Genomic DNA, 72,089 nt, shown 5'->3' on the forward strand with positions numbered 1-72,089 from the left:
GAAGATCTGAGACTAAATGTTTTACAGAGGAAAAAAGAAGATGAGGAGAAAAGTGTGCATTTATCTTTCCAGTACATTCTCTGGGCCTCATCCAAGGGGAAAACTTCTACATCTTGTTTGAGGACCTTTAAATCCCAGCTGCAGGACTGAGATCCCCATGGAAAAGACTTATGAATTTACCATGAATACTTTCTAATTCATTAAAATTATGTCAAATCTAGTAAAGCACGCTAGCATGCCTGTATATTTTTCTTCTGTCCCATACAAGCTGTAGCAGGGAAATCATTGCCTGCCCAGCCCTCTAGAGCTGCCCAGTGGTGGCACAACTCCTACTGCTCTGCCAGATGTGATGTATTTATGCCCAGCAGGCTGAACTCTAAATAATTATTACAGCATAAAAGTGATTTCAGCTAGAAGAAATCATGTGACCATTCTGACTATTTGGTGTGATCCAGTGACCATGCAGGACTTCCCTGGACTCGGACAGGAATTATATTGGTTATTAATGGTGCTACATCAGATGTGGAGCCACTCTGACTAAGATTTGACCCTCTTACCCATGCAATTCCCTTTGCCTCCTATGACAGTGGGCCCCAGCAAAGGAGAGGTAGTGTTCCCTACCTGATACTGTACACAAGGAAACAGAAACAACATTTCCAGTTTACATGCAAGGGGTAAAAAATTACAGCATTTTGGCCTCCTTATCTTGTACTTATCACAATGTCCTAATCAATTCTTAAAGAGTGTGTTTATCTGATGGACACTCCTTAGCTGAAACAATACACCAAAATGGATAAACATAGGAAAAGATGCGTACTGGGACACTTTGCGCTGTAGGGAGCTTAGTACTAGAGTGGGGGAAATTAATAAGACAATCTTTCACATGCTCAAAGCACATACTCATTAGACATTACACCTGCTTTTTAAAGATACTGATCTCCTAGAGAGTTAGAAACTCAAAAGCTTACATGTAGAATAGAATCATAGAACAGTTTGGGTTGGAAAGCACCTTAAAGACCATTGTTCCAACCCCCCTGCCATGAGGAGGGACACCTCTCATCAGACCAGGCTGCTCAAGGCCCCATCCAGTCTGGCCTTGAACACTTACAGGATTGGGGCATCCATAGCTTCCCTGGACAATCTGTTCCAGTGCCTCACCACCCTCATTTTGAAGAATTTCTTCCTTATGTCTAGTCTAAATCTTCCCCTCTCCAACGTAAAGCCATTCCCCCCGCCCTGCCCCCCCATGCCCTTGTAAAAACTCCCTCCCCAGCTTTCTTGTAGCCCCCTTCAGGTACTAGAGGGTGGCTATAAGGTCTCCTTGGAGCCTTCTCTAATCCAGGCTGAACAAGCCCAACTCCCTCAGCCTGTCATCGTATAATCTTCGTAGCCCTTCTCTGGACCTGTATCCTTCTTATGTTGATGATTCCAGAACTGGACACAGTACTCCAGATGGGGTCTCAGAAGAGAGGAACAGAAGGGCAGAATCACTTCCCTGGACCTGCTGGTGACACTTCATTTGATGCAACCCAGTTGGCCTTCTGGGCTGTGAGCGCACACTGCCAGCTCATATCGAGTTTCTCATCAATCAGCAACTCCAAGTCCTTTTCTGCAGGCAGCTCTCAATCACGTCACCCCCCTTCCTGTACTGAAATCATGGATTGCCCTGACCCAGGTGTAGGACCTTGCACTTGGCCTTGTTGAACCTCATGGGGTTCACACAGGCCCACTTCTCCAGGTCCATCTGGATGACATCCCATCCTTCAGGTGGGAAAACTGCACCACTCAGCTTGGTGTCATCTGCAAACTTGCTGATGGTGCACTCAATCTCACTGTCTATATACTTGATGGAGGTATTAAACAGCACTGGTCCCAGTACGTATGGTTCCCTCAGGATACCACTTGTCATGAATCTCCATATGGACATTGAGCTGTTGACCACTACTCTATGAATGTGAATATCCAACCAATTGCTTACCCACTGAACAGTCCACCCCTCAAATGCATATCACTCCAATTTAGAGAGAAGGATGTTGTGGGAGATGTGTCAAAGGCTTTACAGAAGTCCAGATAGATCACATCTGTTCATTTTCCCACGTCCACTGATGTGATTATCTCATCGTAGAAAGCCATTACGTAGGTCATACAGGACTTGCCCCTGGTGAAGCCATGCTGGCTGTCTCAGATCACCTCCATGTCCTCCACGTGCTTTAGCACAGCTTCTAGGAAGATCTGTTCCATGATCTTCCCAGGCACAGAAGTGAGGCTGACAGGTTGGTAGTTCCCAGGGTCGCCTTTTCTAACCTTTTTAAAAATGGGGACAATGTCACCTTCTTCCAGTCACCAGGGACTTTTCTTGACAGCCATGACTTTTCAAATATCATAGAGAGAGGCTTGGCCACCACATCAGCCAGTTCCCTCAGGACTCTGGGATGCATCTCATCAGGTCCCATAGACTTACAGATGTTCAGGTTCCTCAGGTGGTCACAAACCTGATCCTCCCCTACAGCAGGAAGGGCTATAACACACTGGTTTCCTTCATGTTGTCCATTGACCCAGGAGGGGTGAGGAGAGCAGTTGTCAGTGAAGACCAAGGCAAATATGTTGTTGAGTACTTCAGCCTTCTCCTCGTCTGTTGTTACAAGGTTTCATTCATCAGTAGGGCTAAGCTGTCTTTAACCTTCCTTTTCTGATTGATATACCTATAGAAACCCTTCTTGTTAGTCTTCACTTCCCTTGCCAAGTTTAGCTCCAGCTGCACCTTGGCCTCCCCGACCCCATCCCTACACAACTGGGCAGATCCCTATATTCCTCCCAGGTCACCTGTCCTTGCTTGCACTACCTGTGCAGTTCCCTCTTCTTCTTTAGTTTAACCAGCAGGTCTTGACTCAGCCATGCTGGTCTCTTCCCTTCCCTGCCTGATTTTTTACGTCTGTGGACTGAGTGCACTTGCGCTTTATGGAAAGCATCCTTAAATATTTGCCAGCTCTGTTCTTCTCCCTTGTTCCTGAGGACCGTTTCCCAGAGAGTCCTACTGAGTAACTCCTTGAAAAGCTGAAAATTTGCTTTCCTGAAATTTAGGGTGCTAACTATACTTCTCACCTGTCCGATATCCCTCAGGACCCAGGCTGCCTCTAATCTTGACATTACTGATGAGCTCACTTGCATAAGTGATCATCATGTTCCAGTAATGCATCCCCTCAGGTAGGGATGTCTATTACCCGGGTTAAGAAATTATCTTTAATGCACTCTTGGAGTCTCCTGGATTGCCTACAGCTTGCCATGCCATAAAGGCATACTGAAAATCCTACAAGTCATCTGTCAGCATCTTTAAAAATGTGGCTCTCAATACTTTCCCAGTGAAACCCAAACTAAGTCTGTATAGGTAAAAGCTCACTGTTATCCTCACTCAGCTCTGTCTTGAGAGGGAAATTCATTAAATGTTCAGAAAACAGCATAACATTTAGTTTTACAGAGTATGCTCCCTAGAAATTGTCTGGATAAAGGCAGGCCAGCAGGAAAGCCACAGCCATAGCAGGAAAGCTGTGAGCTCTCTTCTAAGAAATAAGACAGCTTGAATTTTAAAGTAACTTTAAATAAAACAGGCAATAAAACAAAACAACGTTTCTAAACTGTTCTGGTATCTTGCCGCTTACTTGGCTGATTAGTGGGCAGTGAGGGCAGTTCTTGCAGGGACAATTAGTCTGGAATTTCTAGAGGAAGGATTCCCAATGACATCCATGTGAGGGCCTTTCTGAGTGCTACAAAAATTTTATGGACATTTTATACTGGAAGAATAAATTCAGAGTCATGGACATATTAAAAAATAAAAGAGACTTTAGTCTCAAGTGACTTCTCCACTTCCAAAGCTGGTATTTACTTGGAGTCACTGGAGTATTTACTACAAGATATGTTGACTTCTGTGCTGGAATAGACTCTTCGCAAGGCAGACAGGTGAGAAGAGCAATGCCTGGCAGTTTGCTGGTGAAATACGTGCTTGGGGAGGAGAAAGAGCACTTGGTCTAGGAGCAGAGGGCTCCTTTTCATATCACTTCTTTTGCACTTTTTGGAAGGAGTCTTTATTCTTCTCTGAGAAGTTTCTAGCTTTTGTGGTATTCAGAGAGAACAGTTAACCCATAACGGCTGGCAGCAGCGGAGCACGAAGAGGCCATGTTAAAGAGGAACTGCTGAGAACTCCCTAAATTACATTTCCTCAAAATGAAACAGGATGGGATTACAACATCTCCTTGGCATGGACCTAAAACCAAAATGATTCTTCACTGACTAAATAATTTCATGCACTGGTTAGACTACAGCCTGCAGCCTCAGATGGAAAGGAAGCTGGCTTTTCCTTAAATTTTGTCCTTTGCTCTCACGAGAGCTTGAAACAAGACTAACACGAAGTAATTCCTTCCATTGCCAACCTCGGACTCCAGTTATATTACTTGCTGCATTAATTTAGTGATTCCATGATTTGAACCCATTGGTTTATTGATTTAGTCTTAATAGGAACCCTGATGCAATCACTGGATTGTTCAATTTTTAATTAACTTAGCAAAATTGTAACAGATTAACCCTTACTCCCTGAAGAGTAAACTCCCTTGCTTATTCTTTTCAATAAAACTCTCTTCAACAAAAGCCACCTCGCCAATTTATTCCATTAGACTGCTCCATGGGTCAGAAGCATTGTCACGTGCATATGTAATTTAAAATGAGGTATTTCCAGGCCACTTGATTCTTGATGAGTATGAATCCCTGGTATAACGCATGGAGACTGAGAGTGGCACAGAAGGGAACATGTAAAACAAAGTTGAACAAAGGAAAAAGACCTATTTTTTCATACAACATGTTTTTCGAGAAACATGTTATTGAATCATGTAATTATTTCCAACTTAACTACTGACAGGCAGAAAAGGTTCAGAGTTACATCTGAGAAATGGACAAAATAACTGTTCTTACTGGTAGATGGATTTTCAAGTATCAGACTATTCAGTAGGGTGGCTTTGAATAATGGTCGTAGTTCACATTTGTATGGTACCTTACAGTCCGCTTTGCCTTCTGTCACTTTTGATAAGGAAATAGTCCACTTACTGCATTGAAATTTCAACTGCAAGCCTCTGTAGAGAGTAATCATACATTTTTAGGGCATTTTCCATTCCAGCTGTCTGCCGCTATTATTGAACTTCTCAACTATTTGTCCATGCTTTTTTAAGCATGATCATACCTTTTATTTCTTTCTCAGCGCTCTTTCTGTTAGCTATGACTCACAGAAATCTCCAGTATTGGATACAAAGTAAGGCTGTACGGTCCAGGTCTGTGTTTCCTCTTCTCTTACTGTGCCTACATCTTAAACAGAGAGCTCCCAAACTTGCTCTGCTCGTCCTTCTGGCACTCTCAGAGAGATGCTGGTTTTCTCATTCAGTTTCACTGGCCCTGCAAGTATCATTTTTACATCTGGTACTCTTGTTTATATGAACCAGAGCCAAAACAACTCACTATAGGCTGAATACATGCATTTGTAGATGAAAAGCTCCATGAGTTGGTTCTCAGATTTAATTTTCTGAATCAAACAATGCATGGAAAGGAGGATAATGGCTGTATTGTTTGCCTAGAAAAAAGTAGTATCTCTATAAATTAAAAGATGGGTAAGAAAGAACCAGATACCAGAATAGCAATGCAGCTCAATTTCAGTCTCCAAACTATAAGCAATAAAATGAACTGCATCTCAATGATTTGTAAAAGAAACTACAATGAGCTTAAATCTGCTCTAATGAAATCATTCCATTAGACATGTGCAAACAGCTGGAAGATAAACCAGCTGGTGTAAAGACCCTGGGATAAATTGCTCACCAAAGTAACAGAAACTGCAGAAAAATGTCAGATTAATTCGACTTTCAAGGAGAAAAGACAGCTGCTGACCATGCTGGTGCAAAAGAAAAAAGTGGTTACTAAAACCAATCAAAGGTTATGAGCCATGAAACATCCAGAGTGTCAACAAAACAGATCCTCTTTTTCGGCAGCTTTCGCTGGGACTTTTGCCACGTCTGGGAGCTTGCAGAATGGAGGGAAAGCCGGGGCTGGAAGTTTCACTGAGCTGGTCCTGTACATTTATATGGAAGGGAGCCTCCACTAACAACAAGGCTTCTCCAAGCAACACCTTGCTAGTTCTGTTGTGACTGGGATGCAGTGGGGACCCCTGTGACCTGCCCTGGGACTCTGCCAGGACGGTGAGTGAAAGGGAAGGAAAGAGGTTTTGCTCAACCGAAGCTCAGTATGCCAGGAGCTGGCATGGCAGGCCCAAGGCTTTTGTTTTCCTTTATTTGATATGTTATTGTAATGCTGTCAATATTTGAGCTAATTTTTAATGCAGAACAAGTCCATCTGCTCCTCGCTAATGGAAATATTTCATTTATCGTCACGCTTTTTCCAGTTTTCAAACTTATGCTGCTGAGAGAGCTCAAAGGTAATCCTGTGAATCTTGTGAGTGGGATAGAGCAAACAGAAAGGGCACAGCACTGCTAGCTCACCCTCTCATCCCTTCACAAATCCATGCTTTCCTGATAAAGTGCTTTACAAACTAATATTACACACCAAAAAGATTAAGCTTTTGAAATGAAGGAAGCAGCTGGGTCACAGCTTGGTGTGCAGTGCGGGAGAAGTAACTGGAAAAAAAAAACCTGTTTAGTATATCGAATATGATGGGAACTTTACAGCATATTGCAGGAGATACTTGGTTATTTTAAATCCTGTACAGCAGACCACTCTCACTCTGTCACACCGAAACACACAAGTAAATCAGATGATACTTAATTTTCTGTATCTTCTGTGGAAGAGTAAGGGACTGGATCAACTCAGCCAGAAGAAACATGATTCCCAAGAGTCCTCGCAGTTTCAGTTCAAAGCTCAGATCAAAGAAGTATTCCTGTGCCTTACAATAAAGACTTGTAAATATGTACTTGCCACCTGATTCTCTTTGTAATATAACCAGGGGGTATGTCTCAACAAGTGATAATTGGAAAACAACCACATGTGAGAAATCACCTTCCTTCAGAAAGGAGACATCCAAAAATAGAACTGAACCGATCACAGCCCAGGGCGTTCCAGGATCTTTCCACATGAGAGAGAGTGATTGGAAATGAAATGGCAAAATCAGAGCTGATGACAGTGTGCTTACCTGCTAGATGTGACCTGTATATCCTCGTTACCTGCACATAGAGGGACATTTTAGAGAGAAATGAATGGGGTTTTTTTCTGGCTACACCTCTTGGTAGGTATAAGGCATCCCCCACGCACCTTGGTTTCATCAGTGGTACCTGCTATGCATTTTTCTGTGCCAATCACTCCCATTTCAAGTTCAGCAAATCATTTTAGGAATACAGAAGCTGCCATTTCTATCCGACATGAAAGCAGTGCCAGTTCTGGCTTCATGCTAGGATGCAGAATTTGGTGTGGATGGTGAGCCAGGTGGGGAGGCTTCTGCTCCCCTGCCAGCTAAAGCAAAAAGGCAGCACGTAAGTCAACTGACCAAATTCACCAATGGTCTCATGATGATAATGCTTGGATGTTAATTGTGTTCTGTCAGTGAAAGGAATATCCACAGGTTCCCTTAATCCTGACAGATCTTCTTCTCAGTTTCTGACTATCATGTCATCTATTAGTCTTGTTTTAAACTATGAGGTTTAAAATCAGATTTTGAAGGGGAAAGATTCCAGGATCCTGCCTGGGAATGGGTGACATGGTGAGATTATTAAACCTTTCTGGCACAGGGAAGGGTAAGAAGAGAGTGAGGGGGCAGGTGACACTGGCCCAGTGCCGTCCCTTGAGGTGATGGCAGCACTTGGCTACAGAGGGTCACACCTCACAGAATCACAGAATCACAGAATAACCAGGTTGGAAGAGACCCACCGGATCATCGAGTCCAACCGTTCCCATCAAACACTAAACCATATCCCTCAGCACCTCGTCCACCTGTGCCTTAAACACCTCCAGGGAAGGTGAATCAACCACCTCCCTGGGCAGCCTGTTCCAGTGCCCAATGACCCTTTCTGTAAAGAATTTTTTCCTAACGTCTAGCCTAAACCTCCCCTGGTGGAGCTTGAGGCCATTCCCTCTTGTCCTGTCCCCTGTCACTTGGGAGAAGAGGCCAGCACCCTCCTCTCTACAACCTCCTTTCAGGTAGTTGTAGAGAGCAATGAGGTCTCCCCTCAGCCTCCTCTTCTCCAGGCTAAACAACCCCAGCTCTCTCAGCCGCTCCTGATAAGGCCTGTTCTCCAGCCCTTTCACCAGCTTTGTTGCTCTTCTCTGGACTCTCTCCAGAGCCTCAACATCCTTCTTATGGTGAGGGGCCCAGAACTGAACACAGTATTCGAGGAGCGGTCTCACCAGTGCCGAGTACAGAGGGAGAATAACCTCCCTGGACCTGCTGGTCACACCGTTTCTGATACAAGCCAAGATGCCATTGGCCTTCTTGGCCACCTGGGCACACTGCTGGCTCATATTCAGTCACTGTCAACCAACACCCCCAGGTCCCTCTCCTCCAGGCAGCTTTCTAGACAGACTTCTCCTAGTCTGTAGCACTGCACAGGGTTGTTGTGCCCCAAGTGCAGGACCCGGCATTTGGCCTTGTTAAACCTCATGCCATTGGACTCTGCCCAGTGGTCCAGCCTGTTCAGATCCCTTTGCAGAGCCTCCCGACCCTCCAGCAGATCGACACTTCCACCCAGCTTAGTGTTGTCCGCAAACCTGCCCGCATCCTCTCCCCGTGAGGTGATGAAGACCATCATTCCACAGCAACATTTCTGTTTTTCACAGCACCTGGTGGTGAGCAAGAGAGAACAGTGCCACAGCATTGGCTCCTGTACCTGTAAAACATGGTCACCAGGAGTGTGGGATGTTTCCTGGACAACCCAGCTCCATGGTTCCAGGCTCCAGGACTGAAATCCTGACTCACTAAGATCCACTGGGAAATTTCCACTCACTTCAACAGCACTGTTAGTTCAGCCAATTTTTGCTTCATGCGACAAGATGCCACATTTTCCCAGAACAATGTTTTCTTGTCCATGTAGCAAAATTTCCACTGGTATTGGATAGACTTTCACCTGCCTTTGGCCAAGGGCAGGTGACATCTCCATACCTGGATGAAGAAAATGAAACATTTACCCTGTGGTTTGAATTTAATGAAGGGAAAGGGAAAGAAAAAGAAATAGAGGAAGAGACATCCACAGCTAAGGAGGCTACGGCGCCTGAAATTAGAAAGCCATATAGAGATAGATCAAAGCTGTACAATGGATTTATCACCACACTGTTATTTTTTATCGAGTTGTGTCATCCATCACAAGGATATTTTCTCTAAATGAGTGAAGTATACAGCAAGTTATCCTAACAGTTATGGGCACATACAGGAGTAAAATACTTGTCATAATTTTTGCCAGAAATTTCTGAGTATGCTAAGAACACAAGGAGATTTTCTTTTTCTGATTCCATTTACTCTAGGAACATTCTTTTCCCTCTGTTTTATAATAATCCTGCTCTGAAGGTGGGACATCAGTTGGATTCATTGTACTTCATTTATCAACTTTGCAAAGATACACAGAAGACATCCCTCAAGGGATGGGAAGCCCTCATACTTAGAGAAATAAAATTTAATATCTACTTTTCTGGTGTAATGGAAAATTTTATTACTTTCAGAAGGGTATTTCAAGTTGAGAGACAAACGTCTTAGGCAGATCTTTCAGAGCAAATTGTGTTTTATTGAAAATGGATATATAAAAGTAGATTAAGGCTCTTCCGTACATTAATACAACGTATTTCAGTCTGCTTCAAGAAGTCTGGCCAGCTTGTGAAAAACGTGAGCTTGTATAACTGATAATCAAATTTATCAGGGGACAACCTACAGGTAAGCCTGGTGTTTACATGAAAGCATCCTGAACACTGGGAATTGTCTGTAAAATCAGACACAAGAAAACCAAACTAGACAATCAGAAAACCCATAGTAACTGAAAAAAAATACACAAGTGTCTGGGCAAAAATATCCAAAGCTGTAAGATAATGTAGCACCAGTAACTTCAGCAGACAAACTGTGACTGCTGTCTTGGAGACATAGGCTTAGTTTTGTCTTCTGCTTTTCTAGAAATGCCTAGATAATCAGATAAGATTTGATATCATTGCCCAAGTTAGTTAATGTCTCAGAATAAAATGCCATCCACTGGTATTAATGCTCTTCTTACTTGCCAGTAGACTTGCAAAGCAGAGAGAGTAGGACATCACCAGTGGACTTCAGCTGTGTTTAGGCTCGTACTTACATGAAACTCTCGTTACCAAGGGATCTGAGATATCTGTCTTGGTGACATACAGGGGTGCAAAAGTAGGTCCAGCACAACCCTGTGTGGGCTGTAATTGGCACCACTGCTAAGGAGGGTGGCTCTCCCAGAGGCTGCTCTGGGATGGCAACACAGTTATGGGTTAAGAAAGGACAGCCTCGAGAAAAGAAAATAGTCCCTTTCTGAAGGTATCAGGGAGTGATGTTGTTGTTAATCTGGTGTCATTAAAAAGAAAAAAGGTCAAAGAAGCTCTTTGACTGGAGGAAAACTTTTGTTGCATCTCAAAATTCTGCTGAACAAATCTATTATGCCAAATGTTCCCAATGCTTACCTGTACTCTACTCAATTTCCACTCAGCCCCAATGTATGTCAGTGCCACTGTCCTTGTCTCCATCCTTCAGGACAGTCAACATCTTCCCATACTTCATATGTGGACAGTGCATGAATGGCTTTCTGCCTAGGATGTTTCCTGACACAGCTGTATTGGGGCAGGCTGCCTTCCTTCCTGCTGCTTCTCTTAGGACCAAAAGCACCAGCTTCTTCCATACGTCCCTACATTCTAGCCAACTGATAGCATTTTGTATGAGGAAACAGCCTGTGCACAGACCTAGATTAACTGACAACACCCATGTACGCTCTCAACTTGATGGGCAATCTGAAAACCGAGATGCCGTTTGAGTGCTGCTTCCACTGCAACTACAAGAGAAAACTAGAAACAAAGTGATTCAGATAGGGAAAATGCAGGAGGGATTTTTTTTATGTTGCTGAAGCTGGATTTGTGATGCCTCACTAAGCTAAGAGTTGCTGCTAATAGCATATCTGTGCCATAAGTGCCCTGGGATGGGAATTTATAGGGGTGGAGAGAGAGCAAGTGCTAGAGAGGGTGGGAATAATATTCCTCCAAGGACTTTCTTGTAAAGAACATTCCCTGCTGGGCTGTTTTCTAACTGGATAATTTTAAATGAGATTTTATATTCCCTGTCTGGGATGTTTAGCTCTTATGGGTTTTTTTTATCAGTTGAGTAGTTTGGGTGATTCCATTTGCTAGCTGGCTTGGCCTTTCCCAGGAGGATGTGCTCTGGTGCTGATCTCCTAGCCGCCTTAAGTCTCCTAAAACCTTCTGAAACCTCCCCTTGCTCTGGATCAGTCCTTCCCCATCCTGCCTGGCTATAAATGCCACTCTGAGAAGCACAGCTCTTTCAAGAGGAATTTAGTGTCTCTTGTCACTTAGAGTTCCTACCACTTTTAAGTGTGTGGATGAACGACCTAGTTAATCTAAATCCAAATTAAGAAGAAAATGGACATTACTTTCAAAGTTCTGCCACATATCTAGGTTATGTGGGAGCATTGTTAAGATGTGGTCTGATTCTAAGTAGCAAGAAGCCTCTTCTGCCTAGAAGACCTTTCAGATTTGAGGACAGCAGAGGAGGGGAATACAAAGTCTCAAAATCTGTTTTCTATACAACTAAGCTTCTCCATGGCAAAGAAAGCATATGGTATGAATGCAGAAACTCATTAGTGCAGACCTTTGGGAGACACCACGATTAAGCAAAACGGAGCCAGATGAATATTTGAGAGAAACAACAAATTGCCAACACTGGAGAAAAATAACTGAGAGCCAAGTGACTACAGTTGCAGACTCATGAAAAGAATATTCAAGAATGTAATTTCTGAGAAAGCCTTTTTCCGAGAAAGGTTTCTGGCTCTGTGATACTAATCCAAGCACGAAGGGAATAGATTAGCTTAGTCTTCAGTGGTGGTGCAGACAGATATTTAGGTTGGTAGCAGATAGCTGATGACATTTTTCTGTGGACCATTTCCACCTCATATTACTTTAAATATTTCAAGAATTTAATATCCTTCCTTGGACCGCCTAGATTCTTGGTCTTTCTTTTACAATGAGGCCCTCTAAAATTAAAATATCAGTGCAGAAATGACATGAAGACAAGTTTCCTTCCCCTCCAGAAGGAAATATGGAGTCATCATAGAAGATAAATACATGTGACCTCACACACATCCTTCAGTCAGCAGGAAATTAACTCCTTTAAATCGTCCTTTCTTGGCCTTTTTCCCGCCGTTACATGGCTTTCATCAAGAACTCATACCTACCAGACTTTATTGTGCTTCTAAAACCTAAGCCTGAAAAAAGATCAGACTTAGCTGATTGTGGGAAAACGATATGGAGAAATTACAATTCCTAAGGGATTATTTTAAATTCTAGCTACTTCTGCATCTGGGATCTATAACAGAAGCTCATTATAGGACCAAGCGTTTTAAATAAGTGCAGAATATGCATTGTAGTGATGATTTGTCAAATTATGAGCCAATTAGTTCCGCAATCAAACTTCATAAATGTAGCACCTCTCTTCGAAGGCCAAGTGTAGCGGCCAAGTGCTGTTCACAGAGGAGTGTTTACACACATTACCTTGCATAGTGCATCCCTGAAGAAAATGTCATCTCCTATGGAGGAAGCAAACTCTGGGTCCAAGGCTGTCAGGGAGCTCTTGGCAGCATTCTCTTTCCCTTTGGGTGGAGGAAAACTCAGGCCAAGGTTTTTCTGTGTGTTCTCAGAAAAGATGCGTGTGTAACTCTGTCACATCCTTGTGCTGGCTTCTGGAATAACATTCAGGTAGGTGTCATGGTTACAGAAACAGCCAAACTGCAGGCCCTGGCTCTCATCCTGCTGAATCCACCTCCACAGCTGGCAGATCTTATACCTCCCCCTCGTTTGAGATGAAAACCCACAGTCCTCTCATTTTTAGTCCAGCCTCAGGCTCCACTGTATATATGCCCAGCACATCTGGCTGGATTTGCTATCTGTTGTATTTCCCTTGGGGTGTGAATGATCTGCACATCACGCTGAACCAGAAGGGCCTTTTCTTATCAGAAATGTCGTTATTGAGTCATAAGAATAAAGTCTGCCATAAATGCAAATAACTCTAGGTAAGGTTATACGTACACCTATCCTGCTAGACATAACACTCCCCTCTGAGGTAGCCTCAGCCTCCTCTTCTCAGGGTTCTGTGTGCTGGGGGCAACCTGCATCAGCCCCGCAGGGAGAACCTCTCAGTGATCAGGACAGGGAGGATGAGCTGCATGGAAATCTTCCTCTGTTGTCGCATGCACTAGAGTCAGTGCCACTTGCTTAGCTGAGCCTCACCAAAAGCAGCTCCTTGGCAATCAGTAAAACCTCTCGAACATCTGCGACCCTCCAACGGTCCTGCCAATCCTGCCAAAGGAACAGCACAAGTGAGACAGAGGAATGATGGTGGCTTTGCTGCTGATGTGAAGGACGTCATAAGTATTCCCAATACATTCCTTTCACAGCGGCAGGTCTGGAGGCCTCGGGCTTGGTTATAAACCCTTTTAGCATTAGGTCTATCTGCTCGGCTCTGAACAGAGTCTCCCTGTAATTCCACAGGCTCGGTGGTGAAGGCGACAGAGATCTCAGCCCCAATTCACACTGCAGGGAGCAGTCTGCCACAATTAACGAACTGGAACTACTTCTGACAGATGTGAAGATGAAACTTAGCACTGGAAGCACACGGTGTCTTCTGCGCTTATTTCAGTCTTGAGAAATTATCAAGGAAAACCTGCAGCTTGTGTTGCTAAGTAGCTGCCGCCATAACCAGCCTTTTCATGCCTTTTCTGGCTCATTGCTGCCTCCCTCAGCATCATCAAGACTAGCTACAAGTTTGCATTCATTCAATTACTAAACACAGAACGGTACATTTAGTTTATTTCCAGGGTATCTCATCAGTTGTTTGACCAATCAACAAAACATTCCTAAGTTAAGCATCAAATTTGGCTGTTGAATCCCAATGCTAAGCTGCTTCTCCTATTTTTCTCACATTGCCTGTGGTTTCTTATTCCTTAAACATCAGCATTTCTTTTGTTTTGGAGATTAGTCCTGTAGTCAAGGAACATGAGAAGCAGCTTAATTTGTAAAAAAACAAAACTAGCTGAACTTTTCTGCAGAAATGCTCAGTGGTGGAACAGTTTATGAAATCCCGATCCCTTCGTTTCAGAATTACAATCCACTGCGATGCACAGTACACATTGCCTGTGAAGCGCATGTTGACTTTAATCCTGGCTTAATCTCAAGTAACTCAAAGTAAGTCTGGATGTATTAACTTTCACAAAATGAACAGAAAGCTAGAGCAGACACCCTCTGGCAGAGGCTGGACCCGAGCTCTGTCACTGAAATACCAGATTTGAGGGAGAAGCATTCAACTTTTGCCTTGGAAAAGCAAACTAGTAACACTGGTGCGCAAGCTGATGATGAATATGCCAACCCACCAGTTTTAGCCAGTGCTGGGACTTCTGAATTCAAACAGCATTATTGTGAATAATATTCTTGGACTCATTTAACACACATGCAAAGTTGGCACAGCCATCTGAAAAAGCAACCCTCACCCTCCTTCTTTTCTCTATTCTCCTGCCTGGTGCTGCTTGTGTTATGCTGGCACAAGTTCCTGTATGGCTGCCCAGCGCGCGGGATGTAGGAACTGATCCAGCTGGAGGAAAAAAGCCGTGTTTCTTTTGGTAGGTTTTACCCTGACTCAGTTCCCACCATTCCCAAACCCAGAGAACTAAATTGTACAAATACTTGCCAGCAGTACCTGGGTACCGCAAAGCAGGGAAGGGGAAAGGATTCCATGAAAGTAGCAGAACAGCTTAATTTAGAGAGGAGCCCATGCATGGAACGCTAGTGGCTTCAACCCCTGATCTGCTCTAAAAGGATGTCGAAGTGTCATAAGCAAATCTGTGTTACTCATCACATGTATTCTTGATCAATGTCAAACAATACTTAGAAACATACATGACTAAAGGTCAATGACACAGTTCTCAATTATTTAATGTTAGTTTCAGACTATATATAATGCTCAATGTTTTTATTGTAGGAAAAAAAAAAAAAAAGAGTTAGGCAAATAAGAAAAGCAGAGGGGCTGGGGAAGGGAGAACATGTTGAGACCCAGCTCATGACAGCCAGACTACTTCTTGTATCCTTTCTGGCTGCTGGGGAATAGTAAGGGCCAAATGAAATTGGAGGATGTGTTCTCCCAGAAAGTTTCTGGCACTTTATTCTACTTATAACACAACATTAACATTAGCTTTTGGCTAATGTGAGTATTCGCTCTTAGCTGAGCTCTTCAAATTTTTTTTGGACTCAGCCTGAAAATGTTTTGAACTAAAACGAATGTAAAAACAGCTCCTGTGAGAATAACAAGAGAAAACCTTCCCTTCTTTTTCTATCTCTTGTTCCTGTCTCTGTGGTGACTTTTATCAGATGTTCCCAGGTTAGCAAGAAATGAGAGAACTGTCCTTTCTTCCTTTTGTATTGGGACAATCTGTTTCCTGGTCCTTTAGCTTCCCTTTATGTTCATCTTGCAGTTTCAGAGCCTGGCCAATTCTTATAGGTATAACAAAAGAAAAATCTTTGAAAAGCACAAGCAGGAACACGAAAATCACTTGAGGAAATGCATTCCACAAGTAGTGAACACTGCAGAGCTTTGGAAACAAAAGAAAACCTTAGCAGTATCCCACTCCCCTGCTTCCAAATAAATCTGTGATGTACTGCCACAGACACCAGTGTGGCAGAGGGATGATAACAGGGAGAGGAAAATAACCCTTTGAAGTCTGACTTCCTTTAATTCCAGGTGTAGGAGCTGAGAAGACCAAAGCAGAAAAGGCAATCTAGTGTCTACAAAAGATGGGCACAACTCAAACATTAACACCGTGTACTTGACCCTCCAAGAAAGTAGCTGAAGCAAAGTTGCCCGTGACAGCTGCCAGTCAGGTTGCTAACCAAGTTGGTTTAAAACTCCTCAAGCGAGTTCCAAGGATAGCTAAAAGCATTGGCTGAAGGTAAGTTAGAACCTGCCTTATAAAATGTCTTGTGAATTACGAAAAGTCCTCTACTCATACCCTTCCCAGAAGCAGAGAGCTATTTAACCTGCAGATACAGATAAGATTACCTGCCTGGTTTCCTCCCTTCCGCGCCAGCTGGAATGAGAACAGAGGTCTCTTAAGGGAGAACTGGAGCAGTACGTCTTCAAGGTGGTCAGACATGCAGAGCTGGAATATACTCAAAAACTGAATCTCATTGCAGGAATATTTCACTAGATTCATGAACTGCTTTCCTATTCATCCACCTAAAAGGAGTAATTTGGAAAGGGGGGCATATATAGTAGTCACTGATGTAAATACTCAAGGTCTGCAGACAGAACAAATCTGCTGCCAAAGGGGAAGACAAGCACTGAGAGGTATTCATAGCAGCTCCTTCCCTGTGCTGCTGCAGTGTAATGCTATAGCCAAACACACTAAAGACATTCCAGCCTGAATGGTAAAGCAGCAAGAAATACATTTTACAGCAATGTTATCGATCAAATCTAAATCCCTAACAAGGAGATTGGTTTCTGAAAAGTACTTGCTGAACTGCTAGGAAAATGGCTTCTTATCTAGTAAAAACTAACTGAATGCTTATGGTTAATGCCTTTAAAACCATTTAGATGTTTATTTGAAGAGGAACTATAATGCAATGCAGATGCTGTACCTTTTTTTAAGTACTCCAATATCTTTGTAAAGAACAGCAGTCATAGGGAGAACAGAATAAATGCCGTGCAGCAAATAGCCTTTCTGCATCTCATCATCTGCCTGCACCACAACAGAGTATGGGAACACACATCTTGTAGATACAGGAAAAACACCGAGAGCAAATGCTTTGTCTATCACCATTCCTTAGACCTTATTCAACAGCTGAGCAGTAATTAAAGTGCAAGGTCCCAACTGCAAAAATTGAAGATGTTCAGACAAGATCGAGAGTTAATATGTAACAGCTTATAACACAACTTTTATTAGAAAAGTTATACATAACAGCATCAACTATTTTCAAGAATATTAATCTTGAAAAGCAACAAAACCAGACTAAAAATGTTTAACAAGAAACTAATGACCTTCTCTATAATTAAACATTCAAGTTATCTACAATGTCTTTTTTTACAAAGGGGAAAATCATGGTTTTACAGGCACATCATGTTGAAAATAAAGCTGCAGTAACTTTATACAATTAACTTTCTCAAGGATTATTAAAACATGGTCATCGTGTAGTCTCATTTTTTTTAAACATTCACATAATTTTACAGCTGAGCACACACTGAAATTTCAGAGTCCCAGAATTATTTCACAAAAGTGCCAACACTAAAACCAGAACCTTCAGTGTGAATAATTTTGCCCTAAAAAAAAGTTAAGACAGGTTTCCATAATCAACATATTCACATAATTTCTGGTGCTACTGGTCTAACAGTAAAGCTTCATTCTTGGTAAGTAAAATCAAATGGGACTTCTTTTGCAGAACTGATAAAATGGTTTGAAGGTGAGTCCACATTATTGGAAAAAATCAATACTAAAACCATAAATATATCCAAAGAGCCATTAATACACTACACAGTTAGGTGGAACTGTGCCCGTTTGTACTGTATATATAGATGCAAATTCAAGCTTCTTGCCCTTTCAGTACAGGTGATAACTGAATTTAGCATCTTTACAAAAAGCGATCTATTCAACTTCCCATTCTTATCTTCACATGCCTGCTTAATAAAAAAATCAGATAATTTACAATCTAGAAGTCTGTTTTAAAAAGTCTGGAGTTTATGTACAGCTCTAACAAACCTAAAACATTTTGATACCTTAAAAGTTTAAATGAAATTACTAGAGTTTTCATTTGATGCTTATTAACAGTAATTAGCCATAATCAGTAGTGGACCATAATGAGGTGATAAGTGAAAAGGAATGTTTCATCCAAAATGCTCAATACATGTTCCGTCCTCTCATGTATGCAAGAGTATCACGTCGAGGAAGTGCTTTCCACAGACGCCCGTTTCCCTTAGCATCAAGGGCTAGAAAAATCTGACTGCAAAAATGCAGTGACAAAGCAAGCTGACATGTCAGGCACTACCTTTCATATTGGCAGCTTTAATAGACCCACGGTATGCACAAAGATCTAGGGAAGGTGAAAGAAACGGCTACTATGAGAAGCAGACCGAACATTTTAGACGAGTTTGGCAAAGTTCTTAATCAGAGAACAGGTTGGCCATTCAGGTTTACTCGTACAGGTTAAAAATATCACTATTAAATCAACTAGTCAAATTATCGTAAGACATTTTCACTGATACTCAACATTACATGCACCAATATTGCACACATCTGCTCTGAGCTGTTAAAACAATCTCCATCTGGGTCCTTGAGCTGTCTGGTTTCTGCAGTTGGAACTCAAGTCACCCACCCCAGCAGTTTCACTAAAAGTTTTAAAGTGGTAAATTTAAAATACAAACCCCAAAATAATGCAAAAAAAGAAAACCAAGGACTTTATACAGACAATAAAAACTAAGTGTTCTGCAATGGTCTCGTGGGCCCTACAGATGGGGCAATATGTGTATGCGCTAGTGAAACCACCACTAGCTCTGCTGTACCTAACCATTCAGATAATATGAAATCTGGGGCCAGGAGTTGCAATGATGTCACTGTAAGGCTCCTCCTGTGTCAGCTCTATAGCTTGCTGTTTCTTAAGTACCAGGAAGCTGTAGAATTTTGCAGCTGCTTGTTTTCTATTCGTATTTCTGCACAGCTCAAGCAAACTGATAGATTCTGCTCCAGTCTTCGCAAGAGCTCTCTGAAAAAAAAAGTGATACCACAAATTAGATAGAGAACAACATGCAAACAAGAATGTCTGTTGGCAAGATTCTGTTTGCTGTCACTCCCCCGCAACCCAGGACACTGGGAAGGATTGGGAAGGACTTGACATTGGATGGGGACATAACATGTATATGAAAATGTCTATATGGATCTTATCTAAATGAAACCAAGTAGGTTTTCCTGGAGATGTGTGAAAAAAAAAAAAAATCAGTCTCAAGTGTGTGCAACTTACTCCAGAAACACTGTAATATAGCACAAGATTCTCTTTCTGAACAAATAGCTAGGCAGTCCTTCTTGACTACAGGACAAATGTTTTTAAACAGGAATTAAGAAACTTTATTTCTCAAAATCAACTCCAAAAATAATCACGATCTGTTGTTTAAAACAAAATTTCAAGAGCTAAGGCTCTTTAAAAGATGCATAATTTTCCCAAAGTAAAAGCCTGTTTATTTCTAAAACTCCCAAACTCCTCTGTTTGTCTGAAACTTAAGTACTCAGAGTAGCTTATTATTTTCAAAGTCTTAGCCAGAATATAAAAAAAAATTCAGGAAAATACATCTGTTTGCTGGCAAGAACAACAACTGACGTCTTCAATTTAAACAGAACTGTCTGCTCTGGAATATCTACTAGATGAAAAGATATTAGGCTGGCCAAACCAAATTACTTTATATTAAACAGATCTTAACTTCAAATCTCATTACAGACTTAATGTTTCAGCCATTCAGTGTGATGTGCTTTTGGGCACATGGAAGAAAGAATTGGAAAAAAAAAGCTAGACACAGTCCAAAAAGAATTCTGAAGCTCTTTTCAGAAACTGTGATGAAACATTCAGAGAAAAACATTACACGTTACCAACATCTGTATACTTTAAACACCATTTTATAGCAACAATTGAACAGGTTTGGGCTGAGACAGTTAATTTTCTTCACAGTAGCTCATACAGTGCTATGTTTTGGATCAGAAAAAATGGTTTTGTTTTGGAGCAAATGGGCTAGGGGTGTGCAGGAAGCTGGAAGGCGACACAGCCAGAACAGTTGATCCCAAGTGACCAACGGGATATTCCATACCATATGATGTTGCGCTCAGTAATAACAGCTGGTGGAAAAGGAGAGGTGTGTGTGCATTCAGGGTTATATCATTTGTCTTCCCAAGTAACCTTTAGACATAATGAAGCCCTGCTTTTCTGGAAATGACTAAGTGTCTGCCTACTGATGGGAAAGAGCGAATGAATTCCTCATTTTGCTTTGTTTGCACACACTGCTTTGGCTTTACCTATTAAACAGCCTTTATTGTGTGTTTTCTTGCTTTTACCCTTCCGTTTCTCCTCCTCATCCCAACACTGGGTAGGTCACATTATCACAGTCCTTGTAGATTTACTTTATCTTAACACAAGTTTTCCAACTAGCCTAGCTAGGAGTGAACATCCTGTAAAATGGTTTTATCCCTAGATCTTGATAGGGTTTGTCTTGAGTCACATAGCATAAAGCCAGATGTGCTAAGATTTCATTAAAAACACAAACCAAGTTATGTTAAAATTCAAATTTCTAGGAGTCTTACTTGCCCATCAGGTGTGGGTATAATGGTTGAAGAACAGTCAAATAAAAAAATTTACTTCAAATGTTGTTTGGAATAAAGTGAGATTTTTATTCAATAAATTAATATTCAAATATAAGCGCTTCCCCCGCACCACCCCCCGTCTCCTCAAGATCGCAAAGAAAGCTCCTTCTTAACCTTTTAACTAAGGTGAAAAGCATCAGTAGGTACACTCAAAAGCTACTTCAAGAGAAAAATTATCATGTGTACCTGAAGTCCATGAAGCATTTGTTGAGTCCTCTTGTTCCACCTCCTTTCTTCTTGATCCTGATCACCCCCTGTGCCGTCTTCTTCCTGCAAGCAGCCAAAATTCACACATGTACAAAACAATGATTTTTTCATCCACCGAGTTATGAAATGAAAGAGATACTTCTAGATATCACTGCAGCTTATTGTTTTCATTAAACCAGAAGGTTTAGACAACTTGAGTCACAGGATACGCCTAGGAGAGGCAGGAAGGGGAACGGAAGAAGATGCATGTATCTTGGTAAGGCTGCCTGCCACTACAATTATACTCCAGAATGTTATGCTGACAATCAGTAGGACAAAAGTTCAGTCATGATGGCCGAATGCGAAAATACACTTCAGTCTAACCTAGGATGACAAGTACTGAGCACTATCAACAATGCTTTTATTTGTAAACATTAATAGACACAGGCATGTTCTCATCTCACTGTGGAAACAGAGCCATTGAAAATGAGAACAGGTCATTGCTAAAAGCCTCAGAGGCCAGCTCTAAGGCCTCAGCTCCCCATGTCCTCCGAAGCACTCACATACATCGAACAGTACTTGTTTATGGAAGATATGTTGTATGCTGCTTTTAAAAATAACTTTATTTCAAATCTGCAATTAAAAACATCACAATGAAAGCAACATATGCAAGCAGTATCTGCTTTGTTTCCAGTCCTAACTCAAGGGCCTCAAACTATGCAGAATAAACCTCCTTTGCCGGTTATTTTAGTTCTCAAAATTAAGTCAGCATATATTTCTCTCTCCTCATTGTAGTACTTTAATATTCCTCTGCATCCAGCAACATCCTGAGCTGTCAGGCAGTTAGACTAGGCAATCCTTATAATAGCCTTCCAACTGAAAATATTCTATTCTCTTCTAACAGCTTTCTACATTGCTAGGAAAATCATCTTGACTGAAGTAATTCACATTTCTTTGTACATGTGCTTTGTTACAGAAGGAAACTTCACGTATCCAGATACATTCTTTTTCCAACAATAAGACAGTTTTTAAAAAGCTAGTTTAATATGTATATTTTAGGTGTAAAATAAAATGAATCAATGAAGTTTGTTTTGATATTCACAGACCATTACATATCTTGATAACTGAAGTTGTTTCTTAACTACATTTTAAGGCATGGAGGGTTTTCTTACAAAAATCTACTTTATTAAGTGGTATGAACTATTTAAAATGTAATCATAAAATTAAGTTCATAACTTCTTTTATAAGGCATCGTAAATGCCTTAATCCAACCATGTGGGAGAACAGGAGAACTCTCTAACTCAAAGCAGAATATATATGCAACTTACAAATTCATCATGGAATAATTTTAATATTTACATTTCCAAAAGTTGTCATTTCCCAAGTAGGGACTGAAGATTTCTCAAACAGTGCTGGAGAACACACAAATCCTTCTACATAGCTTGCTTTTAAGACCATAGTTCTTACCTCCTCTTCCTCCTCCTCCTCTTTCTCCTTTTCCTTCTCCTTCTCTTTTTCTGGCAGAAGTTCTAGCTCTGGTATTAACTGGCAGATGTTTTGGGGCTCCTCTGGAGGCATTTCTACAGGTGGTATCTCCAGCTGTTGTGATGGTGGATGCTTTAAAAGTACACAATTCAGTTAAAAACAGGCAGCATCATTTTATCAGTGCTTTTACAATAGAATACTAACAGTACAAATCAGTTTTACAAAATCCAATTCTCTATGCCACTTATAAATTCCATATAAACATTTCATAATTCTGACAAATGGAATTTGTCAGAATTGATGAATTGTCAGAATTTTTCGTTTTTGAAAAGTGAAAAGCCTTTTTTGCTTTGCTGTCCATTAGAGTCTACTCAAACCAGAAATTATGATATCACTATAAGGAAAAAAGCTTTCCAATAACCTCACTGAGTCCACCACACAAGCAACTGATTTCATTTTTTGGATCAGAAAACGCAACTTTAAAATCCCATGTAACCAGATGCAGTGCTACATGAACCCATTAACTCACTGGAACAAGACATCTTCAAATTATCAAAACACTGTTCTTTTCAATACAAGCATGAAGGAATTAAAACATAGGTAACTTTGTAACATTTCCAAAACTGTATGAGCTACTTTGGTGCTGAAGCATCATTCTCAGAAGATGGTTATACCAAGAAGAAAATCTAGAAAAGCAGTTATAAAGGATTTATGTAGTCAGTTTTAATAAAATTTATAATATACAGTATTCGCCCCTTCAATTCGTACACAGCTTAGTGTTTGCCACTCAAGTTACTTGACATCTGAAACTGTTTCTACACATTGTGGGACATGTCTCTGCCCATAGCAGGGAGGTTGGAATAAGATCATCTTTAAGGTGCCTTCCAACCCAAACTGTTCTATGATTCTATGGCCTAAAATAGCTCAAAATAACTTCTCTTTTGAAGTCATACAGCAGGCTACCACTACTGCTACCTTCCTAGAGGCCTGATCTAGTTAGCACAACCAAAGAATTCCCAACACACACCAACAACATTAACTTTAGCACAAAGCACAAACAGGGCATTCTAATTTCCCCCCAACGACGTGGCCAAGAGCAACAGCAGATGCCACTCTTTAATAAAATAACATCTAACAGTTTCATTCTACAGCAAACCACCTGTCAGCCATGAAACACGTGAGAAGTGGGATTAAAAAAATGCACACATATGAGAAAGGCAGCATAATAGGACTGTTCTCACCAGACAAGCCTTCAGAAAAAACACCTTTCATTTTGCCCATTTCCTCTTCCCTCCATAAATACAGTTTCCTTTCACGCTGCATCACAGCTTTTACAGAAGAGATAGACATGAGCTGGTTTCCTAGTCTACTCATAACTCAACAGGAAACCTTTCCTGAAGATTTCAAAGTTTTTCTTTGAATCCTTAACCCTGCAACACTAGATCTACCTTAAAAAGTAAGTTTGTGCACCTAAGACAGTTCTTTCTTCATCAGTGAAAGCTGCTTGTACACACTTGCTAAGCAGAACTCCACAGCTTTGTAAGCAATATGCTTTACTTCTTAAAAGACTTTTTCTGTAGGCAACAGTATTATTTCTTTATCCTACGTGCATTTTAAAGATTTGAGTAAGCTTTCTACACCATAAAGACTACTTACGGATAAAGAGTCTGATACTGCTCCAGCATCTCGCAAGACCACAGAAAGCTACTGCCTCAAACCCTGCATCACGTCCTGCTCAAAGACATCACCCACTTCTCATTCTCAAAAATAAAAATAATAGCAAAAAAATCCTACTCACCGGTAACACTGGCTCTGGTTCCACTTGCTGCAGTTTGCGTTTGACACCTGTCTGAGGTGGTGGGGGTGGCATAACAGATTCATCCACATTGGTTCTGCTGCCTTCCATGATCGAGTCTTGTAAACGACTTGGTTCTTCAATAATAGGTTCGTCTATATCCCACAACAAACCCAGTTTTAGATATCCTGGTATACTTTCAAAATACAGCACTAAGCCAAATCTGCTATTAATTTAGAATTTAGCACTGTTAACAGCCTGCACAGCTTTCACAGCGACTCAAACAGAATTGGTACCGATGCACATACAACCCAATCTAACATCCAATTCAATCCACTAGATCAAACTGACTCTCTAAGTATCTTCTGCTTCAAGCAAGAAAAACTATTTTAAGTCACAGACTGTATATCAAGCTAAACAACCATTAATAAGCTCTTTGCTTCATTCATAATCCTAGATGACTTAAGATAAAGCAAAAACAAAGGAGAAAAATAAGCTCTGAGGGAAAGCCAAGCATCTTCAACAAGACACAAACCAATAACATCCCGTTGCTGCTGTTGCTGTTGTTGCTGCTCCTCTCTGGGAACCTCTGGGTTTTCAAAGTCTTTAAGGAACTCATCAAGGTTGTCAGCTTCTCCACCTTTCCTCCTCTTTCTTAGGTCTTCTGGTACCAGGGGTGTAAGACAACGAGTAAAGAGCTATGGGGAAAGGTTACATTATTCACTGTTGTATTTCTCAGTGTCTTAATTTCATTTCATAACAAGTACTTAGGGGCCATCTTCCTTTCCCACATTTTAAGCTACTCTCCCACAATAGTAACAATAAATCATTTATTTCTGTAACTCAACTATTTTAAGCACTGGTGTTATCTTAGTAGTTTTAATGATTTTTTTTTTAAATGACAAATTCTGCCTTCACTATATCACTATTCATATGCTGATGTTTACTATATATGAGGCACAACTTGAATACAGTCCATTTAGAAATGAATCTGCACAGAAACATTACCTTCAGTAGCCTATTATTCCACAAAGGCTGTGCAGGCAGAGAGAAAAGCTTTTCAACTCCACCAGTTTCTTTCCACATCATCAGTTTCTTAGTAGGAGGTGCCAAGTCCAAAGTAGTGACAATATCAGAGTAGTCACTTAATTGGGCTCGAATAGTCTTGCTATCCAGTTCTTTCACACTGTCCACAATCAGCTTTCTCTTCCTCTTTGCTTTGGTTTCCTTGACTGTTGAGATTTTTTTAGCAAGTAAAGAAGGTTAGCTCATACAGATACCACACTGCACAAGAATCTTGCAGGCTCATTACAGGTCTTATTTGCCCATGTATAAAGCTGCCTCAAGAATTTAAAGCAACGTTAGCTTTGGGAGAAGCAATGAAAAGATGTAAGCACTATGAAAGGTCAATCACTGTGAATGCTGTCCAATAACCTACAAATTCTTCTGTGTATACTTATGGTTCTACTGAATCTACCTAAGCCTCACCAATGTTCTCAGTTGCACATGCCTCCCTCCCTCATGGCTGGCTTGTCAGGCTGGTATTCTTCAGGAGTAAACCCCTGAGACATAAGGTCCCTCTGGTCCAAGAGTCAAAACACCATACCAAGCTTTTCCCCTAAGACCTATTTGAGCTTTGGTAGAATTAATGCAGGTGGTTATCTTACCTGCACCTCTCTCATCCTGCTCTAGAATGACTTTACTGTAAATTGCTTACAGCCTAGCACTCTGCAGTAGACCCTTAAGTTCTGTCAAACACTGTCTTTGCTGGTCCCAGCTGAGCAGCTAGGACCTCTGGTTGGGAGCTTGCCACCAGAGGGCAGTGCTAGGGCTTTTTAATTGGCCAAGCAGAAAATGAGGGCCTGGAGTTCAGTCTGAAAACACAGGACAAACTACATTTTTTCAGATTTTTTTTTTTTAAATAAAGCAGGAATCTATTTATAATGAGCCAAACACAGTACCAGTAAAAATAAGAAAGAAGAAAGTGTCTTGCATTAGAGAAAAAACACCAGGAATTTCACAACTCAGTATAACTTCAAATACAAAGAAGAATCTCCTCAATTCAGTGATTCATAGAAGTTATCTATCACTAGAAAAGCACTCATTCTCAGTGTAGTCACCCCTGGCCATCAAAAACAGCACTTGAAAAACAACACTGAAAACTGTGCTGGCGCTACAGATACTCTATTAGAATTATAAGCATGATGGGGTCTATTCCAATTATTTGTGTCTTAACTAGCATGTTTATCAAAAGCTGCAGTATCACAGCGCTATACTTACTGCAGAAACTACAAACTGGCAGCCTCCAAGACCATCAGTGTAAGCTACCTAACTGGAAAGTACTGGAAGACTACAGTTAGAATAAAAGGAATTCAGCACTTGGTCCCTAGTTTCTCTTCCAACTGAGTAGAGTCAGCAGCAGTGCTAGATATTCATTTCCACCTCACTGAGCTAAGGTGGTCTCCGATGACCCAGGTCAAATACTCTGAAACAGCTTACTCACCAGTTATGTCAATAGGCTCTAGAGCAAAAGCCTCCTCTTCATTGGGAACAAGCGTTGTCTGATCAGTCATAGTTGGTAACGGTTCAACTGGATCTACTGAGTCTGGGCTGTCTGGTCCACCCACTGCCAATTAGAAAAAGTATCTTGCATAATGTCAAAACATTAAGGAACTGTGCTACCCTTCCATCACCTCCTGTACACCTTAAAGTGGTTTACCACATTTCATAATTTCAAGCTTAACATGCTTTTAAGGAATTAGAATCCAAATTAAATTAGTTGAAAAAAAGTAATCCTAGATCTAGCCCTACATCATACTCACTTGATACATTATCATCATCATCCATATCATCGTGGGGAGGTTGTTCTGGCATCATTACTCCACTTTCTGAGAGCGCAGGTGGGTCGTCAAAAATGCCACCATCGTTATTACTGAGAAGTTTATCATCTGAAACAACCATATGAAAGAATAAGCTTTGCAATCACAAGTTCATGAAACAAGTACAGATAAATTTATAAAGAAGTACAAATAAATTTATGACAATACAAAGATAGTACAAAGGTTAAAGAAACCTATACTTTCAATGCTGACAAAGTAATTTGGAGTGTTTTTTTAAGGTGCATTCCAGCTCAAATTTTGAGTTTACAGGTAACCTTTATTACAATGCACTTGCCACATATTTGCACCTTACTAGGTTTTTTAGTACTTCACAGAGAAGCACTCAATACAACTCCCATCATATTAATTAAACCCTTGGGAGGAGTGAAAGCACAAGAAAAGTCGCATATTGATTTTTCTTTAAAGAATTGTTACATATAGTATGGTAACTCTGCATGATTTAATTATACCTCATTTCAAACATGCCAACAATTTAACATGCTACACATCATCTATATTGCTGTAGCACTCAAACCAGAATTCCACTGCTAAAGGCATAACTTCAGGAGGGACCTTGGCAGCAAAGGAAATAACATCCCCACCCTGGTCCTCCAAGAACTAAGTGAGGCAGAAGCTAGGATAGAGGAAAAAAAATTCTCAAGCGTACCCAGTATTCCACCATCATTTCCTTCTCCAAAATTATCATCTTTGTATTGGTCTTCATATTCCAGGTGATTAGATTTCTCATTGAGGTGACTGGTGCTCTGTTCAGGTTCCAACAGGAGATTGGAAGCACTGGTGCTCACTAGCATGTCATCCTCAAACGCACTACCTTCTCTCATCATCTCACGATCATCCATGCCAAAGTCACCTGCAAGAATATCATTTCACTGCTGTAAATGCTAAAGAACTGAGATGCCAGAGACCTAGATAACTAATGAGCAAAGGCCCAAGGGTAACAGCAAACTTCACTACAAGTTATCTTAATCGCAGAGTTCATGACAAGACCTAAGAAATTATGCCCAATAATACTATAGCACAATATTGTTCAAACAGTTATAAAAGTAACCACATCCTCTTTGAAGCATTTCATCATACTTATCTGAACTGATTTTAGCAAGATCATACTAAATCGAAGAATTCCAAGGAATTCAGAGAAGTTGTACCTTAGGCCTCGAGGTTGGGCTTCACGTTCAGAGCAAACCAATGCCAAATCTACACTACCATCAACAGATAGATTACGGTTTCAAAAGGATTACTGAATTGTGGATTATATTACTGTGCTCTGGAAACTAGATACTCAAATACAGCTGTCTTGAAGCTTTGATTTATAACACTGTCCTTGAAAAGATACTGAAAGAAGTGGTCACCACTCACTGCTTCAGCTCTAGAAATCTCAACAGTTTGAGTTGAAACATGCCTATGATTAAAGCAATGTTTGACTTCATATTCACACCACATTTTGGAAATTGTAATGACATAGTACTTCATTAATTAAGCTGACTGAATGTTCTTCAGCTTTATATAGGCATGTTTAAACTAATTAGTTCTGTACTAAGTGGAGATTCTGTATTAATTGCAAAACCATAACTTCACAGTTACCAAAACTAGCTCAGTAACACATAATAATACACAAGATCTTTACCAAAGTCATTGTCCTGGAGGATACTGATGTTGCCTACTTCTTCTCTCATTGTAATTTCTTCCACTCTACTCTGGTTCAAACTGAACTGCTGGGCGACATCAATATCACTTAAACAAAGAGAAGGTAATTGTTAAAAATCTCAATTTAATAACAGACAAAGCCTGCTTAGACAAATGCGAAATTAGTTGCAAAAAAGCACTACAGTAACTATACACTCAAGTCAATTAATGAAAAAGCTGATGGTGAATACAAAACAGAAAACACTACTTAAAACAGTAAGACCATTCATGGTTAAAATCTATCACCCAAACTGTATTAACTTCTGGGAAACATCAGTAACCTTTTACTCCTTGCTATGTTGGGTCACTAATTTTAAAGGACAAACCAAGAAGCGAGAAAAGACACACCCCCAGCTTCAAAAGCTATTAATTTATCGAGAAGTATATCTGGTAACAGTATCGAATTAAGACTCTGTCGCGTGTTAAGGTACCTTTCTTAGAAGAACACAGAATTACGTAGTTTAAAATTAGCGTATGCTCTACTCTAATTGGAATATAAACAAAATAGAACACTGAGTAAAACAAACTGCAAGCCAGAAATTCCATTATGAATAATCCAAAAGGGTAACATCAATTTTTAAAGATCAAGAACTATTCAGGTTGTATACTTGTTATTATGTTTACAAGCAACCAACTAGCATTAAAAAGTTTTAAGAATTAAAACTGCCACTACACAAGGTCAAGCAGCACATTTCCATAAAACTAATCATATATATGTGATGTGGAGTGCCTTACACAGAAGAGAAAAAGGAAATGGTAATACCCATCAGAGTTTTTCAAAAGCTTCTGTAAGAACAGCTTTAATTTCAGTTACAATTACATGCTACTATGAGCTTAAAATCAATACAAAGACAGATGACTGCATACTTGCCTGGTATATTAAGACTTAAGAACACATGTTACCTTAGAGACGTTTTTGGGTTTTTTTTAAACATGGCAATGAGCATGCTGTTTAAAACCAAGTTCTCTTCAACTAAATCCAAACACCACTGGCATGGAAATAAACAAACAAACAAATCAAGCTTACTCTAGATCAGGAAGTGGTTGGTCAAAATCATGAAATTCCTCAGGTAAGGTAATAGCATTGTAAGCAGCTTCTCTGTTTTCCTCAGGCAAATCGACAACCCCTGCAGAAAAGAACACTCGGACATGAGTTCCCACTCCTCACAAGGAAAACGTTTTTCCCTATGACTTCAGCACTGCTCTCCCAGCATGAGCTTGTCTTTGAATTCTAAGAGTGATGCTAGATACCTATGAAGAAAACTTATATAATACTAGCATTGAGATTCAGTCTAAATTAAAAATGCATATGCCCAAGCCCTTGTACTGCTTTGTACAACCCTGGAAGCCTCAAATCACTTGATAATGTTGATGTAGCATGACGCAGAGCTGTGCAGTTAACGCATCATCACACTACGCAGGTATCTGGCAGTGCAGGTACCTACTATAAAACCATTTTATCTTGATGCTCCAGATGAGCTAGTTACTCCTGTATTTTGCATGGCGTAAAGCAGCAGCAACACAGCAGCCTGGTTTGGGTAAAGCAGTGGCAACACAGTATGACTATTTTGCTACTGGCCTTTTAGTCGGTTACATTAGCCCTGAAAGTCTCAGCACAGTACTGACTGTACTTGGGCCACACAAAATCTTAGGTTTCTGCATTTAAAAGAGCTGGATTACCTAAGCCATCTACATACCTTCTTTTATCCTCCTGAGATGCTTAATCTGCTACTCGGTGGGCATTCTCAGAGCATGACTATCAGATTAGGCATCACACAAAACCAGCGCCAGTAGTTGGTACCTCTTTTATTCAAGGGCTTAGAGGTCAGGACACTTGAATGTGCATTGGAAATGCAGGTTCAATTCCTTCCGTAACTTGCAGAAGATCTGAGCTCTACGTTCTGCCTTCTGACCCACACAACAAAGGCAATTCTGAGGTACAGATACTTCAGAAACACATTGCCCACCGTGTTCCCCTCCGCAATGGATCAAAGAACCACTGTCCAGAGAGACCAGGAACAAGCATGAGTCTGTAGTTTATTCATCTTGGTACCTGGCTAGGAACAAGGAAACCTAGTCCATCCTTTCAGTGCTATCCAATATTTTTTACCCGTTGGCTGCTTAAGATGATGGCATGTAAATGATTCTCAGAGCAGACAGGATCAAGCCAATGCCTAAGCTACAAAGCTGATGAACTACGAACAAAGACAAATGCATCGACTTGTTTCAAGTCAGCCTGCCACCTATTGTAAATCTTGTTTAAAGGAGCTTCACTTTCTACATGTGCTCTGTTGGGAGTGGGAAAACTGGGAAAATAGATTACCTTGTGAAACTGGACAAATTTATGTGTTCTCATAATCCAGGGAAGTTAAATATAATGGTCAACAAACTGTCACTGAAAGCTACACAAAGATCGACACCCAGATCACAACATGAAGGTGGGGAAATAAAGATAAACGTATTATACGCCTTAACTTTTCTCAAATTCACTGTTGCTCTGGCTTTCAAGAGTAGCCTTTTTTTTTTAAAAAAAAAAAAAGCCTTCCTTAAGTTCAGCTTTCAAATCTACTAGACTCTTAAACTTGAAAAGGTAGAAAGAATATAATTCAGCAGCATCACTGCAACAAATACACTCCAGCTGGAAAAAAGCTTCCCAAGCCAGAATGAAAGGGAAAATACCTTTGTTGCACACTATAGTTCACATCATTTTCAGAAACTAAAATGTGAAGATGTTAAAAAATCCTTACTTCTGCTTCCTTTGTAAATCAGGGCAAGACAATCTTTACCCTTGATGGAAACAGGCTCCCTTCTGCACTTCTTTTCTATTTCCATTTAACACCATATACCAACAGTAGCCTAAATAATACTCAAGATTTTAGTGAATCAGCACTAATAGGAAAAACATTCATTCAGAATTCAATGAAAAGATGCTTTTCAGCATACAATTTGGTCACACAGTCAGCCTGAAGCTGCATTAAAGAAAATAATTTCTATAACCCTGGATAACTTGATGTAATTCTATGGAGATAGGATGGTAGAATTGTATATCTTCTCAATAAATATCATTATATAACAATGCAACTTTTCATAGAGAGCTTAGATAAAGGCAGATACCTGGACGAAAAGCCATCTTAATCTTAATGAAAGCCTCATTACAGTCTGCAAGAAGGTATTTTGCCTTCCTGTGGTAGATTCTAACAACGCCTAATAAGAGATGTCCTGAGGTTCGGAGTGCCATCTTCACCTGAAAACATAATGCACAATCAGAGAATTAGATGTAGTCCTAAATTTTTTCCTTTAATGAAATTTCAGTCAGCTTTGCATGAGTTTTTCAATAACATCAAATATCTAAAACAAACAAAAGTCAGCAGAAAACTAAAGAAAGGAAGAATACAAAGTCTACAGCTTAACACGATGCCCTATGTATTTATGGATGACCTGGCAAATATCCCTAAATTAACTCCAGTTTACTCCGAGAGCACAAGACTTCTTTTGAAGGGTACATGGAATAATTGCCTCCCAGAAGGATTAAGCCATACAGGGCTTAATCGCAAATGCTAAGAATTCAATTTTTTTATTACGTACAATGTCTTTCTAATATTCAAGCCAATTAGACCATTACACAAAGTTGAATATATGTAAGAGCACTTATCAATATTTCCTTCACGGAAAAGAATGTTGGAGCTCACTAGACTACTGAGTCCATGAACATTTTAATCTTTCTAAATCCTTCCAGAGCTAGCACTGAAGCAAATCATTGTTCTGGAATACTAGTTCTATGATTCTACTATAAAATTTTACTTAGAAGTTCTTCCAAAATCCAGAGTAGAAACATTGTCCTATTTGTGGCAACCAAAAGAAAAGATAAACCAGAGACTAAAAGCTTTAAATGCAAGGCCTTCACAGTACAGCACAGTATCTTTATTACACGGAAAACCATCCTCACATAACCAGCAACATTGCAAGCTACCATGATACTCCAGATCATTTTGTTGTAGCTAAGCAGAAACATGATTTGAACTTAGGTCATAAGCATAGATAAGAACATCTTGAATACTATTTCTACAGCTCCCAATAACAGCAGCACTGAGAGTGTGTCACCATAAGGCTTTTAAAAGTTACTTTTCAGAAAGCCTGGGCTTTCCTCTCTTCCAAACATTTGCTTCTAAATGACATGTGGCATAACAAGATACAAGTCCTCCACTTACACAAAGAAAAGCATTTGTTATCTAGATCGCACGATACTTCAGCATTAGAAAATTGACAAGAAAATATTCCTCAGAATCAAAGAGTCAACAGAGCATTTCACATCTGAACAGATCTTTTCACCCTTTTAAACAGCAATATTATGAATTTTATTTGTTTCAGTGACCCAAATAGTAACTACAACCTAACTACACAGTTTCTTTTCACTCCAAGATAACATTACATCAGCGTAAAGCAGATACCTTTGGTGAAATAATACTCTCCACGCTGCTCTCCAGATTACATTCAAAAACATGGGCTTTGGTTAGCTTCTTATCCCAGTGGGCCGCCAGCCAGATTTTGGCCAGCGGCCCACGCTTGCTCAGGACAAAGTGGGCATAAAACATGGTCCCAGATGCCTAAAACAAAGTGCAAACCTGTAAAGAGAAATGCAAATTTATTTTTCTAGGAATTTTTTTTTTATGAGGAACATCCTTGTAAATGCCCCCTTCGCCGCATAAAGCAAAGCACATGTTTGCTTTTCAATCATTAAGGTCAAACTACTTGTATGAAACATTGAAGAAGCCAACACTTATAAGTGGCAGCTATAGAGAAACACATATATTTATTGCAGAGGAAATATAAAGCAGGAAGAACAGCAAATAATGACATTTTTACATAATTTAGAAACATTCACCATCCCGCAAGAAAGAAAAAAAAATCTTGAATATATTATGGTAACGATACTAAGCTCTTTTAAGGCAAACACGTCTCAGCTTTCAGTCCACAGTAGTCTTCTACCACTTCCATTTCTTTCTACTCTTAACTCAGTAGCTACTACTATTCTATACTGGGACATATTCTAAATTGTTGCCATGAAACATTCAGTATTATAAAATACAGGCCTAAACTTTTTGCACTTCACCATATTTTTCTTTAAAAAAGTAAATTATTTAATTTGTCAACAGAATGCTCTACATTTTATAATCCTCTTAGTAACACTTTGTATTTTTTTTATTCAAGTGCTGGTAATGATGGTAAGAAAATTGACTGCATTATTCCAAACTTCCTGCAGATCCAGTTTCTCCTTTTTCCATCACCAGAAAAATATACTTCCTTTTATCAATTTATCAGCCATAAGAAGGTAGATACTAGAGAAGATATCAACATAACAAACCACGGGGAAGCAGAACCACACGATGTCTTATGATCTCAACATGCCAATTTCATGCATGAGATAAGCACGTGATTCAGTTCAATTACAAGTTGAGAAAAAAAACTTTGTTTTAAAGAGGTGCAAGATTCTCCACAAGCAGCTTTTTCTCCAGCAATGTCAGTAACTAGTGAATAATGAATGATAGAGAAGAACAGGAGATGCAACAGGTGTGTTTCAGTTTTTACTTCCAATTCCTGAACCATACCAATTTACTCGTAGGCAAAAGAAACAAGTTTCAAAGCAGGTAGGGCAGAGCATATTTATAAGGTAGACTTCATACAAAATAAAAAAGGAGGAGCACAATTGTGACTGCTAGGGAAATAAATATAGGGGCAAGAGAAGCATTGGCATTGCTAGTTCCCTGGAAGCAAAGCTAGCCTCTTGATAACTGAATAACAAATGAAAAAATGTAGAACTAGGGATTGAAAATAAAGGCAAATGATTTTTTTTCTCCTTCTTCTCAAGGGTTTTCTTTTACTTTTTGAGATTTGAAGAAATATAAAGCGTAGGGAAAATTATCTTTGTAGCGGTACCATACTCCACGCTTGTACCCACTCATAGATACCATTCGATACGCAAGGTGATGAAAGCTTTTGATTCCAGCTATATTAAACAGAGCAGAGTTGTTTGGACAACAGAACTGGTTAACAAGCTTATCTGTCCTGATGACAGACTAGCGGCTGATTTTCTTCATAACCAAGAATAAGACACAGCAGAGAGGATTTAAAGGAAATAAAGGCCATGTTCAGATTCAGCTCGAGTTAACACAACAAATAGAAAGGATTAAAACCAATCTTAGGAGTGAAGTTGATAGCTTTGAGTCATAACAAAGCTACAGATTGATAAAATTGTAACTTTTCATTTGTTGAAACTGTGTGGGGGCTAAGGAGAGCACTCCAGAAAAGGTGGATATGAACATGCTTTTCTAGGAAGCACAATGGAACAATTTTGGAAGTCTCCTTGATCAACAGAATTCATCTAAAAGAAGGTATTCTACTCCCCTGCACTGTGTTTTTTGAAAGACACTACACTGCCTCAAAGACCAGCAGACAGTTCAACGCTTTGTGCATTTTCAAAGGTCTCACAGTATTTTTGTACAGGCAGAGACATAACTTCACAGCATCGCATTTGGGTATCTTGAGTTGCTACTACAACAAATATACACTGCTTTGGTAACAGCAGGCCTGTAAATTACCCCTAAACATGAGGAACAGGAGAAAACACAAAAATGCCATTAACAAAACTACTTGTATTATTACTCTGCTAAAAACTCCCAACAACAGCTGCAAAAGAATGTACTTTAATTCATGGAGTTTGGCACAATTATTCAACAGTATTTTACAATCATTAAAATAAGTAGCATGGGCTTCACAAAACTTACAATGTACAGTTAACTCTAACTCTGAACCAGAAGTTGCTGTTAAATGTGAAACTTCTGGACAACTCAGACAAAAACAACTTAACACTTTAAATCCCAGATAGCAAGGGTAATGTAAGCATAAGACAAACAATCTAAGATATCTAGGAGGAAGCAACGGTCCCCCAAAAATTGAGGTGTCAGGATCACACCAAAGCTAATGATTTTGCAACCTTTTTTAATTATTCTTTTTTCCAAACAGACACATTGTTAACTTTGTCTTTTAAGAACTCACAAGCCAGTACTCCCCATAGGGGAGCTTAACATATGTCAATGGCTTTCAAAACACATGCTTTGTTAGCAATTAAATCAAAGAATAGAGGCCGCAAGCCACTGCACCCAGGGAAAGCACAGAAACAGTAAGTGGTCACCTGCGTTTGTGGCGTTTCCTAGGTTTAACTACCGCTCCATATTGGAGTCATGGATCAAGCCTAAAACTTGCCTAAGACTAATGAGAAGATCATACTACATGTGAAGGATACTTAAAACTTCTGGAGCAAATAAGAACCCAAAATAACTAGCTTCTGACAGAGGTGATCTGTTTCCCTTCATCCATTAATCAACTTTGCCATAGCAAAACACATTAACAGAAAGAGTGACAATCAGACCACAGATAGTTTAAAGTGTGTTTTAATCTGAACTGTTATTACAAAATAATACTTCTGTTCCCTGAAGCACTAACTTCCTGTCACAATACAAGCCTATGCCATTTCCAAACTCCAGCAGATGCTCTATGCCAGCGCCTGGGTTACAGCAATGGTACAAATCCCACCTTTATGGTTCTGAGCTGCAGCAGTTCAGCTACTGCTGTTTAGAGCAGCAGCACAATTGCTCAAAGTAGGCCCCAATGGTTGCTCTCACTTTTCTGAGTTTCTCTTTCTTTCCTTCTTTTCAGATAATCCTTTTCCTTATTTCAGGCTTTCTGGCTGATCTTTAACTCATAGGACAGTATGCTGATGCAGCGGCATAAAGGGAGAAATAAGATTTTCCGGCATAATTCAAGACTAGGACGAATGCTAAAGAATCTAACAGTCTTGTGGAATGACAGAGTGCAGAGATAGAAAACATGTTGTTGGCTGCAAAAGCAACCCGTAAGAATCCTTCCAAAGAAAAAGGGTAGCTGACGGTTCTTTAAAAGCTTGCAAGGTAAAATACAACTGTTAATTTTTGAAATTGACTGGATATGAACCAGGACCTTAAACTCTGTACAAAGAACCTACTCATTTTTCTCTCTGTGAAGCAAAAATAATATGTACTCACATTAGACTAGATGGGACCAAATCCAGATCTCTCCATGTTCTCATCTTAAAAGATCTTAAACTTAATTTTAATTAACTTTGAATCTGCTTCTTTGTGCAACTGTCCTCAGGTTCCTCTGCCTAAACTGGTGCTCAATAATCAGTCTTAGTTTTAATATTTTTGTTCCTACAGAAGTGTAAAAAAAGGCCATGATTCTAACGCAAAGTAACTGAATGCATAAAGTAAAACTAACACAATACAGATAGTCCACAGCATCTGATCCAGAATCAATCTGTTTGATTCTCTTGTCTGAGTATCTGGTAATTGATCCTCCCTAAGAAGCACCAAGAAAATTGGGTAGATATAACCTGTGAACTTCATCTTGCCCATCAAATTCGCAATTATTAAGTCTTAAAGTTTTTCTGCATATTAGAATAGCTAACCATATAAACACTGAAAAGCACCCTCGCCTAGCTTGAATCCCATCCTTCAAGACATTCAGAAAGAAGCTTGATGAACTAAGTAGACAACAATATTGCAGAAAACATATACGATATTCACTGTATTTTAATCTGACTATGGCTCACTCCAGCCAATTAAACGCATTTGCCTGTTATTCTATCAGGTCAGGTTATGTATACACAAACCAGTTTTTATGCTAAGTTCAGTCTTCAGCTTGTTTTATTGTCACTTATGTCTGTTCTTGTTGAAAGGCTACTCCAGAACCACATTCATCCACTGATCAGCACTTTCCACACTACAACTTAAAAATCAGTCTGTCATTTTAATTCGTATGTTCTTAGGCTATCCTTCAAATTCTCCTCTCTGCTGGTTTGTACTACACAATTTTCCTCATATGTTGTCCTGGCTTTTGTTTTGCTAAGCCAAGTCAGCCCTGCATGATCTGGGGAAGAGCGAGTTCACCCTATGCACCTGCAGTACTCCAAGCTGGCCCAGCTGGGCATTTCAGAAGTTCACAAGGGTTACCCTGACTCTGCGATAGTACTTAAGAGTTCCTCAGTTTTAACTCATAATCCTTCACTATGGTCCTTACATGTCTAAAACTTCCCTCACTGATGCTGCCTCACCAGCCATTTCATTAACACATTGAAAACCTGGTGCCACCGAAAAAAAAATAAAATTCATAACGGCAACAGTCTTCACAAACTCCACTAATAACTCCTTAGAGCTCAATGCCTCTTTTCAGCACTACCCTATTTCATCTTCTTCCTTCAACTACCTTTATAATTCTCTGGTTAATCCACAGTTTTCTGAGTTTTAATATATTTTTTCGTGACACCTGCAGCTTTACCAATGTCCAGTGACAAGTCACCTCAATTTTGTATGTCCACAAAATCAATTATTGAAAAGATGAAATTGAATTAGTTCAACTTGACACAAGTTTGACAAACATACAGCATTTTCCATTTCTCTCTAGGTCTCACTTTTCCATCAACATGATTTCTGAAATTCTATAGCTGCGGTTGCCCTACCAGGTCTATAATTGCTCAAAATACATCAAACCACAACACTCTCTCACAGGAATTGCATTCACTATTAATCATAGAATCACTAGGTTGGAAAAGACCTTCAAGATCATCAAGCCCAACCGTATTAAGTTGGAAAAGACCTCGAGATCATCAAGGCCAACTGTGCCTGTCCACTACTAAATCATATCCCTAAGCACTTAATCTAACCATCTTTTAAACACCCCAGGGATGGCAACTCAACCACCTCCCTGGGCCGCTTGTGCCAGTGCCTGATAATCCTTTATTCTCCAATACACTACTCACCTACACAATCAAATTGCTACAGCCAGTGCCCCAAAAAAGTTACTAATTCAAAAGGCAGATCACTCAGAATTATTGCACAGAGTCAGATTATTGAACACTATTTCCTCCTATTCTTCTCTTTAGTCCTCAGCAGGCATTCATCCCTTCCCTCTACATTCAGTATATCCACTCATCCAGTGGAAGAGAAACTCATTTCAGGGCCTATCTTGATTATCCCAACCCGTTCTGTACAATTCCAATTCCAGGTCAAATTAATACACTTGCAGAAACCAGCTATTAACATGCTCCTTAAATGTACATAAGTGGAGCAAGTGCGTAGAATTCCTTACATTACTCCCTCTTTCACAGCAGTTATTCCTCTGCACTGTTCAAACAAAGAGCCCAAATGTAAAAACCTAACTTTCTAGCATCTAAATTCAAAGAAGTTAACTCATATTAACTGAGGCAACTATTCTCATTTCTGTGGGAAATCTCTTGATATCAGCAATCCTGCTAGCGAGAGAGGACTAATTTAATTGTGTGTTAATTTAAGTTTATTGTAGTCTCTCAAACTTTTTGCTCCTTTTACTGCCTCCCTCCCCTTTACTTCCTCTCTAGTTAAACCTTTCGATCAGTGGGCTTTGTATCTGCAAATTAAACAGAAAGTCAACTATCAAAAAATCATCCTTCACGAAACAGAACACAAGCCTGGCCCTACTAATACTTTGATGTTTCCTCATTTTTAATACAATTAATTGTACTGAGGAGATTAATGAAAGCGTGTGTTTACCGTACCCATTCACATAACACAGGCCTAAATGGTAACTTTTTCAAATGTACAGTATTTTCTTCCACGTGTCTAAATTCAATGAAAACCCATTTTTACAGAAATAACACCATGCCAATAAGTCACAGTGACCCCAAATTTCCTTTGTTATTGACAAAAACACAACACCTTGTCTTATAGTTAACAGAAGCCCTTCATTCACAACTAAAGAAAAACCTATAAACCATAATAAGACTTATAACAGAGTGCTCATAGGAGCTGCTAGAATAAGACCTTAATTCTTCTAGGGACACGCAGTTTTCAAGAAGCCTTTTATTTGCAGATCAAGAGTCTTAGTGCCCAGAAGGCAGTTCATATGTTACTAGTGAGGACTGCGAGAATATTCAGCAGTCAGCTTTATCCAAGTGAAAATTTAAGTTCCATTATGAAGCAAGACAGAGGAAGACAGAACTTTGCTCCTCTCCCCTCCCTAGCCCCGCCGTCCCTTCTGCCAGCCCGAGCCCGGAGCAGGTCTCTTACTGCCACCACCAGACCCCGACCCACAGCTCCTGGGAAGATCGGGACGGTCACTTACAGGCCGTTCCCACCTCGGAGGAGACTCCTCGGGCCCTGACTGGCTCCCCAGAGAACGCGTGGCGGTCACTGACAGCCCGCCCCCCCGAGACCCTGCCTCCCCCCAGGCCCTGCCCGTCCCAGCGAGCCCTTACCACCCCGCGGGGCATTTTCCACTTTCCACGGGAGCCCCGCCTCCCCCCAGGCCCTGGTCTTTCCACATAAGCCACGCCACCCCACGGGGTTCTTCTCCACCTCTCCCCCCGGACCCTACCCGCCACCTCCCTCGGGGCCTTGCCTCCCTCCAGGCCGTGCCACCCCCCGGGGCATTTCTCATCCTCCACAGGGCCCTGCCTGTATCCCCTCGGGGGCCCCGCCACCGCCCTGGAGCCCTTCTCGCCCCGCCGGGGCCCTACCACCTCCCCCGAGCCCTTCTCGCCCTCCCGGGGCCCTACCACCTACCCCGAGCCCTTCTCGCCCCGCCGGGGCCCTGCCACCTCCCCCGAGCCCTTCTCGCCCCGCCGGGGCCCTGCCACCTCCCCCGGGCCCTTCTCGCCCCGCCGGGGCCCTGCCACCTCCCCCGGGCCCTTCTCGCCCCGCCGGGGCTCTACCGCCTCCCCCGGGCCCTTCTTGCTCCTCCGGGGCCCTGCCACCTCCCCCGGCCCTGACTCCCCGAGGCCGCAGGGAGGGCCCCGCACGGGTCACCCCCGTCTCCGCCGAGGCCCAGGCGCTGCCGCCCGCCCGCCCGCCCGCCCGCCCCGCCGCAGGCTCCGCAGCGCCCCGAGATCCGGGCTGCGGCGGCAGCGGGGCCGCTCCTTACCCCGGTGCGGCGGAGGCTGGCGCTGGGGAGCCGCTCCGCTGCCCGTGGCGGAGCCGGGCCGAGCCGCTCACTCAAACAAACAAGATGGCGGCCGCTGCCCTTCCTGCCGCCCAAACCCGCCGTTCAAATCGGCAGGATGTTTACTGTTAAATCGACCCCGCGCGCGCCGCCCCTCCTCGCGCCCGCGCGCCGCCAGCAGGGGGCGCGCTCCCGCGCATGCGCCCGGCGGGCGCGGGGGCGGTGCGGGGATGAGTGACGGCGGCGCGCGGGAGGGGCGGGGCCGAGCCGGCGGGATACGCATGCGCAGTGCCCCGAGTCCGGCGGCGCCGGTCGCCGGGAGGGGCTGCGGGAGGGGCTGCGGGGCGGGGCGGCGTTGCCAGGGCAGTGGCGCGGCCGCGTGTCCGAGCCGCGCGGTCGGACCCCTCCCGGGGCGCCGCTCGGTCGAGGCTCGGAGGGTGCGAGTCTCGGAGGGTGCTGCCACCCAGCCAGATGGGAGATGACTCTGATCTTTTAGTTAAACTGGGGGTGCTGATGCCTGAGAAGCTCCGCGTGAGCTGGCAGTGCACGCTCGCAGCCCAGGTGGCATCAAAAGAAGCGTGGCCAGCAGGTCGAGGGAGGGGATTCTGCCCCTCTATTCCGCTCTCCTGAGACCGCACTGGGAGTATTGTGTCCAGTTCTGGAATCTGCAGCATAAGAAGGATATGTAGCTGCTGGAACAGGTCCAGAGGAGAGCCATAAATGTGATCAGCAGACTGGAGCACCTCCCATATGAGGACAGGCTGAGAGAGTTGGGGTTGTTCAGCCTGGAGAAGAGAAAGCTCCAGGGAGACCTTGTAGTGGCCTTACAGTACCCAAAGGGGGCTGTAAGAAAGCTCAGGAGGCACTTGTTACAAGGGCATGTAGTGAGAGGATGAGGGGGAATGACTTTAAGTTGGAAGGAGGAAGATTTAGATTGGATGTTAGGAAGAAATTCTTCACAATGAGGTGATTGTGGGAAACCTTGGCTAGTTTGGGGAGTCAGAGTGTGTGAATTTAACATTGGCCTTGAATAGATGCCTGTGTATCCTTGGAGTAGCTGGAAGGTGCCAAGAAGAGCCGAGTAAACAAGATTAGGAGGCTGCCAGGCTGCAGGTGGAATCACCCAGTTAGGAAGTTACAGCTGAAATGGAGTCATCCCATTATGAACTGTTGTTCTCTAGCTAAACCAATCGTGCTTGAACACACAGCTCGAGGAGGGGTATAAAAAGTCTTGTAAAGTCAATAAAGATGTCCTTTTGCCCACAGCTTCTACGTGTCATGGCTTACCCCACCACAACAGGTGGTAAGGACTGGAACAGGTTGTCCAGGGAAGCTGTGGTTGCCCCGTCCCTGGAGGTGTTCAAGGCCAGATTGGATGGGGTCTTGGGCAGCCTGGTCTGGTGGGACATGTCCCTGCTCATTGCAGGGGGTTTGGAACTGGATGATTTTCAAGGTCCTTTCCAAGCAAAATCATTCAGTGATTCATTCATTCTGTGAAAACAAACAAGTTGTTTAGGCTAGAGAAAAGGAGGCTGATGTGGGACTTTATCACTGTCTACAACTACCTGAAAGGAGGTTGTAGTGAGGTGGGTTTTGGTCTCTTCTCCCAAGTCACAGGAGATAGAGTGAGAAAATGGCCTCAAGTTGTGCCAAGGGAGGTTCAGATTAGACATCAGGAAAAATTCTTCGCTCAAAAGGTTATCAGGAACTGGAACAGTCTGCCGAAGGAGGTGGTTGAGTTACCCACCCTGGAAATATTTAAGAGACTGGTAGATGAGGTGCTCAGGGACATGGTTTAGTAGTGAACAGGTACGGTTAGACTCTATGATCTTAAAGGTCTATTCCAACCCAGAGATTCTATGATTCTATGAAAAGGCTCTCATTTAACACAAACATCCTTTCTTACAGCCTGTTTCCATAGGGAGGTTAATATACCAGGTCTGCTTTCTGAGCTCTGCGACTTACTCCCACTGTCTGGGATGCTGCAGGTGTCTCTGATGCTGCAGGAGTGTTTTCTGGCTGTGTTGGGAACTACAGTATGCGGCATGCCTTTTATTTCTTTGGAGTAACTTGGTTTCACCAGGACTTAGGTTTTCTTGCTTCTAATTTGGTCATCTATGATAGTCACCTGTGATATAAAAGAGAGAGAACTGTGGATAGAACTTGGGACTTAAACAGGAGCCAATGACTAAGGAATGGAAAGGTAAAAGTAGGAGGCTGTTTTGGGGACTAGGATTTTTCTGGTCTTTTCTCTGAGGGACTAGGAAGTCTGACGCTACAAGTACATAAAATAACATTCTGGATCAACAAGTAACAGTCTTTAGCACAAAGAGACCCCAAATAAAAAAACCAAACCTTATATAAAAAAAACCTATTTGAAATAATAGTTTTTGTTTAATGGGGCATCAGTTTACAGAAACAATGTTAGAATACTAAGAAAATCTGCCTACCAAAGGTTTAAGAAGTATTATTGTTATACATGGCGCTCAGATGATATATCTCAGTGGACGATGACATCAACATATAATGCGTTGTAACATGCAGGCTCAGTCTCCTGATTCACTTTCCTTAGATTCAGTTTTGCAGATCTCAGCATTCATTTTCATTCATAATATCTCGCTTGAATCTTTGTTCAGAACAAACACTGGTTCTCCGTATGCCCCACAAGGAGTTCTGCTAGGTGTAGTAGTGTTTGAAGGTGGGTTTTTTTTTCTGCAAGAAAACATCTGCTGTATCAACACTATTATTGCATCTGCTGTTCCCTTACAAAATGAGTTTGTGGTCCAGGCATTAAACCTGGGAGTGTCTAGGCTATTGGCCACTGGACCACTGATTGGAAACTTAAATTAACAGTGGTAATAGTACTGGTTTGCATCAAATCCATCAAGATAATGGACCAACAAGTGTGCATTGTTTGTGGCTATAGAAAAATAAGCACTCACCAGGGGAAAAGGAAAAAGTAAAAGCACAACTGTATGAGTCAGAAATCTAAGCTCTTCATACCCCAACCCGCATTGTTACTGAAAAGTCTATAGCACAGCCTTGCTTTGCACCCTGCTGGGTAGTTATCTTAGTTATATCCATTTTAATATGAAATCCTCTTTCTCTGTCTTGACAGACACTGAACATTCATGGCTTTTGACCAGAATTGCTTTTCTAGCTAGTATTGGCCAGTGTTTGCTGGTGGCCTGTCTAGAAGACCTACACCAGCTTGCCTTTGACTGAATGCAGAAATTAATATTTGTTTTTTTAAATTGTCACTACCATGTCCTTAATCATTGCTATTTTTTTAAAAATAATAAAAAATGGGTCTCAGATTGTTTTGTTTCTCATGCTTTATACTGTTTGAGCAAGCAATTCTGTCCATAAAATACATCCTTTTTGGAACCCAAACTAGAATGCTTAAAGTTAAGATTTTGGTAATACCTACCATCTAATTAAAAGCACAAAACTATTGCATAGGTCCAGTCTTTTCCAGATGACACTCTGCAGTCAGATTTTGCCGTTCTTCCGAAGTTTAGTTTCCAGACTTTCCTTACTTAGTTATTATAGGGCTTTAAGAGTACATGCTTCAAAGGAGTAAGTATATGCAAATCCTAGAGGGAGTTTATAGCCTAAATTTGGCTCAGTTCAAATCTAAAGGATTTGAATTGTTATCACATCTGTTTCTAATGGCAATACGTGACTACTGTGAAGATCAGTCTGTAGTCTTGTCCTCTAATTTATTCTTGAATATATTCTAAAATGGTGGCAGTCTAATTTAATATGGCTTATTTTTTTCAAGGTCTTTTAGTTTGATACTTTTCTGCTTCATCTAACAAGAATGACCCTTTCTGTCAAAATTAAAGTCAAGACAGTTCATTCGCATGGTCCAAAACTAAGGTTAATTGCCTGATACAAAAATGTTTAATTTTTCTGTGGAGATGAATGCACTTCATGATCAAGTTCATATTTAAACTGCAGCATAATTTTCAGCTGTTCTGCTAAAAATTAAAACAATTATAGCACAGTAAATGAGGAAAACCATAACACAAGGTATTGGAACTCATCTCCATTGAGTTCCATCCACTGACCTAAAGGTTTTAAAGAACATAAATGACCTTTACTCATTATTAGTCATATGTTAAATTGTTGCATGACTCCTTCAAATGTTTCTTATTAAGTCAACTGTTTTTCATCAGTAAACTTCTGCACTTTGGTTCTCATGAAGATCAATTTTAAAAAAAATAATATTCCCTGTTACTAATGTTTGTTTACCATTTTCTTTTCACTTAGATTGGAAAGTGCCCTGAATGTTCTGACTTGAGACAGACACCGTAGCTCATCTTCCTGCCCCATTTTTTTTTCTGAAGAACTACCACAAGAAAAGAAGCACACTGTTTGATTTGTTTGTGGCACTCAGTAATTTGCTGAATTCCCCTCTGGCTTTGTTCAGACACATGCATTCCAGATGGTACTTAAAAAAGCAAGTTTGTGCCTATTATGTACACTCTTGCTGGCATATAGCAGATCACATTATGCAGTGACATTTAGAAAGAAACTGAGGCAGAAAGCCTGTTTTCATTTCCAGCTTCAGTGAAGTGTATCTATCAGGCAACACAACTATGATTTTCAAGTGCAGAACAATTTCATTCATACAAGGTCTGACACAAAAAAACCCAAAACTGTACCTCTGAGTCTTTTTATTTAACAAATGGTGAAAATCAAGTACGATCACCTTCAAAACAGTTCCCTTTGAGTTGGCACACAGCTGCATATGACACTGCCAATGTTCAGAGCAATTTTTCAGATCATTTTCTGAAAGGCTGTTGAGGATCTCCATCGTTTTTTGCTTTCACATGTTCTACCAGCAAAAAATGTGTTCCTTTGAGCACTGACTTGATCTTTGGGAAGAGGGAGCCAGGTCTGGCGAATACAGTGGGTGCTCAAACATAGGGATGTTGTTACCAGCTAAAAACTCCTTCACAGACAAAGCATGGTGGGCTGGCGCATTGCCTTGATGTTAACTCCCTGGTCACTCTTGCACACCAGCATTTTCTGACCGAGGGTAAGAAACTATACTTGAACATGTGTCCACTTGTACTGCGTGAAGTGATCAAGCTGTGCCTTGTCTCGCCGTGACAGGTTACAACATGTTCCATAGACATCTCTGTCTCTCTCCTCCCACTCTTGGTTCCCGAACTGTATAGGTTAGTCTTCAGTTTTTTTGTGTTGGACCTCATATGTAAATAACTTTCTCATAGGAGAAAAGACTATGTATTGTAATTCCTTTTAAATAACTGAAGTAATCATTTTTTCCTAATAAATGTTTTCCTCTGAAATTTGGGATCTGAATCCCCTCTTAAGTCACGCACCCATCTTCCTTACCATCAAAGGTATTTTGCCCAATCACTTCAAATTACTAGCAACATGTTTGCCAGTCAAATCGCTTTTTTAAGGCATTCAAGAAGAGATTTAGGACAGTCACAGGCATGCTTCTATCATGTGAAACAGAAGAAAAAATACTGTCATTTGTAATTTGAATAGAACCTGTGCACTCCAAAAACTTTGGCATTTCAAGGCAAATAATCCTAAGTTTGTCCAGTATGTTGGACTTTCTCTGATGAACAATTCCAGCCTCTGTTTTCAGCAATTCAGCTCTGCTGCAGCTGTACAGAAGAGCAAGAAGTGTTGGAAAGATATGTCCTACTGCAAGTGCACATGGACAGAAGTTTTCAATTGTACGCCATGACTACCTTCAGGTGATCCATAGGTTTCTAAAACTATCATTCAGCTACCACCACAAAATAAGTGTGGTACTCTGATCTGAACATCAGAAGACAAACATTTGCACTCTAGCTGATACTTTAGATTTCCTGTTTTCAGTCTGGGCCACCTGGCGCAGATCTCATGGGAAGTACATGAAAGAGATGAATCACTGAAAACATTGCATTCTCGCCACTTTGTGTTTTTGTCCGCAATACATCCATTTGCACATCGGTCCAGGCAGGAGGGTTTTACGTTTGCTAGGAATTCTTTACATGGCAAGTCAAAAGTGTTCCCTACCACTGTTTCATTTGAAGAACACAAAGAGGTATAACTGAGGCAAAAAAAAAAAAGTTTAGATTTCTGAAATTGCAAAGGAAATTCAGCTGTTGACATTTGCTAATACTGGATAGGTGGAATGTTGTTAGGATCTGACACAGCAAATCATGCACCACATAATCAGTACAAATAAACTTGTTTTTATTGGAGTTTTCAAGGTCTTTGTAATTTTGTGGTCATTTTTAACTTCTCAAGTTGATCAGAAGGGTGAAACTGGTGAGGAAGCTGACTAGTAGGAGACAGTCCAGGGAAAAGGGCATAGGGACAGATGTGTGGGGAAGGAAGAGGCCAGAGACAAGCATCAGAAATACAAAAGAAATATTGATTTAAATGGATTTTCAGTTAAATCCACCAACTTTATACATACCTTAATTGCCAGTGCTTTACAGAATTTTAATTGAGAACAGTCTTACATTAATGTAAACTTTCTGGAAATTAAATTATATATCTCCATCGGCATGGTGGTATTCATGTAATATGTGCCCTGGGAACAGTTTAGTACTAAAATGCTGTTAGGCTAGTTTTATCTGATTCATAGAACCAGAAAGGTGTGCAATGCTGATGTATATGAAAATTATCTGTTATTGGTAATGTCTGAGAGCATTCCCAAAATACAATGCACAAGGAGGTTCACCATTTCTTACCCATTATAATCTTCCATGCATTTAAGAGTACATTATTAAAATCATTAAGGAATCATGAAGCTTTCTTTAACTGTGGCTCTGAGACTCGTACATCTCTTGAAGATAAAATAAACTAGATTTTGTCTCACTGTAGTAAATAGATGGATTTTAAAATTTTAGAATTCATAATGAGAGTGTTAAGCATATATTGTTGGTGCAGTTGTTGTTAGGCTGTCTGATTTTATCTCCTGCCCTTTTATCTGATTTCTCAGGCTCTTGTGCTGTCAATTAATATCATCATTATTTTCCATGTGTTAACATAAAAGGTATATTTACATCAAAACTATTGTTTTACTTATCTCCTCTACTTTGTTATTAACATAGTTGTGATGTGTTGGTCGGCATAAGTCTCTTGAGTTAAAATTGTAAAAGATGACAAATCTGATTCTTTAGCAAGTGTATACTTGTTGACGCTCCAAATTATGCTTTTCTGCATTCCACCATTTGCTGAAACTGATAGCCATGGTGCAGGAAATAATCATAAAAGGATCTTTCCGATGATGGACCTCAATATGTTATTAACAGTTTCCTGGTAAGCCCTGAAGCATGTGGTTACCTGTTAATTAATGGCACCTATTTTCATCACAAGATTTCTTGCTGTCTCTACCTCATAACTTCCCAGTAGCAATGCAGAGTGCTGAGCTTTTAGAGGAAAATAACCACACATTTCAACAGAGACAAAGAAGCTGTTATGTCACTGGGCTTCACACAGATCACCAGAAAGGTACCCTTCTTCCCTCTGGTTATACTACAGCTAAGAGGCTAACTGTGCTGAATGTACCTATCAGTGTTTTTCACAAGTCTGGTAACACTTCTGCACAGAGCGAAGCTGCTCAAACAGCCATTCCCACTATTGCTGTCCATTTCTGACACTGAAGTGGCAATAAGTAGCTGCTGTTTTGAAAACCACTGTCAGTGACTGTGTCTGGATCCCAAAGGTGCACTCCTCCAGTGGTGACATTTCAAAGACGGTACAGGTTGTACCTTACTCCCAAGTGCTGTTGCTGCACCCCAGAAGACTCTTCTGAATTTGAAAGAGTATGGACAATTTTATCGGGATTATACTTTATTGCAATTATATTAAGTGATGTCTGGAAACAAATCCCGACACTTCAAAAAATTGATTCCATACTCAGAATTACATTGATTCCAACCTATCTGGCTTCTCTTAAGTGTCCTCCAAGTTGTCCCCCGAAGCATGGTGTTTGAAAAGGGAGTGAGGAGAGCAGCTTCAGTTCTTCCCCAAGTCTGTCATTCAAAATAAATTCCATTCTCTACATAGAAACAATGTCTCATGGAAAGGTAAAAGTCAGCTCATTGAACATGGATGAACCATCTCTATCAGTGTGACATGACTATAACGAATAGTCTTGCTGCAAGGCTGCCTTCTTGTAGGCAAGGCTAAAGTCTTGGGGAAAGATGTGGGATAGAGATTCTGAGTCACACTGTGTAGTATTAATGGATATTGAGCAAGGTTGCCCAGTGGTGTAAATCAGCCTGCCATTAAATCAAATACTATAAGTTAGCAGAAATATAGTATTTCATATCAGGTAAGTATCAGGTATTAAAATCTTCTACTTTTAGGAATGGAAAGGCAGTTTTCTCACTCTGAATGACCTTTTTTTAGCTGGGCACTTTTCCTTTGTGAGTTCTTACATTTCACAATTCCTGTTTGCAGTTGCTTTACACTTCAAAGTCGTCATTTAAATGTTTTTCAGGGCAAATCTACCTGTTGAAAATTTCTGCTGGACGTTTTACTGTTATATATAGGTATGGCTATATTTGTTTCTTTCATCAAGTAGAACAATTAATTGGACCATTTAAGGGGGCTACTTGATTTGTAGAGAATTATGATAGAAGTTAGAGCAGCATGGTGGATCATAATAGCTATGAAATAAAGAATGGAGCCAAATGCTGTTCAGCCATAAAATCCTATGTAATAGATATACAGTATAATAGCTATACTATCCAATTTCTAGTACTATTAAACATGTCAGCATAGTTTCTCTGTCTTCATAATCATGAATGATTTTTATAGGATGCTGTAATTTCATTCTGTTAATAATAAAGGTCTGTTTTATGTAATATAGCCCCCTAAACAATAAATTTCTGTAGATGAATGAATCATACTTTACGTGAAAGGTACATTTATAAATACTTCATCTGGAATTAATAGATGATCAATAAATGTTATAAGTAAGTTACAGCTACATATAGAATAAGCTGAAGGTGCCTGGAAACATAACTGAAAGATGTTAGAGATTTTCATGTACCAGAGCCATAAGCAAGTTGGCTGTTAGGCTGTCTTGAATAGTTACCAAGATGTAGTCTGATGTACATTTGTAGACTGATGAACTAGAAGGGTCTCCGGTGGTTGTCCTCTCCTGTGGGCAAACGACATGACCTGGAACAGATCAGGGGTGATTATGGCAAGCTAGGGAGAGATGCTCAGGAAATGGATCGCCTCTTTCCATGTGCCCTCTACTCATTTAGCCTTCATTTCCCTTCTCTGTTTTCCCTCTGCTTAACACTGGTGAGGTCACATCTCGCTTTGTAAGGCTGGGCCCTGCCCTGTACTAGGGAGTTGTTATCAGACTGCAAAGGATTACTAACCTGCTTAGTGAGGGAGCTGGAGTATATGCCATATAGGATAGGCAAAGCAAAGAACGCTTCAGCCTAGAGAAGAAAAGGCTCTTGTGTGCTCTAAGGACAGTCTTACTCTGCTTAAATGTGGCTTTCAAAAAGACAGGGCCAGCACGGTGAAAGAATAAGATGCAGCAGTTAAGGGCTGCAGCAGGGGAAATTTTGATTTAAATATAGGGAAAAAAACCTTTACACTGGTCATGGTTTAGCTCTGGAACAGGTTGCCCAAGGGTCTGTGAATCTTTGGCCTTGGAGATTTTTAAAAATTAACTGGATGTGTAGGAGACAACGTTACAAAATTTTTAACAAATCTGTGTGAAAGATCCTGTGTATGTCAGGGCACTCAGTGGTCAATAAGCCTTAACTTCCCTGCTGAGCACTGCTACCCGCACTCTCTTCCCAGGGGTCCTGGAATCCCATTTTCTGCTGACTTTTGCCTGAGCTTTGCTGTGGGCAGTCTTTGCCCAGCCCTGTCCTTTGCTGACTTGCTATTGGGACTTTCTGGGCTGGTCATGGACCTGACCCATCACTTTGCATTCACCTGAAGGTCACTGGGCTGTCACCAGACTCTGTTCCTGTCAGCCCGGCCCTGCTCACCTTGCTCAGTGGTGATGGGAGGTGAGGGCACAGCCTCTGCCTGTGCATGGTCTCTCCTCATGGAGCAACCATGTTCTTGCTGCCCCTTGAAAATGGAACCGGGAGGTGCTTTACTTTAAAACAATACTGATTTCACTTCTGCTGTTTCACAGCCCTTCAGACAATCACCAGGACACGTATACCTAGGTAGTCGGTCCAGCTTGCAAGCATCAGGGTGCTTGAATCTAGGTATGTCCAAGAGTCCTGCTGAAGGACAGGGCCACCAGCTATTGAGACCTCATTTTGTCTCCTGGTCTCTTCTTAGTTTAAGACCTATGTGCTGATTTTTAACACATGCTTTTTGTACCCTTTAGGGCATCTGAGTGATGAGTTTCTCCATTCTATTCAACCTCTCACCTCCCTGAATTATCAGCACTTGCTCACTGTTCTTTGTCTCTGATCTGGGTGTCCCTGAGAAGCTGATATCTATGTGCTAGGATCTTGATGAACCACTAATCTCCATATACCTCAAATACAAGGTCATTCCTATTGCACTTCTGGCTTTGAACCTTCCTGCTGCTGCTTCTATACCCTGTGTTCTATATCCCTGAAGCTACCCCTGCCTTGGGCAGGAAGGTTGGACTCTGTGATCTTCCGTGGCTCCTGCAGTTTACCTTTCTTATAATTCTGTGACATAGTCATAATAATATGATGTAGCCAAGGATTGTCTCTGAAAAAACAGATTTTATGATATCCATCTCCTAGAAAACCTTTATGATAACTGGACTGAGCACCAGGGATACTGGCCTTTTGGGAGTCTGTTATGTGAGTGGAGAAGTGAGAGGAATGATAAGGAGTGGAAAAGACATCTGGTTTTAGATTTGATTAGAAAGTACACAAACAAAACAAAAAAGAAATAGGTTAAAGAGTAGGAAAAAATTGCTAGCTAGAAAAAAGTATTTATAGTAATGAAAAAAAAGATATGAAAAGGACTCTCATCTGTCTGAGAAATTGGATATAAACAGTAAAAAGCAATTGAAGTATCTATACAGTAATTATAAAGGGTTTACACAAAAGAAAAGAAAGAAATTAGAAAAACCAATGTAGAATATGAAACTAGATGTTATAGGAACAACAGAGACAGAGTGAATAGCAATCATCTTTGTCAAACATAGTATGTTCAGAAACAAGTAACTAGAAACTGCATCTTCAGAAAAATGTCAAAGGCAGTTTTGAGTGGAACAGATTGCTAAATGTTAGAGCCTATAAATGTGTATCCCCTATAAAAGGGGATATAAAGAGGAAAAAAATTAGTTTTGCTATCCCTTTTGATGAGTGATTGTTAAAAAAAGAAAAAAAGTTTCCTCAAGGGAACGAGTCTGCCAGAGATCTCCCCTCAGGTTTCAATTTAGACACAGATGCAGTTCAGTTAAGTGAATTGTCTGTCCTTCAGGTATAAACCAGAGAACAAATGGTAAAATCTAGATATTTTTGAGTCTGGTGTCTGACAAGAACATGCAGCAAACAGACACAGAACCAGTCAGAAATGGTACCATATTAAACTTAGTCTCTGATGTGATGTAACTGAAAAGGTGATCATTGAAAAAAAAACTTTCAAATGACTTATCAGAAATTACTTCAGCTATAATTAAATGGCAGTGTGAACAACAGCAGCATCTAAGGGCCTCAGCTGCAAAAGATTGGTTAATGTGATGTCATCCATGTAATCAGACCATGAAAACAGCAAATGCAATCAACTGTATCAAAGTATCTCGGGTGGAGGTACTGACAGCATGTAAATAAAGTCTCACTAATGTTTGAAGTTCTGTGGCTATATTAGTAAATAAAAGGCTCATAAGCTTAAATTGCATTCCCCATTCCCAACTGCCACACCTAAAAGAGAAGTCCAGGATTCATCATAAAGCATCTACTGGGAATGGCCATGACTTGCTCTGTCCCCTGAACGAAGTGTTGCCTGGAAAGTTGCTGGATGGTGTGGGCTGTAGGGAACAGGTTAGCATTTTGACAATATGGAGATTCTGTACTTGTGCCCACATGCCCTGGTACTACATAAATTTTGTTGGCATAAATATTGTCTTAGCATTCTTCTATTCTAGAAATACAGACTTGACTTGCAGTATTGGGAAAGAGGAGTACTGAGAGAGTCGGGAGAAGAGGGAACCTCTTTATCTCAGGAGAATAAAAAGGTTTTTTGTTTTTGAGTTAACGGAACAAAATCAGAGAGGGATATGATTGGGTCTTTTTTTTGGCAAGAGAGGTAAATGTCAGAGAAGGTGAAGATTTAGTTCAGCCAACTGGCAGTAATGACTCAAGGACAAACACATTTGAACTTTTCACAGGAAAACTGAGACACTAGAAATTAAAATTTCCAAACATCAGAAAACTACGACTCTAGGATAGGAAATGGAAGACTCAAAAGGAGACCCCGACTGTTTTTAATGCAAAGCTTGGTTATTTTGTGAAGGGGTAATATAACATGATAGGCAGATTGTTTTCTATTCAACATTCCTAATACCTGTGATTTTATTTCCTAAATCTTTACAGATAATCTGTATTCAAGAAGAGCATTTCTGTCTCAAATACAGATAGCTAAAATGTGTTTAAGCTATTTTGTTATCATTTCAGAACAAAAAAAAAGCATTAGTAATTTTTCTGAGCTGTAACCTTTTTTAAACTCACATACTGTGGTGGGCATGATTAGATTTGTTCCTAAATTGTACTGTGATGGGCCTAGTTCTGAATCGCTTTCTCAACCACAGCTCCCCATAAATTGTGATAATCCAGTCAGCAAAGGAGCAAAGCAATCAAACTGAGATCAAAAGACAGGAGGGGCTGGATCTGAGTGGGAGTTAGGCAAGGCATACTGTAAGACAAGTGATAAAAGAGAAGAATAGACATCAATAGCCTATTGGAGAACTGGGGTGTCAGGAAACAGAAAGGTTTTTAATGCCTCCAGCGACTATCCAGAAAGATAAATGGAATAAGTCTTATTTGCATCCTTGGGATATGAAATTTGCAGTGTGTCATAGTCCACCTGTAAGCGGACACATGATGGTTCGTTTCATTTATGATTTCAGAGTGCAAATAATTCAAAGAGTCAAGGGAGTCAAATTTCGATCTAAACTGGCACTTTATTAATTATGCCCATAAAGCGACTTACGATAGAAAGAGACAGAGAACAAGGAAAGAGATGGGGAGAAGAGGGAAGGAAAAGGGGTTCATAGCTACCACCACGGGTCCACAGATGTCCAGTGTCTCTGGGAGTCCTGGTCCAGAAGGCGTTCCGTTGTTTCGGTCTTTGATGGAGGTGATCCCATGGTGGAGGGTTCTTCTGTCTTGGTCTTCTGTTACCCCCTAATTCAGCTGCTCTGGAGCTGTCTTTTATGCCAGTCAATACACCTGTGACCCGCCTTTGCCTGTGGAGATGTGCCAATCTCCACCTAGCAGGCCACACATGCCAAGAGAGGAGTGTCTTCAGGTCTCCTCCCTTTGCGCATGCACTCCTTCTGGCAGCAGTGGTCGACCTGGGGTCTCCTGATGAAGGCCAGTAGTCATCATCACCTTGCGCACATGCTCTGTTGGCTATGGGTCTGTGGTAAGTCCCGTCATTAATCTTCCTGTCTTTTCCTCCTTGCTTCATGGATCTTTCACAATGGTAGGGAGCAAGGAGGCTTGAAGACAGGTACAAAACATTTTTGAGATAAGGAGGCAGGTACAGGTAGTTAGGTACAAAGCATTCGTTCCGTACCAGCTCTGGCCGTTTTTCTGAGGCCTGCATTTGTGATTTATACAGTCAAGTTCTGAGGCTAAAAATGAGAAAATGTTGAGACAGGAAATTGATCCTTTGACCAACTCTTACACAGTGGAGTTTATCTTCTCATAAAATCATAGAATGGTTTGTGTTGGAAGGGACCTTAAAGATTATATAGTTCCAGCCCTCCCCACCATGGGCAGGAACATCTTCCTCTGGATCATTTAGCTCAAAGTCTCATCCAGCCTTGCTTTCAAAACCTCCAGGGATGGGGCATCTACAACTTCTCTGGGCAACCTGTTCCAGTGCTTCACCACCCTCACAGTAAAAAAATTTCTTCCTTCTATGTAATCTAAATCTACACTCTTTCAGTTTAAAATCATTACTTTTCGTCCTGTCACTACACTCCCTGATAAAATCTTGCTGAAGTTGTCCTAGTCTAAAATAGACTACACCTTCTAGCCTTAAAGAAGGTCAAAAATGGGCAAGATGGAGAAGGAAATGAGAACATAGCCTGACCCTAGGTTTTAATAGGCTGCAAAGTTTAGCCACTAGCAAAAGCTTACAGTGGAACCTCTAGTGCAATTAGAAGGCAATATTTATAAAATTAATAAAAGAAAATTTGAAACATCTAATACCATACTCACCCATGGCACCTATCATCAGGCACAGGTCAAGGCCTAAGTAAGGTATGGAAAAATCTTGGTATTTATGTAGATATTATCCACACATTTAGACTGAGAAATAATATAAACCCTGTATGTCATTAAATAAATCGCTAGCCACTGTTAAGAAAACATATGCAGGTTGTCTCCAAATTGTCTGCCCCGTAGTTCTTCACTACAGGGCTTCCAGCATTTTCTGTCGACATCTTTTACTGATCAGTGTTATATTGTGTGATACTATGATAATCCATTTTAATATGGATTATACATTGCCTAATAGAAATAGCAGCGACATGAAAGCTGTAGGAGAAATTAAGATATAGTGCACAATAATAAGGGAATGCAGTAAAATAGAATGGCATTGCTGTACTCGTTTCCTTTGTTGGTCTGCAAACTCATATGTTACATTGTGGAACATTTTTCAAGTTTGCCTTCTACTGAGGTGATGCAAAAGATAAAGGAATTCTTGACTCTGGGATACTGTAGCTATTTTAGAACCAGTTTTAATTTGTGAGAAAAGCTTTCATGCTCACTGTAATAATTATGTAAAAAAATCCCTGCTATTGGTCATTTCAAATCTAAACACTGAAAGCCCAAATTTCATCCTACAGCTAGGAAAGAAAAAGACAATTTTCACCTTTTTACTGTTGTTCTTCCCTTTTCTGAAAGTGCCCTTCTTGTTGCCACCAGAAATATCTTTGTATACCTGATGTTAAGATAAAGCAGAGTTGATCAGATCTAAATACACACATATATAGATTTGTGTGTATAGACAAATCATATTTTTTCATGATCTTTTTATAAAAGCTTGGTTTAGTGAAAACACTTGAGTATGATATTATGATGATTATGTTTAATAAGCAGGAAGTCCCATGAGCCACAGAACTACTTAAATCTCATTTCCTATCAATTTGTGTCTCTGTTACTACGTACTCCCTATACCCTCACATGGAAGAGCAGTAGCCTCCCTCATGGCCCCTAGCACTTTACCTTTCCTTAAAATATTCCCTACTCACTTCCCTTAAGGCTTTTTTTTCCCCCCACTTCGTGCTCAGTTTCCTCTCATGGGCCAGGCAAGAGAAAGCATGTAACATGCCTGAGCCTGGGCTGCCAGGATGCTAATTCCCTGCATGTACTGGGATGCTAATTCCCTGGAGGTACCGCTGATTAGGGGCTGCCTGGCAGGCCAAACACAACAGGTGACATGAGCTCGCTTGTCTTCTCCACAGGGTATACAATATTTAATTATTGCTTCTTTTTGTATGTGCTTCTTTTCTGAAAGCTTTTAGGAACTTGAGATTGCAAAGACTTCAGTCCCTTTGTTGTTTGATTTTTTTTTGAACTGGCCATCTGGTTCAAAAGTTATTAGGGAAGGATTGACAGAGACCTTAATTGAATAAGCCTCATTTCCTTTCAAATTCAGGCTAACAGCTTGCTCTGCTGTAGGCAGAATTTCACAGAGAAAGCCGTACACAGATCAGTAGGACCATGCTTGTGTTATGCCAGGGTCTAAATTCCTGCTTCAAGCTACTGGAAAACTAAAGCTGCTAAACCCATCTAAATTGTTTAGCATGGAATAAATAACTACTTTTCCTATCTAGTGGCTCCCTCTATTCCAGGAAAGAGATTAATTGCCTTTGGTTGAAATTTGGAAATAATACTAGTATATAATCATCTCCTACTTCCCTACCTATATTCTAGTTTCACTCTAACAAATCCTGCTTATCTCTAACTCCAATATATAGCAATCTCATCATGAGCTCTTTTTTCATTTAGTAACTACATCTATTACTGTGAACATTTAACAGGCTAACTAGGGCACAACTATCCCAGATTTTTTTCCTTGCCTTTATCAGTCTACTCTTTCAAGGATGAAAGCCATGTATGTATACACACCCACTCACGTCTTATTCTGAGGCATTCATGTATCCTCAGAAAAAAGTTTTGGATAATTCTTACACAATCTCTCAGAACAGAAGAGAATTTAAGCTAGTCATCCCATTATTTGTGATAAAAATTTTTTTTTCTTATATAGGAACAAGTAGTTGCCTGTAGTGTGATCCTTTTATCCTTTTGGGATGAAAGCGATGTCACTGAAGCTGTCTTGAGTTCTGATTTAAAATCTAAATATTCCCATAGGTGTCATAACTAATATACAGAATCCCCTTAGCTCTGAGCTTTCCAGTAAACTTCCTTTATATAATGTGTTCAACTTCCAGCAGTTAAACACCACATGCCGTTATAAATTTGAGTTTAATAGTCACAGAAAAAAAATTTACTTTCATATTGTTACCTTACTAATGAAAAAAGTCAGACTGCAGGAAAACACTTGAAAATCGCTGGTGGTGGGAAAATGTCCACGATGACCTAGGGAGAGCCCTGAAGTCAACTTATATGAAATGCAGACATTATAAGAATATTATTTAGAAGCATAAATCTCTGTTCAGTGTATAAGGAGAAAATTAGTTTTTGCTCTGATTCATTTGTGTGAATTACTTGTCTCCATGTTTATAATATCTCTTTGTGTATTATTTGCCTATGTTTTTCTCATATAGTAGAGTCCTGACTCCTGTTTTTACCTTAGTAATAGAATGCATGAACAGGAGGTGCCTTATAGTGAGCCCTTCCTGCAGGACTGTATGGACAGTTTGATAAGGAGATGCAGTCAAAGGAGAAGGGGAAGGAGGAAAAGGAGCAGAAGAAGGAGTGGGGGTATCTGGTATTAACTAATGAGGTTTGTAGAGTTAGGCTGAAGGACTGGACTAATCTAGCCTTGGGTCTTTGCATGGAGGAGGCCAGCCTAGTTCAGCAGCAGCATTGACTTTACTGTGCCATGACCCAACAGGACTGAGATAAAAGCAGTTAAACCAGCAGTTTAATAAATAAAATTTAATAAAGCAGAAATAATCGAAGAGATGCACTTCCGAGCAGGACTTGGACTAGGGGAGGTTGGCAAAAGAAAGGTATTTCTGCATTCAGCTGAGTCTGCTTAGCCCTGAGAGTGGTGTTACAGGTGAGAAGAATGTGTGGGGTGGACAAGAATGCTAATCCATAACAACTTGAAGTTATGGGGTTAACCGGACTCCCGGTGTGCTAGTTTCGATACTTCACTTAGACACTTGACTTTGATACTTTCCAGGACAAGCTTAGGGCCAGAAATACAGTGACTTTTGCAGCTTTTGTCTGACACACAAGCTCTGTGTCTATCATCTCCATGCACCACGCTACTGCAGCAGAAATACTATGGAATATGATGCACAGACATCTGAATGGCAAAAAAACAAAGCTAAAATGGCTCTGCACTAAAACTAATAAACATAGCAGGAGACCACTTGGCTCAATACCTCATGCTGGCTGATGTTTTTAAGCTGCCATTTAAAATAAGCAAAAGTGTAGTCATTAAGGACAAATTCTCTCCTTGGACATATACAGATGACTTAGCACAATCTGTGCTAACAGCTGAAATCCTATTGTGCTACAATTTTTTAAAACAGTTTATCACATCCATAAAGTCAACATCTGGTTTGCTCTGCTATAAAAACTCTCTAAGAGCTACTATTTCAGACAACTATGGATTTGCCCAGGTATTAGGTGTTGTTTATCTTACCGCAAAGAATGACATTGCAGTTAGTGCTGTAAAGGACTGTGGAAATCTACAGTCCAGTGGCATTTAAGCTGAGATTAATCCCACATAATGTTAACTGCTTGTCCAGGTTGCTTGAAGTGGAAAAAGCTCATCCTTAGCTCCTTCTGTGTCTCTCTTAGGTGGCCTGAATAGACTTTAAGATGACTCGCCTTCTTCTGTGCAGCCCTGTGGTATGGCTCCCTCTGAGGACATGCCTATGATTCTCCAGTCTCTGTAGAAAGTCCCTCAAACAAATGACTCCTCCCATAGGTACCTTGGAAGTGTACCTAAGCAAAGGTGGAGTGAATCTAAAACTTACAGCAGCTCAAATGCATTATTACATTTGTAGTAAGCTTTATCTCACCAATCTTCAGTCACATAAAGATTGAGATTGTCTAAGCTAGCTGGCTTCACATTTAGTGGGCTGACACAGGTCCATCCAGAGAGCAGATCCTTTTAGTGATGCCAAACACACATCTCGATATGTGTACCTTTGCCTAGTGAAGATACTTGTCTTCATCCACTGACTGGAGATGTTTCCTGGACAACTGATTTGAACTAAGTGGCCAAAATCTAGATAATGAATGTGAAGATAAATGCACTGTGGGTGATCACATGGAAGTCCCTTTGGAATGTTTAGGGAGGCATTACCACTGATAGCACTGGGTGTAGGCTTACATTTTAGGAAGATGCCTGCATGACAGGCAGTCAAAATGTAGCTGAGGAAAACTGTCCAATGTAGAAAACCACACTTCTTACAGCAGATACAGCTATAAGAATCTAGCTGTTTTTTTCAGCTAGATCTTGATTTGAACATCTGCCAGGAATAACATGCAAGTACAGAAGAGGATTTTCTGATTTTGGCTTCTCTAACATATTTTTTAAGCATAACTTTACAAAAATGTGTTTGTCTGTAGTTTGTTTCCTGTGGTATTTTTTTGGTATCTCAAGTTTTAGGGTTTTTTCTTTTCTTCCTAGAACAATGTAACAGACCTTTTAAGATCATCTTTGAAAATAAAGTAATACCTAACTCCAGCTCAGATGATTCCTAAAATTGTACTGTTATAGCATGTCACATCATAGAAAAATTTTGCCCTTGACTTGATGATATATTGCTAAGATACTTTTTCACATATTGAAGAAACAGAACACTGAGAAGACATGAGACAGAAGGGATTTAATGGAACAAAATGCTGGAGAGTCCTTTTACAGAAAATTGCAGGTTTTTAAAGGTGAGGGGCAGAGAAATTTTTTTAAATGCTGTTTGTATCCTGTTTGTGTTTTCTTACAATGTGCAAAGAAAACTTGAAATGTTATTTTTCTCAAAGCCAGTAAAAATTTTGAAAAGGAAGTGTCTTTTCAAAGAGTAAATTTTGTGCCTGCTATGGAAAAAGTAACAGCTGTGAAAATGCATACTCGGCTCCAGAACCCTCTTCATGACAGCAGTTTGTACTTCCAGCTCACTCATCATTTTAACCACAACCATTGAAGTATCAGCATATGCTTGTTCAGAGAGAGAGAGACTCCTCTAGATGTGTGTGTGTGTGTACAAAATTAGGATGTTATTTTGCAGCATGAACAAGAATTGAGAGAATTAATGTTTCCACTAAGCATCTACCTGTTTTCATACAACTTACCTTTGGGAAAGACCATTAGTTGAAGCGATTTCATATCTAAAGATATGCTTGCATATCCTTTTAGAAATCAGGAGAATACTGTGGAGTTTGGGGCTCGAAGGAGGCATGAAGGCAGTTTTAAAGGCCTTGTTTGGGCAAAGAGAAGTGGAGAAGGGAGAGAAGAGGGCAGAGCAACACACAATACCCTTCCAGATCATGTTGCTGAGGACTGCCCATGTGCAATAGTCACATCACCTGCTCACTGGCCATGGTTAGAATGATGGACCACTGCTGTGGGCTTATTGATAGGACCTGTACTAGTGATTGAGTTTAAGTCTCACCAAAGAGGTTCAGTGCATTTTCTTCTTTAGTGCTGCTCCCAGTCACAAGTCATATCACCTTGCGACTAAAATTACAGCCAAATTAACCTCTCCATCACCTCCTGTTGCTTTTCAAAGTCTTCACTGAGGAGGCTTTTCTTCATACAGCTGAAACATTGGAGGATTATTATTTTTTGAAGTTTGTTTTATTGTCAAGATTACTGTGTAATCTTCTGATCCAAGAAGGAAAAATATCACAAAAGCTGAAAACACATGGTCTTTTCTGCTCCCTAGGGCACCTATCCAAAATTATTTTGCCTCTGGAGATAAGAAAGACAAGATATATGTAACAGATACACTGATTTATTTTCTTCTATACGAAAGCTAAGGTCTGGCAATTCAAACACGGAGGCTGGAGGCTTTATTCTCTATTATACTAGTTTTACACTGAAATAAAACTGATACAGCGTAGTAAACAAGCAGGCCCAGTATATATTATATATGACAGACTGGTGCCAGGGGTCTCAGGAATGTTTTAGCCATTCCTGATGAAAGGAGTTCTAGGGAAACCCTGTAGAGCTGAAATAAAATGGCAGCTATTTAATGTTGAAGATTATGATAATGTTAGAGGTTAATGTCAGAGCTTGTGCTTTAAATCCTTGCATACTAGGACAAAGTTGTTTTTAAAACTTCTTTGGTCAATGGGAGGCTGTACAGCAGCACAGTGAGATTGTATTAATCCACTCAGGATCTTCACATGCTGACTGGCCCTGCTGCTGAAGGCTCAGCAAACCTTACCCATCTCTTGTCGTGATATCCACATTGCACACTACTAGCTCTACATTGTCTTTCCTCAAGAATAAATGACCTTGGTCTCATCTCTGCGGTGCCTATACAGCATTTTCTGTGCAGCCATTCTCTGTGATGAACCTCAGCACTGTGGGTAGTCCACAGTCTTTCTGTGTGTGGTATCCTCTGTCTGCTAAGGATAAATAAAACCCAAACAACCCACTCCACTAGCCAGCTGGGTGCACTGAGCTGTCACAACAAGGCAGTTTTGTGTAAAACCGTTTGAACTATCCTTGCAAAAGTGTTTGTTTGCCATTTGCTGTCCTCCCACTAGAGGCCTCTGTTAGCATAACTAACCTGACACAAGCGTTTCAGTTGTGACAGTCAACAGAACAACGTGCCATGGGACGATTCTGAATTTATCCACTAAGCAGCAGCCTCAGAATCATTAGATGATGGTACTCATATGGTATATGCACTCCTGGTCTATTGCCCAGCTCTGCACTGCTCTAGGTACAGCTTCCTTCTGCCCTCAAAGCCTGCTAGGGGTATTGCAGTGTCTGTCTGTCTGGGGCTCACGTCTGTTCAGAGAAAGTGTTAGTAAGAAGAAAGAAATTATAAGAACAAAGTACAGATTTATAAGTCCCACAAAAATTATGTTGCTAAAAATAAGTACATCCTATTTTTTTTAATGTGTGCCATTAAACATAAACAGAATTCTAGTAGTTTTAAAATACATTAAATGTAAATCACCAGATCCTGAGTTCCATTTGTTGTCCCTGGGCTTATTTCTTCTCCTTTATAAGGTGATCATGTATGAAGTATCATCAGTGAGCTGCTAGTTAAAGGTGCCAGCATAAGAAAGTTGAAGAGTGAAATCCTACGATGATTCATAGACCAAATACAGTGAAAGTTTCAAAACTGCAAGTTAGCATGTGCCATCAGTACAGGTGCCCTAGTATGAAAATGCTTCAGCTGTGTGGTTCTTAGCTCCCCTGAAGAGCCACCACTACACACTGTTGACTATGTGGTCAAACATCATGCTGCCTTTCCCATGCAAGAATATACTTGCAAGGACTTGCAATTGGACCACACCTGTTTTTCTACCAAACATCCAACCATTATTAATGAATTCCAGTCATTAAAAACTGACCTGGATTTGTCCTGGGTTTCTGGTGCCTGGATTATTTTTCAGCAGAGATGACTGGTTTCTGAATCATGGAAAAAACTATGGGTTTGTGAGTTGTTGTATGCAATGCATCTTCTTCCCTCTACATTTCTGATGCATCTAAAGATATTATAACTTTTCATCAGTCATGTATGCTTTTGGTTTTCAAGCATTCTGTGCCAAATCAAATCTGCCAGATTTCATCATCATCTTTTACCTCCTTTAACTCTTCTCAGAGTGAAGATTTTGAAAGCAAGTTAGAAATTCTGTTATCTTCTAAATGAGAGATAAGAGTAGGAAATCTAATTGTTCTGTATTTCTCCTTAGGACAGACTAGTGCAAACGAGATAAACCAAGCATTTTCTGGAAAGAAATACTGGATTTCTTTCTGACTAGAAGTTTTACCAAAGTTCTTGGTTCTTATTAAATACAAGTGGATCTGAGTTGTGAGACGTTCCCATGCTATTAATCATCAGATGTATAAATGTATAGATTTGCATAGATCCTCTGAAGATTTTGTCAACCCCGCTTCCCAGCTAGGTTAGGCAGTCTCTGTACTTAAACCATAAAAAATACATAATCTTTGAAAAAATAAAAATGACCTGAAAGCATGCTCCTACCGTGCCATTTTAAAATAGAAAGCTGACTAACAAGTTGCTGATTTTGTGTTGCAAAATAAATGATAAAAAATTAATTTTCAAAGCAGATAACATTGAGTCTTTTGGTTTAGGTAATCTGAAGGGTTTTAAAAAATGTATTACTGGTTTAACATCATTACCAAGATCATCCTGCAAGGGATCTAGAAGAAAGAAGTCATTGCCCTACTAAACGAACTCAATTATGCTAAGGCATACAATGGCAGATGGCCTTTTTTTTAAAAAAAAAGACTTTTATTATTCTCATATCATTTATTATTTGGTACGATTCTACATAAGCAAGAGAGAACAGTATATTTAGGAAGCTCTTTTTACAATTTCTTTATCTTGTCCTGTTGCAGGGAAGTTAGGATGTATTTCTTGCAAGTTATAGGAAAAGTGCCCTGGAGTTTTCAATGTTGGATACATAAAATGACTTTTATATGTTAGATTAAGAGAGGATAACTTTAATCAGTGGTTTTCTGTAGGCCGGCCACTTATTTTATACTCAACTAATTCAATGCTGTCAGCACTGCTAACACTTCATCACATGTGATGAGGATGTGACAAACAGTGGCTGTGTACTCTGCTGGCACTGAAGTGATGGAGTGTCTGAAGCAAACTTAGTGAATTTCTAAGACAACTGTAGCCTTCACAGCAGTATGAGTATAGCACCCAAGTACCAGTACAGCAAACTCCATCATTGTCACTTCTCACCTTGAAACCAGGGCTTAAGTAGTTGGTGCCAAGGTGCAAGTAGAGCCTGTCTTAGCAGCCCTTCTGAGCAATGTAAAGTGTTTGGTAAGCCACAAGTAGCTTGGAAACTGAGAGCTGGCTTCCTTTGCCATGATTATTTAATGACTAGAAAACTAGGCAGATCCGTTCTGACTTCCTAAAGTTATTTAGGCACAAGTTCTCCTCCTAGACCATGCCAGGTAAGTCAATCTTCCAGTTACTGAGCTAAATCAAAAGTAGTCCGCCTTGATACTTCAGCCTCAAAGCTAGTGTGGCCTTGGTAGTCCCTGTTGTCTTTTCAGAAAGACTGAAACAGGGGTCTCCACAGAGTTTTATTCTGTAATTCACAGGGCCTGTAAATCTTCTAATCAACCCTAATGATTCTCCAGAATATTTTCACCTCAATGCTAATGGTTAGATTGCCCCATAACTGAGACAGATTTTATAGTGTTTCGTCTAGTTGTATCGTATTCTTAGTGGCCAGAAAGCTTCCATATAAGTTAATCTCTTGTCTCTCCTTCAGGAAACAAGGTCAGCTATAGCATTAGTTTAATATATGGCACTAACTCTATTGAATATATGGCACTAACTCTATTGAGACTTCTGGATTTTGCAGTTGCAAGGGGCAGTTTCAAAGTGTGCAATCCTTTGCCAATATGAAATAGCAAAATCCCATTAGAGACAATTGAAACTACTTTGATGATAAACACCTCCTCTGTTTGTATTTCAATTAAGTCCAACCTCCACCTGCTTTCTGTGCCTTAGAAGATAAGATTTCTTTGATGTTACCTTTCAATTCCATGTCTGACACAGTCCTACAGCCCCTCGCGTTCTCTTACTACTCAGCTATCTCCCTGCTGCCCTGCCTCAGTTCTCTGGCTTCTTTCAGACAGCCTGAAATCACAGTTGCACTTCCTGCCCTGAGCTTTTCCTACAGCCCGTTAGACTTCCAAACATTCATACTCAGCTATCATTTATCAGACTTTCTCTGTGTCTAGCTTCAGTATGTGCTGAGACCGCCTTCACCAATATCCTTTCCTAGTCCAGCAGGAGGGCTCCTTTTCATTCAGATCCTCCTTAATGTGGCTTTCAGGTCCACTGACGCTTCTCCACATCTTCTTCCTTTCCACCTTATCCTTTGGTGAGCCTAAGCTTTCTGCATTCTACTTTTACTTCAAACACTGTTTTCAGCACCTCCTCTGGTAGATCTTCCCACTTCCTTTCCACTATCTGTTGGCACCCTTCAGATATTCACTCTCAGTCCTCCTTCTTTTATATTTATAGTCTCTATTTTGACTAACTCACCCTCCCCAACAGTTTCTGTTACTTAGAATTTTTTTTCCTGTTGTGAAATTTTTCCTCCATCGTCCATTCTTTGATGTTACCGTGCCTTCTCAAACTTCCTTCAGATGAGACATTCTTAGCTGTCCCAAGGATGCTCATTTCTCTCTTGTTTGTTTATTCAGAATTTTACCATCCTACTTCTCTTGTAGTGTTAATGCCACATTTGATTTCTTATTCTCCATCTACAGTTATTTAATAAAATTGTTTCATTCCTTGTGATATAAGCAAGCTTATCCATGGCAATTTATCTTCATTGCTAGGATACTTTTCCACTTCTGCCCCTGTTTCCAAACTTCCTTTTGCTGTTGCCTAAACAAAATTTACTAAACTCACCTTCACCTTCCCTTTTCTAACCAAGTCTTCCTCCAATGTGAATAATTTCATCTGCTTTGTTGTGTCTTAATCTGTAATCCTTTTGAATGCTTTGGATAATCTGTCCCTGCCTTTGAATTTACCTACAAGCCCCTTGCTTTTTTACTCCCAGGGTCCTCATTTTGTTGTCCTTTATTTCCAGGCTCCTTGCCATTTGCAGGGGTCCTGTTTCTTCATTCTACCTCTGATATTAGCAGTCAAATCAATGCTTTAATGCTGTTGTGGTGCTCACACCTAACACCAGCACACACATAGTAGAGGAACTTCAGATATATGCAATGGTGTGAAGCTTCTGAACTAAACTTATTTTGTGCCTTATTTTGTCCCTTTGATTCAACATTGTTTTATTTACATTCATTTCCAAAAACCTCATATCAATGCTAGCGATCTGTAATTAGTTTCCTTTGGTCTCACCAGCCCAGGGAGATGGGGAGGAAAAAGGTAAAAGGAAGATATTTTCTCTGTGTTTCCCCTGAATTGTGTTGGACGAGGTAATAGTTTCATTCCTTTGTGAGAAAAATAAAGCACTTCTCTGCAGAAGCCAGCTGGGAACATTAAAATAGTGCAATGGGAACATGTAGCTAGCATTTTAGCCCTGAAATTAGCCATGTGACAAGTAGTGTCTGTCTTTTTATGTACTGTTTTATAGTATTGTCCTTGGTTTTATCTTACAGCAATAATGTTCACAGCATTCCAGCAAAAATGGTGATTGCAGTTATTAAAATGCTGAGGTGTTTACTCTCAAATTCTATGTTGCAGCATTATTTTTCCTCTTGGGCACCAATCTTTGAAGAGACACGTCAACAAAATTCAGTGGTACTGATGTGAGTTTGTCTCTTTCTAGTTCTAATTGTTCAAGTTGGTGTAAAATCCATATGAACTAGCACCTTTGGTAGGTATTACCCTGGAAGCCTTGGAGAATGAACCATTACCATGGTAATGGTTATTACCATGGAAGATACACAATGCAGATTTCCTGACATTGTTGGCTTACCTCATTCTGACCTGCAAATGCTGCCACCAGAGGCTAATTAAATAGTTCTTGGATGTGTTGCTGAGTTTGCCAACCAGGCTGTCAACTGTATATCACAACTCTATGTGTGATAAAGTTTTGTGATACAGACACCAGTAGATGACGCTAAAACCACTGGACTCACTTCTTGTAGGACATCAAGTTACCATAAGATGATAATTTCCATTCACAATTTGTCTGGTTTGGTATTTAATTGGGGAACTTTAGTGGAAGAACACTGCTGTGTGAGATCTGTAGGTCTGTGATCTCTCCATCCTCAACTGCATTAATTTTGCTGTACCTTTAAATGTTTCCAAGGTCATATTTGATTTGCTTATGGGCCTGTGTTTTACACAGCAAGCTGACATAGCATAAGTGGATTATTCATACATTTTCATTATTTGTAACTAAATGACTATGTAAATGACAGTGAAAGAAAAAAAAGAACTTAATAATGTAATATTAGCAACGTGCCTCCCACCTACCAGCCTGCAATAATTGAAATCCTTTTCTTTTACCTTTGGGGGAAAAATACTTTCTATTTTGCTGGATTTACTTTGAAAATTTGAATGGCTTTTTCCTGTTCTGTGGCTGTAAAATGCTTAGTATGACCCAGCAGGATTACAGCCTAGCAAAAATCTGTAGCTTAAAAATAACCAGTGACCAAAATTTACTGAAGAACAGGCAATGGAAATTGTTAATATTCAAGAGTGAAAAGTTCACTGAATTCTAAAATCTATCATATGCAAAAATGTTAATTACATTTTTTAAACGCCTGAAGTCTGCAAATTTTAAGAGCACAAAAGAAACTATAGTAACCTGTTAGACACTTGTCCTTTTCTTAGACTTTTCTTTGGCACCCGGGATAAGTGAGGGCTAATATAAAGGCTGACAACACAAGTGTATTTCTGATGCAAAACACCAAGGACAGCATGAACGGTCAAACCTTTAAGAAAAGAATGGGGCCTTTTTGTTGTGGAAATGAAGCTGCGATAATGTTCCCAGACTATAAACTAGCAGTCTGGAATAACGAAAACCATAGGAGCTTTTTCAAATTCTTTATCAATGTCAGCACAGCAGACTTTTTTTTTTTTTTTAGTCTTCCTGTTGGAGTTTTAGCTAAGAAAAAAAGTGAAAATTTATGTGAACAGTTTGTTACTCTATATGACTCTTAGCAACAGGGCTGGAGGACATAAAGCAAACATTTTATTGTCCATTCATGAAACGATTAATGCTATAAATGAGAGAAATAGTCTGTGGACTGAAGTGTCCTGTTTCCAGAAATTAAACCATGTGCAAAATGTAGTTAGTCTCTAGAAAAATTCATTTGTGGACAGGAATACTTAGTAATCTTTACATGTCTACCCACTTATATCTGCTTTACTCACCAAATGAAAGAGGCAGTCTTGGTAACTTAATTCCACCATTATTGTTACCAGTACCTAGATGCCATGAGCGACCTCAGTGAGCCCAGGATACCTGGGGTTTGTTTCTGGCCTCTTCTTCCCTGCCTTCCTCTCTTTTGCCTCCCCCATTCCTGTGTTCCATGAAGGGTGAGGTAGATGATCTGTTTGCACCATCCCTGTAGAAAATTCCTATATTCCATGATGCACATTGCATCATGGCTTGAAGCTAGCTGAAGCATTAAAACTGTCTTCACCACATCAGCATGGACTTCCATGCATTTCAGAGAAGCCTAGTGACTTTGCCTTTATGAATGTGCTCTTTAATGAGACATATAATTTAAAGCTATCACAGATGTCTCTGTTTTGCACTGCTGCTTTCACTGCACACACACAGTCAGACAGAGCATTTGCACTGAAAAACACAGAATTATAGCCAATACGTAAGAAAGACAAATGGCAAAATGGATATTGAGAAGGTCCAAAATGCAATGAAGTTCTCCTAACCTAGACTGCAACATGACCCTACAGATCATGCTGCAATGAATCAAACTTCCCCATTTTCTTAACATTCTGATTACTGCATTTTTTTTCCCTTAAAAAATAAAGCAGACTCCCAAGCTGTAATCAAGAAGTCAATGGCAGATTTGGGCAAAAAGCCCAGAAATGCCTTGTGCCCAGTTGCCTGCCCTATGCATTAAAAATTCTTTATCCTCTTTCATTTCTTTTTGCTGAAATGGAAACTGCTCTTAAATTCAATGTATCAGAAGCTTCACTGTTAAAAAATTCTGACTTAATTCAGCTGAGACATAGTCCCTACACAGAAGGTCTGGATTTGGTCTTTCTCCTTCCCTTTGATGAATTTTTTTTCCAGAAAGGCCAGCACACATCTATCCCATGAAATAGGAAATATGAACTACAGATTTTTCAGCACTAATTATCCAACCAGTCTTGCCAGGTCTACTGAGGCACCACTCATCCTTGCAAGTGTTTGAAGACAAGATCAAACCTTTAGCAGACAATAGGATAGAAATGTAACTAATTTGCACTTTTCTAATATTGGCAATTGAAGGATGAACTAGCTCTCCATGCATTTTTGCACTGGAGATGACCAAGATATTTTACTAGTAATTTTACACAAGCTTTGCAGGTATGGTAATGCAAAAGATAAAAAATACCCATAAGAAAGAAAAGCAGCTCTTCTGTTCTCTAGCAATGAACAACCATTCTCTAAATTTGTTGTGCAGGGACTAAAGTGAACAGTACAACAAAACCCTCTGTTTTCCCATCTCTGCCAATGAATAGTCATATTTTTCACTCATATCTGTATTTGTAACATTTTTTTATCTAGTCATCAAGCAATATATATGCAAGGAAGATAAAACACAATTTCTGCTCCCTGACCTTTCAGCCCCTTAACATATAAATTGTTTAACAAAATGCTCTGAATATTTTCTTATCTTCTGTCATCAGAAATGTCATGGTTCCTATGGGAGTCAGTAGGATGTTTAATATAGACCCTGTGTGGTGTGCTGATTGATGTGACACACTGCAACTCTTAAGAACTTTCTGTGATTTAAAACAAAACAAACCACAAAAACCCACAACTACCATGCAACATTTCAGAAGTACACATTTTCAAAGCCATGTTTTCACCTTGTGAGGGCCTGGACTCCCTTGGGGTTGTTTTAAGCAGAGGGAGGAGGACTGGGTAAAGCCCCTCCCTAGTCACAAAGCAGCAGGTCCTCATCATTGTCTCTCAGGGCCAGAGCTCCAACGCACTGATACTTCTGCTTAATCCTTCATATGTATCATGGAGAGGTGAAGTGAAAGCAGAGGAACAATACCCTGTAAACATTGGTCTTCAGGGTCATATTCTGGTGTGGTATAAAAACTATCCAACTCAAGCTGTAAATGAGAGAAGTCAGGCACAGGAAACTGGTTGCAGTAGAGTTGGTTTTGGGCAGTCTTGAGTAAACTTAATCCATGTAGATCTCCACTATAAAGCAGCTGTATGGCTTCTCCTACCTGCATTTTTTATTTAGAAGTAGTTCAGGTATCTTCAGGCCCCTGCAGTAAGCAGAGCTCTGATGTTTGCTGTGAAACCACATTAGGTCTACCAGGCTGCTTCAGTTAATTTAAGGAAGAGGATGGACTTACTAGTAGATGAAGTCTGACTTGAGCCTTGGCATCCCCACTGACCTTGTAGCTGGTTTATGCTATAACTTAAATTTTGTCCATCTCCTACTCAGAAGAATCATTATCAGGAGATGTTTTAACTTCAATATATCTGAGCCATTAAGAGAAGCTCAATAACAGCCAGCAGTTGCAGTGAGAAAAATGTTGAGATTACATGGAGTCATTAATGCTAAATCCAGTCATTCTGGTAATTACCTTACTCATTTAAGCTAATTGATGAGCTTATTTTAGTACTTGTGATCTTGACAGAGGTCAGCTAGGATGAAAAACTTCTCCTGAACAAGCACAGAAGAGAGGTTTGATTAGCGTGGAAGCAGCTGGTGAAGAAGCTGCTCTGCTAATGCTGCTTCACAGATTTCAGACCCTCAGACCGAAACTCTGGGAGTTCCCTGTTATGGACAGTTCAAACTGAGATGCTGAGGAGTTCAGCACATGCTGCAGCAAGGGCTTTTCAGGCAGCAAATCCAGCACAGTGCATGGTGAGGGCCCTGTGAGTAGCTCTGAACACACCACGGAGGATTTGCTAAAGCTCCTTTTCCAGCACAGTTTCCTTTCCATCTGCCTGACGCGTAGTGGCCAGAGGTAGCTTGCCTTTGAGGACTTGTGGCATGAGAAGATTTCCCCTACACTGCTGGTGTTGATAAATGCAATCTCCACCAGTCAATACACCGAGTCCTTAATCCATTTATCATGTAGTTGCCTGGGGGATGGTGGTGGTGTTTGTTTTTGTTTTTATTAAGGATCTTCTCTAGTAAGGATCTGCTCTTCTAAGGGCCAGATTTAGGTTAGACATAAGGAAGAAATTTTTCACCATGAGAGTGGTGAGGCACTGGAACAGGTTGCCCAGGGAAGTTGTGGCTGCCCCATCCCTGGAGGTGTTTAAGGCCAGGATGGATGGAGCCTTGGGTACCTATCTAGTGGGATGTCCCTGCTCATGGCAAGGGGATGGAACTAGGTGATCTTTAAGGTCCCTTCCAACCCAAACTATTCTATGATTCTATGATCTACTGCATGTGAAATGTAGGAGGAAGCTAACACTGACCTTTTGAAAACCAAGTTTCTTCAGTAATGCTTCCAGTATTTTGGTGAATGCTCTTAACTTTCCTTTTAAGAACATTCTGAGAAATCAAAATGTCCATAGCATTGTCATATTTAAAAAGAATTTCAATTTAATTTGAAGCAATTATTCAAAGAAAAGTTCTAATAAAAAAGTTATACACTCCAGTTAAACATTAATAATATTCAAGATATTAAAATACTGACAATGCTTTATACTGTGTCATAAAAAAAGAAAGGGCAGTCAAGTAGCATCCCTTTTTACAATCAATTTCATAAATCTACATCAGAGAAAAGCACATTTCTAGTACAGTTAAATGTGTGCAATGAAATATTTACATGCAATTTATGACTTTGGGTTATGGAATTGTTAAGAGTTAAATACAAAACTAGGATTGTATTTCCAGTACATATATTTTATTAATTGTGCCTGCAAATACTTTGCACTTTCAGAAAGCTACTTTCAAAAGTTAGGATGTGAAAATAAGAGCATGGAATTTAGGGAAAATCAGGACTATTTAGCCCTTGAAAGTTAGAGCTATGATTTGCACATCCTGATTTTGGTACATGTGATACAGTCTCAAAAATTAATGTTCTTAGTGGTGCCAGCAGGCCAGCAGGTCAAGGAGGTGATCCTTCCTGTCTCCTCAACATAGGTGATGCCACACCCGGAGTGTACTGGGCTCTCCAGTACAAGAGAAACATGG

General features: G+C 40.4%; 1 protein-coding gene across 2 annotated transcripts; it reads right to left on the bottom strand.

The window, feature by feature from the left end:
* Positions 1–17,144: 17,144 nt before the first annotated feature.
* Positions 17,145–40,819, bottom strand: RAD21 (RAD21 cohesin complex component). Of its 2 annotated transcripts, none has more exons than XM_069854566.1 (14): positions 40,668–40,819; positions 33,128–33,301; positions 31,794–31,923; positions 29,707–29,806; positions 28,621–28,727; positions 27,643–27,846; positions 26,919–27,044; positions 26,600–26,722; positions 25,105–25,328; positions 24,632–24,794; positions 24,100–24,251; positions 22,284–22,433; positions 20,817–20,900; positions 17,145–18,990 (listed from the first exon to the last, which is right to left on the bottom strand). In XM_069854566.1, the coding sequence occupies exons 2-14, from the start codon at positions 33,269–33,271 to the stop codon at positions 18,799–18,801; spliced, it is 1,899 nt and encodes a 632-aa protein (XP_069710667.1). In that variant the 5' UTR covers positions 33,272–33,301; positions 40,668–40,819; the 3' UTR covers positions 17,145–18,798. The 2 variants fall into 2 exon arrangements, with proteins under 2 accessions (XP_069710667.1, XP_069710668.1); XM_069854567.1 differs by lacking the exon at positions 40,668–40,819 and adding an exon at positions 33,612–33,631.
* Positions 40,820–72,089: the final 31,270 nt, after the last annotated feature.

Source organism: Phaenicophaeus curvirostris, chromosome 3 (genome assembly GCF_032191515.1).
Source record: "Phaenicophaeus curvirostris isolate KB17595 chromosome 3, BPBGC_Pcur_1.0, whole genome shotgun sequence".
NCBI classification, from domain to species: domain Eukaryota; kingdom Metazoa; phylum Chordata; class Aves; order Cuculiformes; family Cuculidae; genus Phaenicophaeus; species Phaenicophaeus curvirostris.

Excerpts from the sequence above, each read along its gene's own strand:
- RAD21 (XM_069854566.1), bottom strand. The coding sequence starts at position 33,271 with ATGTTTTATGCCCACTTTGTCCTGAGCAAGCGTGGGCCGCTGGCCAAA. Across the intron at positions 31,924-33,127 it reads AGAGTATTATTTCACCAAAG|GTGAAGATGGCACTCCGAAC; the intron begins GTATCTGCTTTA and ends TTATGTTTTCAG. Across the intron at positions 25,329-26,599 it reads AGAGCCTATTGACATAACTG|TCAAGGAAACCAAAGCAAAG; the intron begins GTGAGTAAGCTG and ends AAATCTCAACAG.